This window comes from Vipera berus (assembly GCF_964194415.1).
Source record: "Vipera berus genome assembly, chromosome: 1".
Classification (NCBI taxonomy): domain Eukaryota; kingdom Metazoa; phylum Chordata; class Lepidosauria; order Squamata; family Viperidae; genus Vipera; species Vipera berus.
The window spans coordinates 362,576,299-362,643,653 of record NC_138202.1 but is presented as its reverse complement, the minus strand read 5'-3'; the positions used below and the strand labels follow the sequence as shown (position 1 = coordinate 362,643,653).

General features: G+C 57.3%; 4 protein-coding genes across 9 annotated transcripts; 3 read left to right on the top strand and 1 right to left on the bottom strand.

Annotated features, from left to right (window-relative positions):
* Positions 1-6,211: 6,211 nt before the first annotated feature.
* Positions 6,212-12,819, top strand: LOC308659604 (alpha-2-antiplasmin-like; the record flags this gene model as incomplete). The annotated part of the gene is made up of 6 exons (XM_081313382.1): positions 6,212-6,323; positions 6,743-6,886; positions 11,001-11,204; positions 11,374-11,516; positions 12,122-12,329; positions 12,524-12,819. The coding sequence occupies 6 exons, from the start codon at positions 6,212-6,214 to the stop codon at positions 12,817-12,819; spliced, it is 1,107 nt and encodes a 368-aa protein (XP_081169508.1).
* An 11,675-nt stretch (positions 12,820-24,494) lies between these two features.
* SERPINF1 (serpin family F member 1) lies at positions 24,495-27,025 on the top strand (the record flags this gene model as incomplete). Its single annotated transcript, XM_081325148.1, has 6 exons — positions 24,495-24,818; positions 24,986-25,430; positions 25,525-25,728; positions 25,815-25,957; positions 26,256-26,466; positions 26,766-27,025. The coding sequence occupies exons 1-6, from the start codon at positions 24,732-24,734 to the stop codon at positions 27,023-27,025; spliced, it is 1,350 nt and encodes a 449-aa protein (XP_081181274.1). The 5' UTR covers positions 24,495-24,731.
* Positions 26,460-39,045, bottom strand: SMYD4 (SET and MYND domain containing 4). 3 transcript variants are annotated; one of them, XM_081325086.1, is made up of 11 exons: positions 38,981-39,045; positions 37,682-37,826; positions 36,189-36,278; positions 33,299-34,391; positions 32,980-33,162; positions 32,081-32,241; positions 31,780-31,915; positions 29,458-29,574; positions 28,790-28,913; positions 27,524-27,685; positions 26,460-26,616 (listed from the first exon to the last, which is right to left on the bottom strand). In XM_081325086.1, the coding sequence occupies exons 3-11, from the start codon at positions 36,243-36,245 to the stop codon at positions 26,565-26,567; spliced, it is 2,085 nt and encodes a 694-aa protein (XP_081181212.1). In that variant the 5' UTR covers positions 36,246-36,278; positions 37,682-37,826; positions 38,981-39,045; the 3' UTR covers positions 26,460-26,564. The 3 variants fall into 3 exon arrangements, 2 of the variants coding, with proteins under 2 accessions (XP_081181212.1, XP_081181211.1); XM_081325085.1 differs by lacking the exon at positions 38,981-39,045 and adding an exon at positions 37,914-38,166; XR_014026100.1 differs by lacking the exons at positions 26,460-26,616; positions 38,981-39,045 and adding an exon at positions 37,914-38,166 and having other exon boundaries at positions 27,517-27,685; positions 28,790-28,902.
* RPA1 (replication protein A1) lies at positions 38,088-66,417 on the top strand. Of its 4 annotated transcripts, none has more exons than XR_014026104.1 (17): positions 38,088-38,168; positions 38,274-38,324; positions 39,002-39,080; positions 41,289-41,397; positions 44,095-44,183; positions 53,717-53,815; positions 55,185-55,308; positions 56,043-56,145; positions 57,751-57,819; positions 58,029-58,221; positions 58,821-58,960; positions 59,213-59,361; positions 61,311-61,443; positions 62,045-62,221; positions 64,132-64,172; positions 64,473-64,580; positions 65,373-65,387. XR_014026104.1 is itself a non-coding variant. In XM_081325112.1 (17 exons), the coding sequence occupies exons 1-17, from the start codon at positions 38,124-38,126 to the stop codon at positions 65,896-65,898; spliced, it is 1,866 nt and encodes a 621-aa protein (XP_081181238.1). In that variant the 5' UTR covers positions 38,091-38,123; the 3' UTR covers positions 65,899-66,417. The 4 variants fall into 4 exon arrangements, 3 of the variants coding, with proteins under 3 accessions (XP_081181238.1, XP_081181240.1, XP_081181239.1); XM_081325112.1 differs by lacking the exon at positions 64,132-64,172 and adding an exon at positions 65,788-66,417 and having other exon boundaries at positions 38,091-38,168; positions 65,373-65,459; XM_081325114.1 differs by lacking the exons at positions 38,088-38,168; positions 38,274-38,324; positions 44,095-44,183; positions 64,132-64,172 and adding an exon at positions 65,788-66,417 and having other exon boundaries at positions 65,373-65,459.
* Positions 66,418-67,355: the final 938 nt, after the last annotated feature.

The following is a 67,355-nucleotide window of genomic DNA, read 5'->3' as shown; positions in this document are numbered from 1 at the left end:
CTTCGCGTTTCTCATTATTATAGACTGTTAGATAAAACAATGCCTGAATGGTGTTTGAACTGTCTCATTAATCAGAACCATGACAACCTCAAGCTGATAAAGAAAGATCATGAGAAGCTCCTACAAAGTAGTAAAGACCTTTTCCAAGCTGATCTTCAGGCAAAGGACACACTGAGCAAAGAAGGCTGAGTCCGAGGTGACCCATCATTTGCATGCTCCGTCCCAGCGGTCACATGTAGCTTCCTCTCACTCCTCTAAGAAAGCCTCGTCCTTTCGTCTCAAGTCACAACGGTCTCAGGGGTGTACCAGCGTGTCACAGCAATCTTCTGTCTCAGGCTCCTCCTGTCCTTCTGAAGCATCTTCTCGTCATAGCCCTTCGTCCCGAGTCTCAAGGGCAGAGAGCTTTGCCGCTCAAGCTGCAGAAGTAGGAATCAAATCTGTGGTGGCTGAAGTGACTCTATGTGTGGCAAAAGCAGAGCAACTGCAAAAGGAAGAAATTGCTAAACTCAGGGTGAAGCAGCTTTACATGTGGCCAAACCTCAGGCCAGCCTTGAGTTTCTACAGCATGAATGGGAGGCAGCAGAGAGAGCAGCAAGGGCATCAGCTTTACAGATGGATGTTGAAGGTGCTACCTTCATGCACAATTTTGAAAGGCCAGAGAGTGGAAGCTCATACAGCTGTGTCAAAGCCTACGTGGATGACCAGAACGTGCTACAACTTCAGAAAGGAAGCTATAGCAGTCATGGCTGACATTCTACGTCAGGGAAGACCATCGCAATTACCTGCGCTTCCTGTGGTTCAGTGATGAACAGCACAACCAACAGATAACAGAATACAGAATGCAAGTGCACATTTTGGGGAATGGTTCTTCCCCTGCAATTGCTAACTATGGCCTGCAACACACCGCTTGTGTGGGCGAAGCCAAATTCAGTGCAGACTCCAGATGCTTCATAGAATGGGATTTCTACGTAGACAATGGCCTAAAATCTGTACCCACTCCAGTAGAAGCCATAAACCTATTAAAAGGGACATGGCAGATGCTAGCAGCAGCCAACCTTAGGCTGCACAAAATTGCATCCAACAGTGAAGAAGTGTTGGAAGCCTTGAATCCTGAACACCATGCTAAGGGATTACAGGACCTTGATTTTGGCACAGATGCCCCTCTTATCCAACGCAGTCTCTGTGTTGAGACTTGAAGAAAGATGTCTTCACCTTTAGAGCTCTGGCACAGAACACCATCTTCACAAGAAGAGGAGTTCTGTCAACACTGAATAGTTTGTTCGATCCTTTAGGGTTTGCTGCTCCTGTAATGGTTCAAGGGAGGCTCCTTCTGTGCGCGCTCTCCCAAAGCACCACAGACTGAGATGAGCCACTTCCGCCAGAACAGATGCAAGACTGGGAGACATGGCGTGCATCCCTAAGTTGTCTCCAAAGCGTCCACATGCAGCGCATGTATGATCCCATTTTACCTGCTGCCGCAACGAAGAAAGAGTTGCATGTTTTCTCAGATGCGTCAATGAAAACAATAGCAGCTGTAGGATACATCAGAGTTTACGGTGGGGAGAGCGACATTCACATCAATTTCATCATGGGGAAGGCGAAGCTGGCAACTCTGCAGTGCCATATTGGCTGTAGAACTAGCAGTCCTGATAATGGAAACGATAAACCTTGAGCTACAACCCACCACCTTCCATACAGACAGCAAGGTGGTGTTGGGCTACATTCACAACCAAAGCAGACACTTCTACGTCTATGATAGCAATAGAGTGGAAAGGATCAGAAGGTCTTCAGGTCCTGAGCAGTGGCGGTATGTGCCAACAGATCAGAACCCAGCAGACGAGGCTACGTGGTCTATTCCTGCAACACAGTTGGCAGAATCGATCTGGATAAAGGGTCCTGAGTCATAGGGACTGGAACATCATGTTCTGTCCCAGCTTATGTACGTCCTTGTTAAATGCACAAGGACAAAACCCCTTTTGACAAATAGGCTGGAGACTCAAAACAAAACCCCTTTTAATATTGGTAACAAACTTGCCAAGTGGTCCAAAAACAAAGGCAACAAAACACAATCCAAATGGAGAAAATTGTCCACACGAAACACAATGCAAAACACAGAAGTATTCACCAGCAATACCAACAGAACATGATCCCATGAAGTACTTTGCAACAGTTGCCTTCAGCAACAAGCACCGCCCACACATTCCCTTTTTGTAATTCAGTCCTCAAAGCATGGCTTCTCAATGTCTTCTCCAGAGTCGCCCCATTGCCTCCCTCTGGCCTACTCTCCTGGCCTGTCTTCGTTTGCAGGCGTCTCTCATGTCCTACAGCTGTGCATCCTCCGAGTCCAACCCAGCCTTCCCACCCAGCTGCGTCTCATCTGCGGCATGAGCAGAAGGGCCAGGCTCCTCACTGGAATGTAAATCTTGGAGCTCATCAGCCTTCCTCTGACTCCGATGGCTCCACAGGCCCCTCCTCCTCCTCCTCAGATTCCCCAGACTCAGCTGCCGGGATCACAGGCTGGCACAGAATCACAACACATCATGAGCTTCTAGACCCAGATCAAGATGCCGATGTTTGACCTCAGGTACCCAGTAAATTGCTCAGAGAGGACAAGAAAATGACCATCCAGGCCATCTGCTTGTCGACAATGATCAAGGAAAGACAGAGAAACCACCCCTTAACCATTCCCTAGAACCACCTCACTTCGAACGAGATGGAGACCTCTCGTATTGGGCATAGCAGTGATCATCCATTTCCTGCATCGTGAGATAAGGTTTCCAGACAGCTATCTCCAAGCCGAGAGAGGGATTCTACGAAATGTGCAACAAGATGTATACTCGGTAGTATTCGAATGTCTGAAAGCTCAGAAGCTTATCCCGGGGTCTAGTTCACTCTGAAGTTGAACCCATTCCTTGATAGCCATGACTTACTTTAAGTAAGGGGTGTGTGTCTAGATAAGACTAAAATAGCCCCAAACATCAAGCACCCTGTCATCCTTCCCGCTCATCAACACGTAACAAACCAGCTGGTCCAACACTACCACGAAACCGTCCACCATCAAGGCCGGCACTTCACAGAAGGTGCCATCAAAGCTGCTGGACTCTGGATTGTGGGAGCCAAAAGATGCATCATTGCCATTTTGTACAGGTGCCTGCATTGTTGCAAACAATGGGGGACGACATAACACCAGTTGATGGCTGACCTGCCACCCAAGCGCTTTAGTCCCGGATCGCCATTTACCAACCTAGGCCTAGATGTCTTTGGGCCTTGGTCCATGACTGTTTGTCAGACCAGAGGTGGTCAAGCTAACAGCAAACGTTGGGCCGTCCTCTTCACATGTCTTAGTGTTCGAGCTGTTCACATTGAAGTCATCGCATCCATGGACACTTCCTGCTTCATCAACGCTCTAGGAAGGTTCCAGGCCTACAGAGGCCCAGTCAAGGTATTTAGATCTGACCGGGGAACTAACTTTGTAGGAGCCTGCAAGGAATTACAGATTGATGAAGGCACTCACCTCGAGTCATTAATTGACAAACATCTAAAGGGTCAAAACTGTGTATGGACATTTAACCCTCCCCATGCATCCCACAAGGGAGGAGCATGGGAACGCATGATCAGCATAGCCCACAAAATCCTGGATTCCATGTTGACAAAGACACCCACACTGACGCGTGAGATCCTCATGGCAGAAGTGGCAGGTCCACCTTTGGTTCCAGTTTCCTCAGATCCTGAAAATCCAACTATCCTCACCCCGGCCACCTTGCTAACCCAGAAGAGAGGTGATTGGCCAGCACTATTAGGAAAGTTTGTTCACAAAGACATGTATAAACAACAATGGAGACAAGTTCAACTGCTCGCCAACACCTTCTGGAAGCGCCAGAAGCAAGAATGCTTGTCTACCCTACAGGATCACTGCAAATGGAAGACCAAAGAGCCTAACCTCGAAGAAGGAGACCTTGTCTTGTTCAGAGACAAGGACGCGCATCGGAACTCGTGGCCCATAGGGCTTGTGCACCAAGTTCTACCCAGCTCTGATGGACTAGTTCGCCAAGTTGAAGTCCAGATCACGAAGCCACAAGAGTCATGTCATGACACACAGACTTTCGTTAAGAGGCTTTACACCAGGCCAGTCACCGACCTGGTACTGCTGTTAAGGAAGACCGAACTTGAATATTGAACCTCGAGCGATGCATATTTTGTATCCATTTCATGACCGCCCGATTCATTTAACAACTGCAGTGATTCGCTTAACAGCCTAGCAAAAAAGGTTGTAAAATAGGGCCCGAGTTACTTAACCGCCTTGCTTAGCAGTGGAGGTCTAAGAGGAGTTTTACTCCTGCCTTCTCAATGGCTGCCCCACCGAAGCCCCGCCTGTCCTCTTTTGTCAAACCACAGCAGTGTGTGTGTGGGTGGGAGTATTCAGAGCTGCCCCTTTATTTTTATTTTAAATGCTTCCTCCGGACCTTGGGCAGCTCGTGACCAGAGGGAGCTCTGGAACGGGGGGAGGCTATGAATATTGATGATACGAACAGACTAGCCAGGATGTTCTTGTCTTGTTTCTGAAGGGTGAGGACAGACACAGCAGGAGTGCCCAGGGGTGATCCTGGCCAGCAGGAGTGCCTGCAGGCCACCCTGGAACCCCTGGCCAAGTGGGAAGGTGCAGGGCTCACCTGGCCTGGGGGGGCTGCCTGGAGTGGGGAGGGGGAAAGGTGGGGGCATGGGGCTGAGGTGTGCTTTCTGCCCACTTGCTCAGAGGAGCTCATGAGGGGCCAACCTTGCAAGAGTCGGTGGGGGGCTGGGCCACCTTCCCCTCCGCAGGCAAGGTGCTTCCTCTAGGGCCCCATCAAAGGGGGAGGTGCCGGGGGGGGTTGCATTGCCCCCTGGACCTGAGATTCTGAACAAATATTTAACCGGATACAGAAGAAAGTCAATATTTGTCTGCCAGGGGGAGGGGCGTCACTGCTGGCTCCTGGTTAGGCTGGGGCTCTTCTGCCCCATTGAAGGGCCAGAGAGGGGCAGCGGGAGAGCCTTGGGAAAAGCCGCTTGAGGAACAAGGTGGAGTAGGGGGCAGCAAGGGGGTGAACTGGCGCAGGGGCAGGAATGCTGCCATCTTAAGGCTGGGGCACCGTTGCCCTTTTTTGGCAGTGTGGAAATCGGTTTCCTGGGTTCTGGTGGTGGATCTGGGTGGGGGAGGCTGGTACTTCCCCCTCATACACCCACACACGCCAGGAAATGTGGCACTTCCTCCCCGTCTTCAGGGGGCAGGTGGGGGAGAAGGGGTTGAAAAGCCCAACCACGCCAGCCACAGCCAGTGCCACTTGGTGCCAGGCCTGACCTCCTGGGTCCTGCAGGCGAAGGAGGGGTGGAAAACAGGCACCTCGGTTTGGCCCCCCTGGGACCCTGAAGGTGCAGCAGGTCAGCACAGCCTCTTCGCTCCTGCAGCCCCCTCGTCCGCTGCCTGATGGCTCTGCTGCTCTGGACGCTGCTGGCCGCCTGCCTTCCTGTCCTGTGTGCTGGGTCGGACCAGGTGAGTTACCGCCTGCTTCCCTTTGAGAATCCTTCCCTGCGGGGGGGGGGGGAAGGTCACAAAAAGGAAGTAGGCTCCTGTCTTTAATCGAATCCTGGCCCCTCCTGGGAAGAAGGCATTTTTGGGTTCTGTAGCCAAGCCTGCCACCCCACTGGGGGGCCCCCGTGATCCCCTTCCCTTCAAGGGCTGCCGTGGTCAGGCGGGGACCGAGGGTGTCGTGGGCAGTGTTGTCCCACTTATAGTGTTCGTGTGAACTCTCCAACACTGACAAATGTAGACCAACACTCAGCAAAGCGCCCTTCGTTCCAGCACTGCCAGAAATCAACCCGGCTCAGAAAGGACCCCGCAGAAGCTGCTTTGAACCGGGGGGGGGGGTTTCCTGGCAGGAGATTCAGAGAGTCTTCTCCCCCCCTCCTCCCCTTGCAGGTCACTGCTGCGGCGGTTCCCCCTGAAGACGATCTGCTGCTACAGGCGGGAACGGAACCCGGGTCCCAGGGGGCCCTTCAAGGCCCCACAAAGTTGCCTCCCCACTTTCCAGATGAAGCTGCCGGCCAGGGGGAGACGGTTCCGGACGGGTCGAAAGGGCAGGAGGGCCTCCCCAATTCCCCTGAGGGAGAGGAGGAGGGGGAGGAAGGCTGCCGGGAGCGGGCCCTCTCTGGAAGCGTGGGCCAGATCGCCTCGGCCATGAGGGCCCTCGGGGTGGACCTCCTGCGGGAGATCGAGGCGGAGAAGGGCCTGGGCAATGCCATCTTCTCGCCCCTCAGCCTCACCCTGGCCCTCGCCCACCTGTCCCTAGGTAACACCGCCCGGAAGACCCTTCTCGGAGGGGGGAGGCTGACCCCCCCTGCTTCTGGGGAGCACCCCTCAGGAGAGAGCATCCTGCAGAGGCGCAGCTCTCCTCCTCCTCCTCCTCCTCCTCCCCCCCTCGCTAATCCCAGCTGTCTCATTTGCTCTGCTGAGCTCCAGTTGCCACTAGTGCCGAGATGGCCCTCCTGGATGCCATGGCAGACTCCCCAGGAATGAAGGAGGGAGAAGCCCTGCAGCCCCACTGCCCAGAGACCACCAGCCCCCTCTGCTCCAAGGAGCTCACCCGGGGGAGAAGGGCTGCTCCTCTTAGGCTGCCAAGGGTGGGGGGGCTCCTAAGGGCTGCTCCCCCACCCCCAGAGCCCTTCGGCCACTGCTTCTCTGGCCTGGGCTGAGCCTGGCTCGTTTCAGGGGCCGCCAACCAGACCGAGACGCATGTCCTGGAGGTCCTGCACATGGACTCCGTGCCCTGCCTCCACCAGGCGCTGCGGGAGGTCACCCAGCATCTCCAACGGACGGCCCTCAACATAGCCGGCCGCCTCTTCCTGCAGAAAGGTGAGCCATCCCTGTGGGTAAGAGGTGAGCACCCCTGTGTGTCTGTGTCTGTGTCTGTGTGTGTGTGTGTGTGTGAGAGAGAGAGAGAGAGTGCTGTCCGTCTCCCTTCAGAGGCGTTGCCCCAGAGGAGAAAGAGGGGCATCTGAGGAGAGGAAGTTTCACAATTGTTTCCCTTGCCATGTTTGCCCAGGAGGAGAGCAGCAGGGGGGGCCACATTGCACTGCTGGGCATTGCCAAGACGGCCCTGGAGGCCAATGAGAGCGCCCCAGGCCTGCACATCCGCCCAGGGTGCCAGTGCCGGCTGCCGGCAGATGAAATTCCCGAGGCCCCTTTTGCTGCCAGGCTGCCAGGCCACCTCAGCTGGCCTTAGGACGACTGCAGGCTTTTTGCAAGAAACGCCACTTAATCTGCTTGGCCGTTGCTACTGGCCTACTGGCCAATGCATTTACTAAATTTAAATCGGGGGAAAAGGCCGACACAATCTCAGAAGAGAACCAGCCCTTTTATATTATATATTTATATTTATTAAATGTTTATACCGCCCTTCTCCCGAAGGACTCAGGGCTGTGTACAGGGCAATAAATATTAAAAACAAAGTACAAAAGTTAAAAAACAATTAAATATTATGCCCGATATGAACAGTAATTAAAACCATATTAAAAACCCAGCCCTTAACCCATCAAACCAGGCCGGATTGCTCAAATAAATAAGTTTTTAGATCCCGCCGGAAGGAGCGAAGGTCGGGGGCCATCCGGAGCTCGACCGGCAAGCGGTTCCACAGGTCTGGCACGCCCACAGAGAACGCCCTCCCCCTAGGGGCCACCAATCGACATTCTTTGATCGGAGGCACCCTGAGGAGGCCCTCTCTGTGGGAGCGCACTGGACGGAGGGAGGTTGATGCCGGCAGCAGGTGTTGCCGTAGGTAATCTGGACCCATGCCATGTTGGGCTTTGTAAGTCATTACCAACACCTTGAATCTCACCCGGAGGACAACCGGCAGCCAATGCAGCTCGCGGAGCAAAGGTGTAACATGGGAGTATCGGGAGACTCCCAACACAACTCGCGCGGCTGCATTCTGCACCAGTTGGAGCCTCCGAGTGGTCTTCAAGGGCAGCCCCATGTAGAGAGCATTACAGTAGTCCAGATGAGAGGTCACGAGAGCATGAGTGACTGTACGCAAGGCATCCCGGTCCAGATAGGGCCGCAACTGGCGCACCAGGCGAATCTGGTCAAAGGCCCCCCTAGTCACAGCTCCAATATGCTCTTCTAAAGAGAGCTGTGAGTCTAGGAGGACCCCCAAGTTGCGCGCCCTATCTACGGGGGGTAATAGCTCACCCCCCATGGCAAGAGATGGAGTAATCTGAATTTCCCGGGATGCCGGCACAAACAGCCACTCAGTCTTGTCAGGGTTGAGTCGAAGCCTGTTCCTCCCCATCCAGACCTGAACCGCCTCCAGGCAACGGGACATCACGTTGAGGGCATCACTGGGGTGGTTTGGGGTCGAAATGAAAAGCTGGGTATCATCAGCATACTGATGATACCCAACTCCAAAGCCACGAATGATCTCACCCAGCGGCTTCATATAGATGTTGAACAGGAGAGGCGAGAGGACCGATCCCTGAGGAACTCCACAAATGAAAGGCCTCAAGGTCGACCTCTGCCCCCCTGCCAACACCGACTGCGAACGTCCCAGAAGGTAGGAGGAGAACCACTGAAAAACTGTGCCTCCCACTCCCAACCCCGAGATGTCGCAGCAAGATACCATGGTCGATGGTATCAAAAGCCGCTGAGAGGTCTAAAAGGACTAGGACAGAGGAGCAACCCCTGTCCCGATCCCGCCAGAGATCATTCACCAGCGCGACCAATGCCGTCTCCGTGCTGTACCCGGGCCTGAAGCCCGATTGGTACGGGTCTAGATAATCCGCTTCATCCAGAACCAGAGGGAGCTGCTGCGCCACCACGCTCTCAACAACCTTCGCAAGGAAGCGAAGGTTGGAGACCGGACGAAAGTTTTTTAATATTGCTGGGTCCAAGGCAGGCTTCTTGAGGAGGGGTCTCACCACCGCCTCCTTCAAGGCGGCGGGAAAGGTACCCTCACTCAAAGAAGCAGTTATCACTGCCTGGAGCCAGCCTCGTGTCCCATCCCGGGCCGCATAAATCAGCCAGGAGGGACACGGGTCCAACAAACACGTGGTGGAGCTCAGCTTCCCCATGATCCTGTCCACGTCTTCAGGAGTCACAGGATCGAACTCCTCCCAGATAACATCGACAAGACTGCCCGTATCCTCATCATCAGACTCTGCCCAGTCGGAGTCCAGACTGGTCCGGATCTGAGCGATTTTGTCCGACAGATATCGACTAAACTCCTCGGCACGACCCTGCAAGGGCTCCTCCCTCACCTCCTGATTAAGGAGGGAGCGAGTTACTCTAAACAGGGCGGCCGGGCGATTATCTGCGGACGCAATGAGGGTGGCAAAGTGGTTAGACCTTGCTACCCTCATCGCCACGAGATAAGTTCTCGTGAACGACCTTAGTCATAACCGGTCGGATTCGGATTGGCTGGACCTCCAACAGCTCTCTAGGCCCCGTCTCCGGCGCTTCATCTCCCGGAGCTCCATGGAGAACCATGGAGCCCATTGGGATCTGTGCCGGGTCAAGGGCCGCATGGATACAACTCGGTCGAGTGCCTCTGTGGCCGCCCTTTCCCAGGCTTCCACTAGGGCATCGGCCGAGCTGTGGGCAAAGGAGGCAGGTGGGGGCCCAAGCGCCTCCTGGAACCGCTCAGGGTCCATCAGGCGCCTAGGGCGGAACCATCTCATTGGCTCAACAACCCCACGACGGGGAGTGGCAAAATGGAAGACCAGCCGCAGGAGATGATGATCGGTCCATGACAGGGGTGTAATAATTGGAAAACCCCCACCAAGATCATCTAACCACCGTCCGGATAGAAAAACCAAATCGAGCGTGTGACCCCCCCATGAGTTGGGCCCTGAATAACCTGCATCAGGTCCATGGCCATCATGGAAGCCATGAACTCCCGAGCTAACTCAGATGATCCCCCCAGGGATGGTAGGTTGAAGTCACCCAAGACCATACGTTTGGGGAACTCAACCACCAACCCTGAGAGGATATTGAGAAGCTCAGGCAGGGCTGCTGCTATGCGACTAGGCGAAAAGTACACCAGCAGCAAGCCCAACTGAGCTCTAGGGCCACATCTCAGGAGGAGGGACTCACACCCGACTATCTGGACTATGGTGGCCTCCTGCGGACATAAGGTCTCCCTCGCAACTACTGCCACTCCACCGCCCCTACCCTGGGCCCGGCTGGTGCAGCACCCGGACGCCTGATGGGCAAAGATCAACCAGGGGGACCCCGCCCTCTGGGCCCAACCAGGTCTCCGTAATGCAAGCCAGGTCCGCATGCTCCTCCTCAACCAACTCACGAATGAGAGGTGCTTTATTCATTACGGACCTGGCATTAAAATACACGAGCCTGAGCTCAGGTGGCTGCTCATCCTCGCTCCCGGTACCACGGGCCGAAATCAGAGGGTCGGAGCGCATCACCGCTTGGAGACAGCGGGGACGCACTCCCGGATATTGATACGGCCCTCTGTTCATACACCTGCGGCCATTCCCTACCGCTGTGGGAATAGGCAATCCCACACCCCACTCCGGGGCCCCGTAGGCCCCCAACCCAAGCCCCACCACGGCGTGAGCAATCTGACCTGGCGATCATCTTGTAGATTTTGAAGACTTTTGACGCGCTCTTTAACCCCCTCAGTTTCCCACTCAGGATATCAAAGTGACAGTTGCTCCCCTTCAGTGGAGGATGTGGCCAGGATCCCAGGACTGCAGTTCTTAGGAGACGCCCTTTCTCTTTTCAGAATAATTTTTTTTCTGCTGAAGGAGCAACATTATTGCACGTGTGGCTTTATAAGCAAAATTTATTTATTCAGAAATAAAGGCTACTCCAACACAACCCCAGCCCCTGAGAGTCAGGAAGGGCCCTCAGCCCATTCGGGGCCAGGGGACCAGGCATCGCAGCCTCCCTCCAGGAGTTGGGGAGCGGTGAGGCCCCCCTGCTGGGCCTGATCCCCCTGCCTCCTCCTTCCCAGGCTTCCCCTTCAAAGAGACATTCCTGGAGGCGTCCCAGAGATTCTACGGAGTGAAGCCGGCCCTCCTTTCTGGGAACATCAAGGCCGACCTGGAGGCCATCAACAGCTGGGTGGCAGAAGCCACCAATGGGCTGATCCCCACCATGCTCACCGAGCTGCCTCCCAGCGTTGTGATGGTCCTTCTCAATGCCATCTACTTCCGAGGTGGGTCTCTGCTGCCCGGCTGGGGGGGAAAGCCACTGTGGGCGGTCTGGGTTTCTTCCAAGCGGGACTGGAAGACCTTCAGCTCTCAGGGTGAAAGGACCAGCTTGGGGGAGGGGAAGGTTGCCGGCCTTTGGCCCCTGGGCCTGATGTCCTGTCTGCTGTGGCCCAGGGTTCTGGAAGACCAAGTTCAACCCACAACTGACGGAACCCAGCCTGTTCTACCTGGATGAGAAGTCTGCGGTCTCCGTGGAGATGATGAAGGGACACAGCTTCCCACTGAGATGGTTCACAATAGGGTCCCTGGAGGCCAAGGTAGAGGGGGGCCAGGCAGGGGAGGGGGGGAGAGGAGCCCCCGGATGTCCACTGTCCCAACTTGGCCAGTTAGGAAAGAAAGACTCCTGGTCCGTGATTAGCCAAAAGTAGACTTTACTAAAGCCAAAGTGGTTACAGAAGAAGCAAAGCTGAATGTGAGAGTTTTGCATGCAAAGATACGGTTAACTTTCCCTTGTTCCAGGCCAACCCCCTGGTTATCAGTCACTGACCAATGAGGTCTTAATGAATCATTTGGGAAATGGTCCCGGTCTTTGCCAGTCGAGCTGCACATTCTTTTGGTGTGACCTTGAGACGGGTGTGTGTTTGTGTGTATGCTTCCCGCAGGACCGTCTGCTTGGATTCACTTCCTCCGAGTTCCCTCCCTGCCTCCCTATCCCCCACTGCTTCGTCCCCCCATTACTGATGCCAGGCTGCCATCTTGTCATCCGTAGCAGAAGGGCAGCTTTTGTGTTCACTCGCCCCACCGGGAGGGCTCAGGGAGGCCCCGGTGGCTTCTGTGAGAGGAGGCCACCCATGGGCTCCCGTGATTGTGGCAGCCTCGTGGCTCTTGCCCTTCCCAGACCCTCCTCTGCCCTTTCCTCCAGGTGGCCAGGTTCCCCTTTAAAGGCAACACCTCCTTCGTGGCCATCGTCCCCAGCCTCCACCAGCAGAAGAACTTCTCCCAGGTTCTGTCTGAGGTCCTCCAGCACAACCTGCAGAGGTCGTTCCCCCAGGAGAGGCCCACCAGCGTGAAGATGCCGAAGCTGCACTTAGAGGACCACACGGAGCTCAAGGGGGTCTTAACTCGGTTAGGTGAGAGACCCCAGATGGGACGGAAGGCCTGCAACTCCCGCCCTCCCGCCCAGCTTCTTCGTGCTATCTATGTTGACTTTCCATCCTCCTCCTCCTCCTCCTCCTCCTCCTCCTCCTCCTCCTCCTCCTCCTCCTCCCAGCGATGGGCAGGGAGCTGCTCCCACTTCAGTTGTGGTCCTCTCTCTTCCCTCCAGGTCTCGGTGAGCTGTTTTCCACCCCAGACCTCAGCCGCATTGCCGAGGGGCCCCTCACGGTCTCCAGCATCCAGCAACGAGCCGCCCTGGAGTTGACCGAGGATGGAGCGAAGGCGGCAGCGGCCACCAGCACGTTCACCTTCCTCTCCTTCTCAGGTTTCTCCCTCGACCAGCCCTTCATCTTCATGATCATGGAGGACGTGACGGACATCCCCCTCTTCATGGGCATCATCCGGAATCCCCGGCCGGAGAAGCAAGTCCTGGCTGTTACTCTCCCACACTTCAGGATTCACTGAAGGGCCACAGAGCTCCCCTCCCCCTTCAAAATACCCTTCCCCCACTCCCACCTGTCATTGTTTCAGGGGGCCCTGCATCAAAAAGGATAGAATGGCAGTAATGACGCAACAACCCTGTGAGGTTGGAATACAGACTAATTAAGCGGCTGTCCTGAGGGCCTCCGAGATCGTAATCCAATTGAAAATTGCACTTCATGCTTGTGAAAACATAGAGTGGATAAGATGCACAATCACACAGCTAAAGCTAAGACAAAGAGAGGCTTGTTTTGAGCATTGAGAATTGTAAGGAAAATAATGCAAAATAAAACTGCAAATATTGCGATGCCTTTGTATCCTTCGCATCTGGCAGCAGAGCTACGTGGCCTCCTCAGACAAGGGGGGTGGGGTGTTAGATGTTTTGTGCCAGCCATTGGCAGTTCCCCAAAAAGGTCATCAGATGGGAGCAAAGAGGCTTCTTTGCTTCCACTGATGAGCCAAGGGTCTCGGACCTGACAGCCCCATTGGCGAGAGAGTTTTATGGTCAGGGAGGGACCAAGACCCCCCATAAATACCTCTGCACGAGGGGCTGCTCTTTGTTCTCAATTTCTAGTCTCCAGTTCTAGTTCTACCTCTACTCCTAGCCTCTTAGTCCTTCTCTTGTTTTAGTTATGTAATGCTAGCTTGTTTTATTTTATTTCTCTCTCACATGCAGGCATGAATGCTTTCATTCCAAGTATTTCTTTCTCTTTGATCTATCATTGAATAAAGCTAATATGATTGCATCTCTGCGTGATGCCTTTACTTGGAAGCACCTTTAACGATTCATCGTGAGATCACCTCACAAGTTGGTAGCAGAGGATGGTTTAAAGGAACGCTTCCAAGCCAGCCAGGATCTATACTACAAGATGTCTGGGAGACCCGGCTCAAATCCATTCATAATAGATGGGACTTCTCCTATCGTGACCAGAAGTCATCGATCACAGACGGCGTCCCTGCCTACATCCAAGTCTTCAGTTCCTGAAGCAACCTCCGCTGCAGGTGAGAGCACAAATGACCTCCACCCCGTCAGAGGATCCAGCAGAACATCTGGGAGCGCCCTGCATGCCTTCCCCTCCCTGAACGCCACAGAGGAGAACATAGAAGGTTTGCAGACTGCCCAAGATTGTTCAGATGCTGCAGAGACGGACCTGGCTGAAACCAAACGCCGCGTGAGTAAGCTGACTGCACAGGAACGTGAAGAGCTGCTTAAAGAGATCTTTGCAATGCAGGGGAGGGAGAAGGCAGCCCAAGAAACCGCGCAGGAAGCCTCCGAACACGTGGTGAGTCTTTCCCTAACGACCACGAGGCCTCCAAATATGGCACCCACCACCCTTAGTGACCCCGGGACCCCAGGGCTTTTGGCGTGAACCCCCCCGCCCAGCTGTGAGCTACAGCTTCCTGGGGCAAGCGGAAACAAGATGGCTCCGCCCACATGGTCTGGCACAGGAAACAAGATGGCGGCCCCCAGTAAGCCCACACGGTCTAACCTTTTTTAAGCCTGGAAAGCCAGCAATCCCTGGCATCCAGCAGAAATAGCATGCAATCCCTGGCATCCAGCAGAAATGGCATGCAATCCCTGGCATCCGGCCAAAATAGCATGCAAATTCCTGGGCTCTCCCCACCACAAAGCCTAAAGTCCTATGATGGCGATGAGATCTTCCCAGCCAATACTAATACAAATACAAATGCAATTAAAACAGCCATCCAAGTCCTGACTACGGCCCTGGGGGCCAAGCAGACGTCGGGGGTGCCCACACCCCCCCAAGGCCTCCTTCCCTCTCCCCAGGGCCCAACTGCCGGGGGGAATCCAGCCTGCAGCCTCCCAACAATCAACCCCCACGGCCTCCCACCTTCTCTTCAGGTCATCAGGGCCAGCGATGGGCTTCTCAGGGCAAACCAGGCAATGATGAAAATCCATGTGCCTGCAATTCTCGGGAGAAATCATTGCAGCAACTGCGAGCTGGCAAATCTGGGCTCCGCCCCCCCAATGCCTCATGGGAAGAAGGGAGAAATCCTGAACAACGCCCTTCCCCGGATCACATGGTTTCCGGGCACGCCCATCTGGAGTTACTAAATAGTCAAGAAAGGATTCCCTCCTCGACCACTAGAGGGACCCCTTTCACTAGAGGAACCCCTTTCCCTTTCCCTTTTATGTCAATGGACATTTCAGAGATTTTTGAAAATGGATCTGAGAAGGACTATTTTCCAGCAGCAAATCTTCCAAGAGACTTTAAAAAGCTACAATTGGGAGGAGAGAATTATAACAGTTGGAGTAAAGATATACAAGTATATCTCTTAAAGAATGGGACTCTACAAATGGTTCAGAAACCACCCCCTCCCCCATGGGGACGTCAAGAAGAGTGGCGACATTTGCAAGCTTACTCTGCTCTGCTCAGTTCGCTGGATAATAACTTGTTCTCCAGCATTCCAGCAGGTCTCAGAGCTGCTCAAGTTTGGCAACTATTATACAATTTATTCAACAGCGATACCATTGGTTCCATCACCAGATATACAACTGAGCTTTATACAACCAAACTGAAGTTTGGTGCCAGCATGCCTGAACATCTTGCAAAATTAAAGGCACTCAGGGCAGAATTGATATCCAGAGATTTTCCTGTAACTGATGTGAACATGGTCGCGATCATTTTTGCTTCCCTAGACAGGAGTTGGAGCAATTTCATTGTTTCACTCGAAGCGGTCAAGAGGGAAGACATAAATCTGTCCTACCTCACAGGGAGACTTATCGAAGAGGACAGAAGGAGACGAGATGCCGGAGAATACGCCAGAGTCACCACTCAGCAAGCCAGAAGGGGGTGCCACAACTCAGAGCAAATTAATGCTCTACTTAAGTGTTTCATCTGTGGCTCTGAGGAGCACCTCAAGAAAGACTGCCCCCATCAACAACAAGCCCCTAAACGTGGTCCCAATCAAGTAAGGGGCAAGGGGCAAGGAAGGGGGCGTGGCAGGGGCAAAGGAAATTTTCTGCATACTTGTTCCCTCACCCCCACAACAAAGGCTGATAGCTCCACTGACTTATGGTTACTGGACTCTGGAGCTTCTTCTCACATTACTAATATGAGTCAAGGTTTTAAAAGGTTAAAGAAAATTAACTCATCTGTCAAAGTAGCAAATGGCGATACTGCTTTAGTTGTTGGGGAGGGCTTTGTTTCTGTACCTGGACTTGGAAAAGTTGAAGGTGTCTTACACGCCCCCTCCATAGCCAACAACCTATTAAGCATTACCAAATTGTGTGACGATGACAAAGTGGAAGTTTTATTTCGCAAGGGGGGAGGTCATGTCACCCGGAACCAGAAGATCATTGGAAATATTACCATTATAAATGGCTTACCATATTTTTCTCCCAAGCCACCACAGCCTGCCCCAAGGCTTTCCAAGGACAGTGTGGGCAAGGAGCCTGAATCTCAGCAGGCACCTACAGCACCACTCAAAGCAACTAGAGCCAAGAGGGTGTCAGTGGGGAAGCCTCTCCACGATAAGTGTGCCCACCTCCTCCACAGAAGGCTAGGTCATGCAAGCTTCCCTGTAGTTAAAAAGATGGGAGAATTTGCTGAGGGAGTCCAGCTCAAGGACTGTGACGTGTTTCTGGACTGTGCCATTTGCAAGAAAACAAAGAGGAAGGCTGCTCCTACCTCAAAGGTGTCATTACGTAAGACTCAATACCCATACCAACTAGTACATGTTGATTTGGTTGGGCCTTTCACACCATCCCTAGGAAAGAAAAAGTATTTTCTCACTGCCGTTGATGATTTTTCACGATACGGCCACGTGTATACCCTCACAGAAAAATCCGAAGCCTTTGACGCCATAAAGTCACTGTACAACTTCGTAGAGACCCAGTACAAGACCAAGATCGCACAATTGCAGAGCGATCGCGGGGCTGAGTTCATGTCTCAGAAGTTCCAGGACTGGGTAAGGCGTAAGGGCATCTGCCATTTTCTTACTGCACCATTCACCCCTTCGCAAAATGGTGTAGCTGAGAAAAGAAATGGAATCCTGCAAACCATGATGCGCAGTCTGATTGCAGACGCTAATGTCGCGGAATCATACTGGGGGGAGGCAATTCATTATGCCAATTACACCTTAAACCGCACCTGGAGCAGTGTTGTGAACCAGACCCCATATTTCCTGGTTCACGGTAGGAAACCAAATCTGGGACATTTGCGTGTTTTTGGTTCCTACGCATGGGTGCACATCCCCAAGCAGCTGCGGAAGAAGGGGAGATCTGTTTCCCAGAGACTAAGGTTCTTGGGTTATGCTCGTGGCTCCAAGGCCTATCGTTTCCTGGGAGAAGGGGGCAGGCCTGTGACTTCCCAATCTGCCTCTTTCGAAGAGGACTCCAATTGGACCCAGATCCACTCAAATGATCTGAGCCCATATGCCAACCGACCCAGCAAGGACACACCGACCGCGACATCACCAGAGGCGACCACGTACCCTGCCACCGATGAAAGTGAGGAACAAGATGAAGATGCGTCCAGTCCCACGGAGGAAGACACGCCGTCTTCACCCCCAGCGACGCCTCAGAGACCCACGGTAGAAAAGGGCGGTGAGTGGCAGAAGGTAAGGAGGTCAAAGCGGTCCAACAAAGGGGTCCCGCCAAAGAGAATTGACATTGGCCACATCGCGTCTGTCAACAGCGTTGTGGTCACCCCAAAATCCTTCTCTGACATCCAGGAGCTGCCCATCGAAGAGCAGGAGAAATGGCAGCTCGCGATGGAGAAGGAGATGCAGAGCTTAAAGAAACTCAAAGTCTTCACCCCCCAGCAACCACCAAAGGAGAGGAAAGTCATTGGCACAAGGTGGGTTTACAAGGCCAAACCACTTGCCAATGGCCTCTACCTATATAAGGCCCGTTTGGTAGACCAAGGTTTTGCTCAGCGCTATATGGAAGACTACTCGGAGACTTACTCTCCAACCGTCCGGGCAGAGAGCGTCAAGGCCGCCCTCGTGACTGCAGCCGCTCTGGGAGAAGAAGTCTTCCAATTCGACATCCAGACGGCTTACCTCCACGCCAACTTGGACCGGCAGATCTACGTGAGGGCTCCTCCTGGCTACCAGCAAGAAGGGGGAAATACATGGTTGCTTCACAAAGGGTTATATGGTCTCAAGCAGTCAGGGAAATTATGGTATGACTGTCTTAGAAAGAGTTTAGAACGAGTTGGTTTCTCAGCATCCCGTGCAGATGAATGTTTTCACACGCAATTCCAAGGGAACCACAGAACGGGTGTTAGTTTATGTGGACGATCTATTATATGTAGGGCCTAACAAGAAAGGGTGTGATGAATTTGCCAAGGCCCTGGAAGAAAAGTTTACTCTGAAGTCTTTGGGGCGGGTTGACAAGTACTTGGGTGTGCATATTTTGGCCACTAAGGGGGGGTTCGCTCTATCTCAAAAAGAAAAGATAGAGGAATTACTGGCCAAATGCAAAATGACAGAATCTAATCCTACGCATAGCCCAATGCAAACCGACTTTTACAACCACACCCATAAGGACGGTCCTGAGTTCACAGATAACACGCTTTACAGATCTGTGATTGGCTCCTTGCTATACATCAGCAATTGGAGCAGACCTGACATAGCTTTAGCTGTGAATCTATTGTCCAGGCACGTGGAACACCCAAAGGAATTCCACTGGACTGCTGTTAAAAGGGTGCTTAGATACCTTAAGGGCACAGCTGATGCCCTCCTTATGCTAGAACCAGAGAAGGGGAAGATGGCCCAGCTCTCCGCTTACTCAGACGCAGACTGGGCTGGCGACACCAAAAGTAGACGGAGCACCTCTGGTTTCCTCATATTGCTAAATGGCTGCCCAATACATTGGCATGTTAGGCAGCAAAAATTTATTTCTTGCTCCACGGCCGAGGCTGAATATGCCAGCCTGTCAGACACGGCCAATGATTTGACTTGGTTCAATGAGCTGATAACAAGCATCTGGGCATCTCCCCCTCTGCCCATCCAAATTCTAGAGGACAACACTGCCGCAATTGCAATCTCGGGCGCTTATGCAGTAGGATCTAGATCTCTCCACATAGACATACGCTATAAAAATGTCAGGCAGCTTACCAAAAAGGGTTTTATACATGTTGAGCACTGTAATACAGCTGACCAGATAGCTGATCTGTTTACCAAGCCTGTTCCCATTGACCGGCACAACCTTCTGTGTAAGCGTTTGTGTTTGGCCTTCTGAATGTTTTTATGCATGTCAATGACACCTGCTCGCCCCTCACATACATTCACTGGTCCCTGTCATTGGCTGGCAAGAAGGGGAATTGTTAGATGTTTTGTGCCAGCCATTGGCAGTTCCCCAAAAAGGTCATCAGATGGGAGCAAAGAGGCTTCTTTGCTTCCACTGATGAGCCAAGGGTCTCGGACCCGACAGCCCCATTGGCGAGAGAGTTTTATGGTCAGGGAGGGACCAAGACCCCCCATAAATACCTCTGCACGAGGGGCTGCTCTTTGTTCTCCATTTCTAGTCTCCAGTTCTAGTTCTACCTCTACTCCTAGCCTCTTAGTCCTTCTCTTGTTTTAGTTATGTAATGCTAGCTTGTTTTATTTTATTTCTCTCTCACATGCAGGCATGAATGCTTTCATGCCAAGTATTTCTTTCTCTTTGATCTATCATTGAATAAAGCTAATATGATTGCATCTCTGCGTGATGCCTTTACTTGGAAGCACCTTTAACGATTCATCGTGAGATCACCTCACATGGGGCTCTCCTATCAAGACGGGGGAGGGAAGGGAGGTAGCCCTGATCTTAAACAATTGAGCCCAAAATTTCCATTGCTCAGTGAGACAGTTCTTAAGTGAGTTTTGCCCCATATTACGACCTTTCTTGTCACAGTTGCTAAGTGAATTACTGCAGTTGTTATGTGAATCTGGCTTCCCCACTGACTCTTTTTGCCAGGAGGTCACAAAAGGGGATCGCAAGAGCCTGGGACAATGTGACCGTCATAAATACGAATCGGTTGCCAAACGTCTGCATTCTGATCCCGTGGCCAGGGAGATGCTGCAACCGTTGTTTGAAAATCGGTCATTAGTCACTGTTTTGAGTGCCATTCTAACTTTGGTCACTAAACAGTCGTAAATCAAGGGCTACCTGGAGCCAGCAGGAAGGGGTGATGGAGAGAGGATCCGGTCTCCATGGGGCATGACGGCCAGAACCCCAAAAGAACAGAGTCGGAGGGGGCCTGCGGGTCTCCCGGTCCAACCCTACAGAAACGCCCCTCGGAGTATCCGAGGGTGACCGGGGGGGTGTCAGAAGGGGGTTGAGAGAAACTCAGGAGCCGGAAAAGGAGGAGGAGGCAGAGGAGGAGGAGGAGGAGGAGTCCAGCCCTTCATCCTCTCTGGACGGGATCCAGACCAGGGCCGACAACTTTGGCAACTTTAAACCTTGCGGACTCCCAGAATCCCCCAGCCAGCTGTGCTCTGGAAGAAGGTGCTGGGAGTGACAGTCCTTTGGCCCAGTTCAGAACTCTTCTTTTGCACAGTGGGGAAGGCAACCACGTTCAACACCCACCCTGCCCCCCCTTCTCGGGGAGAATAGCAGCGCAAAGCTCTGGACAGGGCTGGGGGCTTTTCGGGAGAGTCCCCAGGGAGGCTGTGGCCAGAGCTGGCTGTGCCTGAGACGTTGGAACAGGTGTGTGTGGGGGGGGGGATAGGGAGGGCCTGCAGTCTCCATGGGAGCCTCCTCTTCCAACTTTTCAATACTCTCCATGGAGGGGCCAGATTCTTCCTCTGACTGAGAGACCTGTAATGCAACAGAGCCTCCCTTCAACACTGAAGGCTCTCCAAACCCCTCCTCCTCCTCCTCCTCCTCAGATCCCTCGGACTCAGCTGCTAGGAGCACAGGCTGACACGGAATCACAACAGAGGAAGGTCTGAATGTCTGAGGTAGACGAGGTTGGGAGAGGCTGTCCACACGTCTTCCAGTCAAAAGATGCCTGGTGGCTGGTTGCACCTGGTCCTGAAGACCATCCTGGGCCCTCCAACTAACCTGGGTGCATCCAGCCTCAGGAAGGTGGCTACTTTGCTTCGGGACACGAGCAGATGAGGCCTGCCTAATTTCAGGACCAGGAGACTTCCTCATAAGACACAAGGGCATTGCGGTGGATCAAAAATTGCAGACTTTTCCACTTAATCTTTGGTTTTCCCTGAAGGAAATACAGGTAGTCCTCGATGTACGGCCACAATGGAGCCCAACATTTCTGTTGTTAAGTGAAACATTTGTTAAGTGAGTTTTGCCGCATTTTACAACCTTTCTTGCCACAGTTCTTAATTGAATCACTGCGGATATTAAATTAGTAGCACGGTCGTTAAGTGAATCCAGATTCTCCCCAATTGACTTTGCTTGTCAGAAGGTCGCAAAAGAGGATCACATGACCCCAGGACGTGGGGATGCTGCAACAGTCGTAAGTGTGGAAAACAGCCATGTCACCTTTTTCAATCCCATTGAAACTTTGAATGGTCACTAAATGAACTGTTGTAAGTAGGGGCTGCCTGTAATTCTGCTTGTGCCTTGGAAGAGGCAGTGGCTGTGCCCCTGATCTTCTCGCAGGCTGCCGTTCTCCAAGAGGCCGTCTTGGAGGCCTTTTCCCATGGGGAAATAGAGGCATCTACTGCCCCCATCTTGAGCCCCCTCTAGAGGGCCAAAGGGCTCCCCCTGGTGGACGTGGACAGACGTGCCGGGGTCCAGTTCCATCATTCTCTCCAGAGGCAACAAGGTGCCCCCAGGATGATCTGATGCCAGGGACCCCCGAGGCAGCCTCATCCCACAGCAGAGACGGAGAACCAAGGCAGACTCTGATGACGGGGGCCCCTAAGCGATCGACCTTTGCCTCACACCTCCCGTGGCGCCCACCCTCACCTGTCCTGCCCGGGGGGGGGGGCAGGGGGGTTGATGGCATCTGGGATCCTGATTTGTGATTTGGCTTTGGCCTACTCTCGACTGGGTCTCCCGTGCAGAAGGTCTGTCTGGAGCTGCTACTGGGGAGCCCACCTCTGAACTCCAGCAAAATCCCCCCCCCTTCTTGAGCCCTGGAACTGGAGGGCTCCAGGCTGCGGTCCAACAGGTGACGCTCGGCGGCAGCTTTTTTCCTTCAGTCCTGAGTCAGCTCAGGGGGCGATTACTTCAGTAACCAGGTTTATCGTTTCTGTAAACCCAACCCTGACTGAAACGGCCCAAGGCCTATTGGTGCTTCCAACTTTCTTAACCTGGCCGTTTTCCAGCTGAAAATATTTGGACAGCCTAGCAACGCCAGGGGAGAGCGTTGCGTGATCCGTCTCCCCAGCACCCGCTGGACTCTGACCAGCCCTCCTCGCTGGGCTGCGGCAGGCGGAGGGCCGGCTCGGAAAGAGGAGGCGGCGGCTGCTTTAAGAGGAAGCCCGCGAAGCTGTAACTTGAAGCCCGTCGCCCTGCCTGTGCCTGTTATAACACCAGCTCCCCTGCCCTGCGCTACAACGCCCTGCGGCCGGCTGGAGAGCGAGCGAGCGAGGTAAGGAGCGATTCTGCCTCCCTCGGGCGAGAGTCCACGCGTGTGCATGCGTGTAAGTGGGACCGGGAGCTTGCACTAAGGAAACCGGTGCGTGCGTGCGTGCGTGCGTTGCCCTGAAGCCAACGAAGTCTCTGGCCCTCAAAGCCAGGAAAGTAGGCTGCCAGCCCATCTCTGCCACGTGCCCGGGCAAACCCTCTCCTGCACAGCTGGCATGCCGGGCCAGGGTCGGGTGCCTCCGCTCTGCAGCGCACCTTGGGGAAAAGACTGTCTAACTTCTCTGCCCCCCAGCTCTCCCTGGCAGCTTTCGCCCTGGCTGAGCTCTTCAGGGTCCCCTGGTCTTTTTAACAGAGCAAAAGTTAGAAGGGACCTTGGAGGTCTTCTAGTCCAACCCCCTGCTCAGGCAGGAGACCCCATTCCGTTTCAGATAAGCGGCTGTCCCACAACGTCTGGAGGGAAGTCATTCCACTGATTAAATTGTTCTGTCGGGAAATTTCTCCGTAGTTCCAGGTTGCTTCTCTCCTTGATTAGTTTCCATCCGTTGCTTCTTATCCTGCCTTCGGGCGCTCTGGAGAATAGGTGTCCCTCTCTTCTTTGTGGCAGCCCTTCAAATATTTTTGGGGACCCCCAACCCCCCCCCCCCCCGCAGCCAAGGCTTTCTTCCCAGGAGAGGCAGGGTGGAGGAACAGGCTCGCTTGCTCGCTTTCCTTGGGCTGCCTCCTGGCGTCCAGATCTGGGCTAATTGAACCCAGATGTTAAGGCTCACTCAAACCCAGTGGGACTCCAAGGAAAGATCTGGAAACTCTGGCCTGGTGATGGCAACCAGGACCAAGCCAGGATTCCAAGCCTGCCTTGCCTGTGCGAGAGAAGCCTCTGCGGAGCAGCCGGTCTGCCACCAGCGTGTACTTGGGCACTGAGCTCCATTCCGCAAGATTTTGAGGCAGCTGCTCCCGTCGTCGGCAGACACGGCGCCAGAGCTCATTGGAAGCTTGTGTGGATCGGCCGCTCCAGGGCGCTCTCTTGTAATTGCAGGCTTCTGGAGACAAAGTGCCACCTCCACACAGCTCCGGTGGCGCCGGCTTGGAGGGCCAGGCTCTGGCTGAGGTCAGGCTTGGTCCCATCTCATCCTCCCACCAGCCGGCCCCCTCCCTCGTCCAGAAAAGCCTCCAGGAAAGTGGGGGGTGTTCCTGAGTGTGCCTCCCCCAACGCTGCCTGGCCTCGGAAGCAGCCTGGCAGCCAGAGACAAGCCAGGCCCACTTACCTTCCGCTGTGGGGCAAGGGAGAGCTCAGTAGGGAGAAACTGCCCCACTCTAAGGCCCCGGAGTCAGCAGGCCGGCTAGTGGCAGAGGATGATTTTGAGAGAGACTCTTTGGAACTAAACTAGAGGCATCTGCTGTATTCAGAGCCGGAGGTAGGCAGAGAGATGGCAATTCACCTCCTGGCTTCCAGAAAAGTTGGCGAGAGTAAAAATTGAATTCTAAAATCGCCCCCTTGAATTGTTTTTTTATTTGGTGCTTACAGGGAGAGAAGCACTGGAGGCAGCCCACAGGAACAGCATAAAGGCAATTAACAAACATAAAGCACAAATGAGATTAAAGAGCGCTATAAAATGTTTGAGTTGACCTGCTGAATGACTGAAACAAACCTGAGTATGGTTCCATTGGAAATGAATACATTTAAATATTTATTTAAAACTAAACAGCATTAAAACCAGACAGAAAAACCCGAGCAGAAGGTCCTCGAGGCCCACTTGAAAAACACCCTTCAGAGACGAAGCCCCCCCCCTCTCTGGGACTTCCTAAGTACACACTCGCTCTGTGAAGAGAATGGCCACTTTCCAAACTTGACAAATCGAAACATTCAGTTGAAAATTACTGCAGGCATGATACTTCCACCACGTCCATTTTTGGTCGGCTTCCTGTGGGAAAGTGGAGACAGGGTCCCTCTCCACCCGCGCCCCTCGCCCAGGAGAAAAGGCCCAGCGCTGGGCTCAGGGCCGCCGGCTGGCAAGAGCAGCCCAAACTGTGGCTGCTGGCAAGAAGCCAGGGGGCACGGGAAGAGGGGCTTTCTCCAAAGGGCCACGGGACTCTCTCGGGTCTGATTCCCCTCGAAGACGTTTCGTTTCTCACCCAAGAAGCCGGGGAAGAACTGAGGACGCCCCTTGGGTGAGAAGGGAAAGGTTTTCAAGGGGAATCAAACCCAAGAACGTCCGGGGGGCCTTTTGGGGAAAAAGCGCCTTTGGGACAAGGTGTCGCGATTCTCCACAGACGGGGAGGCCTCAGCCGTTGCACTCCTCTATTTATTCACTTAGAAAATTTCCTGGCCGCCCATCTTACCTCAGGATAACACTCTGCCCCTCTCCCTCCTCCCCCTGCAGGTTCCACCATGAAACACCTGATGGTCCTCCTGGGGCTGGCGGCCCTGGCCGTCCCTTGCCGAAGCCAAGATGCGAGCCCAGCAAACGCCCCCCAGGTCAGCCAGGGGTCCCCTGGACAGGCCGGACGGCCTTGGGGGATTCCCCCTTGCCGTTCCACCCAGGGGGAGGGATACCTTGCAGCCCGCACAGGGGGTTCCCGCTCCACTGCAGCAGAAAGACCCCCAGGGCTGTGGTGACAGGCCCCCTCTTTGGTGTTTCGAAGGAGCCGGACCCCGCAAGGGAAGCCGGGGAGGAGGAGGAGGACCCCTTTTACAAGAACCCCGTCAACAAACTGGCCGCTGCCGTTTCCAACTTTGGCTACACCCTCTTCCGCCTGCAGTCCGGCCAGACCCCCTCGGCCAATGTCCTGCTCTCCCCCTTCAGTGTCGCCACGGCCCTCTCGGCCCTCTCGCTGGGTGAGCTCCCCTCCCACCCTGCCCCCCCCCGGGCCAGGACCCTCCTGGGAAGGGACCCTGACAAGCTCCCTCCCTCTCTTTCCCCGTGGCTGGCAGGGGCGGGCGAGCGGACGGAGGACGTGATCTCCCGGGCGCTTTTCTACGACACGCTGGACAAGGCCAACCTGCACGGCACCTACAAGGAGCTCCTGGGCAGCCTCGGCACCCCCAGCAAGGGCCTGAAGAGCGCCTCCCGCCTGGTGATGGAGAGAAGTGGGTCTCCCTCACCTTGGGGGGGGGAGGAGGAGCGGGGGGGCTCAGCCCCGGGTGAGGGCTCAATGGGGCACTTTCTCTCCCCTCCCCCCAGAGCTGAGGATGAGAATCACCTTTGTGAACGAGCTGGAGAAATCCTACGGCTTCCGGCCCCGGGTGCTCAGCGGAAACGCCCGGGCGGATCTGCAGGAGATCAACCAGTGGGTGCAGCAGCGGACGGGGGGCAAAGTCGTCCGATTCCTGGGGGAGATCCCTGCCGGGCTCAGCATCCTGCTCCTGGGGGCTGCCTCTTTCAAAGGTAGGCCCGCCCGCCCAGGGAAGCCGGGCTCCTCCTCCGAAGGGAGGGCGTCCTCCACTCGGCCTTTTCTTCCCCTCCGGCCGCAGGGCAGTGGGCGACCAGGTTTGACCCCAAGCTGACCAAGCCTCAGGACTTCCACCTGGACGAAGGCCGGACCACCCGGGTGCCCATGATGTCAGCCCCCAGAGCCATCTTGAAGTACGGCTTCGACTCTGAGCTCAGCTGCAAGGTCAGCTAGGAGCGTGGGGGGAGGGGGCGGGCCAACTGGGGAAACACGGCTGCCCGGAGGCCCCACTGCCCTCTTCCCCCCTCCCCAGCAGCCCTGGGACAACATGTTGGTCCCCTTACCTCACAGCTCCACGTGGGGCAGCCCCGATGGCACCTGAGCTGAGCAGCCCATGCAGTGCACCCCTCCCTCACCAGGGGTCCTGTCTGTGCACAGGCCGGGGGAGGCGTGGCTTTCCCCCCCCCAGGGAATGCCGAGCCAGCCTCTCGGCCCACTCCCCCTTCCCCGGCTGTTGCTGCAGATCGCCCAGCTGCCCCTGGTTGGAGGGGTCAGCCTGATGTTCTTCCTACCCGAGAGCCTCACCCAGAACCTGACCCTCATCGAGGACAGCCTGACCGCAGAGTTCGTCCGCGACATCGACAAGCAGCTGAAGACCGTCCAGGCCGCGCTGAGGGTGCCGCGGCTGAGGCTGGTGGCTGAGACGAGTCTGGGGGAGGCGCTGCAGGCAATGCGTAGGTGCCTGGCGGGGGTCCTCGGGCCAAGGGGCCGAGCGGGCCGGTGCTCCTGCTGCCGAGGCTTCCTCTGTGGGTCTGGCCAGGGGCCGGCCCTTTCATGGGGCTGGGGGGGGTGTCCCAAACGGCTGCTTGCCCAAACAGGAGCCACTGCAACAGGTGAGAGGCGTTTGTCCGGGGGGGGGGCAAGCAGAGGATCCCTCCTTGCGGTGGTGAGCGGCTAGAAAGTCACTCGGCCTCCAGGCCTCAGCAGAGGGGGAGGGGGCAGCCGGGTGGTAACGGCCCTCCCTCCCTCGCAGGGCTCCAGGTGCTCTTCTCCACGCCGAACCTTGGCAAGATTTCCGCCAAGCCCATCAGGCTCTCCCAGGCGCATCACAAGGTGGCCTTCGAGCTCGGGGAGGACGGGGCCAGCCCCGTGTTTGCCTCGGAGACGGAGGCCGCTCGGCTGAACTTCCCCATCGACTACACGCTGGACAGGCCCTTCCTGTTTGTGCTTTACGACAACGACAGTGGCACCCTCCTATTCATCGGAAAGATCCTCGACCCTCAGCAGGCCTAAAGCGCTCCCAGAGACACCCCCCCCCGAGCCGCGGGAGCAAAAGGGGGGCACTCCTTGACTGTGTCCCGCAGCTGGTTTTGCTTACATGGTCCAATAAAAGAGCTTCTGCCTTAAAAGAGCCTCTGGAGCGCCTTTTTCAACGCCCAACAGATGGTGGAGAAATGGCGGGGGGGGGTTGTGGGGAGGACGGGGGGGGGAAAAGCAGGGAGTGAGGGAAGGCCCCCCTCAGCCAAGTCCACAAATGCAGCAGCCTCTTTTCCTTCCAGGCAACGATGCCCTTGGGCTGGCACAGACCCAGGCATGCCTGGCATCCTGGCAAGGCTACAGGGGGGGGTGAGGCCGTTGGACCCCCCCCGCCAGGCCGATTAGCAAGCCGGAGCCCAAGGTGGCCGCTCTGCACATGGTCCGGTGATTTCTTGCTTTGGCTCCTTAACGGGCGGGGTGTGTGTGTGTGCCAAGCCCCTTCCCCACAGCAGGCCGACTGGCGTGTCCACTCACAGCATCTCGGCTGCCGCTGCGGGTGCAGTTCGGAGCAGCTCCTCCTCCAGGCAGACCCTCATCTCTCGCAGCTCCTGCAGCTGGCCGCTCTCTGGGCCCAGGTGCACCCACAAAACCGCCTCGGCCCTCTGGACGGCCTGCAGGGCTTCAGAGGCCAAGCGCCTGGCGGCCCCGGAGGCAGAAAGGAAGAAAAGGGTTGGCGAGCGAAAGCCCTGGAGGCCCCCCCCCCCGCCCCGGATGGACCGACAGGGCAGGCCCCCAGCACCAGGCCCCTCGTGGGGGGGCTGCGCCTGGCCGGTTGGGGACAGCGTGGAAGGCAGGCGGTGGTGGTGCTGGGCCAGCCTGGGAAGCCGGAAGGCCAAGGTCACCAGACGGCCAAGGTCACCTTTGCACACTTCGCAACAAAAATAGACCCTCTCCTTCTGCCACAATCTGGACCCCCCCCCCGTTCCCGCGAAGAGCTCGGGACACCACGAACGGGAGGGAGGGGCAAGTGGGCAAGGGGCTCAAGGCTGCCCCGCTCTGATGTTCTTTGGCATACTGGGGGGGGGAGTGGGGAGACGCTCTGTGGGCCGTTCAAGATCCTGCCCCTGGGCTCTGCGAGGAAAAAAGCAGAGTTTGGGGGGGGCATTTCTTGAGTCTGTTCCCCGGCTGAGGGGGGCTCAAAGGGGTCATTTTCAGAGAAGCCTCTGCTAAACAAAAGTGCATATAGTCAAGGCTGTGGTCTTCCCAGTTGCAATGTGTGGCAGTGAAAGTTGGACCATAAGAAAGGCTGAGCGCCAAAGAATGGAGGCCTTTGAACTATGGTGCTGGAGAAGACTCCTGTGAGTCCCTTGGACTGCAAGGCGATCAAACCGGTCAGTCTTAGAGATCAACCCTGACTGCTCTTCAGAAAGCCAGATCCTGAAGTGGAAACTCAAATCCTTTGGCCACCTCATGAGACTTCACAGCTAACAACAACAACTCTGCTAAAGCTTTTCTGAGATTTCTGTGCTGGACACAGCAAGGAGAAATTAACTCTTTTCTCTTTCTCTCTCTCCCACCCCCCTCCATCCCAGACCAACAACCGGGCAAGGCCAGTCCCTGGGCCAGGGCGCGAGGGAGCCCCTGTGCCGGTGAAGAAATGGGCCGGGGGCCCCCAGAGCACAAATGCGCAAAGAAAAGCCTGCCCCCACCACCCCAGACCTCATGCCAGAGGCCAGCCAGCTCATCTCGAAGCCCACCCGGCGGAGCCTGTGGCCGAAGGGGAAGGGGCAGCGTGCTCACCCGTTGAAGAGGACCTGGGCCAGCTTGAAGACTTCCTGGCCGGCTTCGACGCTGTCAGGGCCGAAATGGGCCTCCACGGACCGGAGGCTCCTGCGCAGGTGCTCGGCTGCTTCCTGCCACCTCCCTGGGCCAAAAGCAAGAGGGGGGGAGGCCCTGAGAGGGGGGGGAGCGGGAGGCGGCCCTCCCCTCGTTGCGGAAAGCGTGGATGCGCAGTAATACAAGCGGGTACAAACTACAGGTAATCCTCCAGCTGCAACCGTTCAGTTTCAACGGCACTGAAAAAAGTGACTTCCAATCAATCCTCATACTTGCAACGTGCATCCTTAGTCACAGAATGCAAAATTTGGGCACTGGGCAACTGGCATGTATTTACGACGGCTGCAGCGTCCCTGGGGCCGGGTGGTTGCTGTTTGCAGCCTTCCCATGAGCGAGTGAATGGGGCAAGCTGGACTCGCTTAACGGCCCCACAATTCACTTAACGACTGCGGTGATTTGCTTAACATCCGTCAATAAAAAAGGTGTCAAATCTGGCGGCCGATTTTAAAAGCCACGTTGCTTAGCAGCAGAAATTCTGGTCCCGATTTGAGGGGGGTGGGGTAAGTCAGCCCCCCCCGCAGCCTCGGACAGCAGCGGAGGGAGGCGAAGGGGCGGCGCCAGGAGCCTCATACCTGTGGCTGCATACACCTGGGCCAGGTGGTCCTCGATCTCGCCCATCCTCAGGTGCGCTGGCGAGAGGAAGCTCTGGGCGTCCAGCTGGCACTTCTGCAGCAGCTCCAGGGCCCGACCTGGCCCCAAAGGGAAGCGGGGGGGGTGAGGGGCGGTCCTGACCAGCTGGACCCCCGCCCTCACTGGCCAGGGGGAAGGACTGCAGGGCCTCCGCAGGGCGGCCAGCCGGGCCGAGTCAAAAAAGGGGGGGAAGACAGTGCTCCCCTCCCCATCCATCCTTCTATGACATCAGCTCTGCAGGGGGGGTTCCTCACCTTCCCCCCCCTTTGACCCGTCCCTCCCACAGGGCTCGCCTCACAGAGCAGCTCCCAGGCAGAACGCTTCCGGGGCGTTTCTGCTGGGCAGATTTCGAACTGGGGCCGGAGCGGAGAGCCACCCCTGCAGGTGGAGGAGAAGGGCCCTGGCTCTTTGGCTCCTCCCACAAGGGGGGGGGAGCGCGCCTGGCTCTGGACGCCTGGCACAGCCCTTGCCATGGCTGTTCGCAGGCAGGGAAGAGCTGGAGCCAACCAGGACAGAGCCCCCTTGAGGGGGAAGCCCCCTGCCCCCCAGCGCCCAGCTGCCCCCTGCTGGGCCTGGGGAGGAAACCCCACTTGGGCTGCCCATCCGCTCCCTTTGCCTTTCAGTCCAAGCCCATGCAGCGGCCGGGGGAGGGGGGCAGGGGGGGGAGGGGGCTGATGACAGAAGAGGGGATTCCTCCATTCCCTCCCCTGGTCTTGCTTTCCACAAGTGCCCCCCTCCCCCAATAACTCTGCCCCGAGAATTCCCTTCCCACTTGTTTGGGGAATGCACACACACACACACACACCAGTGAAGGCCTTACTGCCCACCTTTAACAGTTCTCTAAAAAGAGACAACCCCCCTCCCCATCTCCCCCTCCTCCTGGGCAGACGCCATGGCAGGAGAGCTGGGCTTGGGCTCGCCAGCAGACTGCAGGATGAGGAAGGGCCCCCCCCCGGGTGAGGGCATGGAGCTGCCCCCGCAGCCCTCCAGGGCGATCCCCAAGCCAGAGAGAAGAAAGGGGGGGGGCTCTGAAGGAAACACGTTCCCCCCCCCGTGAGGGGAGCGGCTGCTGCTTTGTGCAGAAACTCCCGCAGAGGAAGCCGGACTGCAGGAGGGCAAACCGGCACCTGGCAAGGCAGGCGGTCCCATTGGAGGCACCTGTCTGGGCACGCTGGCACGGGCACACCTGCTCACAAGCAAGAGGGCCGGTGCCACCCAGCTGAGTGGCTCAGCCGGCCTGCGAGGTAGGCTGCTTGCTCTCCAGGGAGTCAGGCACTCTGTTCACGCTCAGGAGGCAGCTGATGCAGTCGGTCGATGTTGCATTTTGCTTACAGGATGGTTTGGGTTTAACTTGGGCCATTTTCAGTGTGAGAGACAGGCAACCCCCCCTTCTCCCTCCCCCACCCCCAGTCTTCCCTCCTGGCACTCCTCCCCATTGCAAGGGCTGCTCCGGGTACAGGAAGGCTCGGGGCAGGAAGTCGCAGGTCTGGGCTGCAAATCCAGGCAGCCCTTAGAGGGCAGAAAAGGGGTTTTTCCCCCTGGGCTTTTTTGTGCCGTAAGGACTGGCAGGAAGAGGCTTGCTCTGAAATCCCCACCGTCTCCCAGGAGCAGCTCCCAGCCCCAGATTGGCGGCAGGCTGTGTGTGTGTCTCTGTGTGTGTCTCTGTGTGTGTGTCTGTGGGGGGGGGGGCTGAGGGGACTTTTGGAAGGCAAGTGAGGCTCCCTGTCTGAAGCCAGGTTTTAAAAAAAACAAAAAAAAAACTGCAGCCCTATTATTTTCTTATGCAAATAGTTCACGTAAAACTGAGTAAAACAGAACGTATAACTTATGAGGAGCTGGTGGTGAAGGCCCCAGGCTAGAAAGCTGGAAATCAGGAGTTCCCGTCCACCTGAGCTGACAGAGGAGAATATTTCTGGCTCGGGGGGGGGGGGACCCAACTAGATAACGGCCTCAGTGCGCTGAAGACGCTAACCAGCAATAAACCCTCCAAGCTCAGAGAGCAGCAAGCTGGGCGACCGTGGGCCAATCCCTCTTTCATAGCCCAACCAACCGCGCAGGGTGGTTGTGGTGGAGGAAGCTAGAGAAGGAAGGAGGACTAGGTACGCCTGCTGTCTTGAGTGACTTATGAAGTCAGATACAAATAAATAAATAGGTTGCGATGATGCCACGTTCTCCCGGACCCCCTGGCGGCCCAGCGGGAACCCTTTCTGCCTCTCAAAAAGGGCTCCGGGATGCAGGGGGGGGAGGGGAGGGAGGGGCCTCACCCGGCTTGCCGTGCTCCAGGAGCTCCGAGGCTGTCTGGGCCGAGTGCCGAAGACGAAGGAGCCGGCGGTGGAAGTCCTCCTGGGGGGCCTGGTGGTTGCAGGCCTCGCCTGAGCAGCGGAGGAGGGTGCCGCTCCCCTAGGAAGCCCAGGGGAGACACGTTGGGAGCGGCTCCCTGGCCCGGTGCTCCGACGGCTGGGCAGGCGGCCGGGCACGCCACGCTTGGCACCCAACACGTCTGGGCTGGCGGTGGGAGGGAGGGGCCTTGCACGCTCACCTGCAGCAGCACCTGAGCAGACTCACCTGCATGGGCCTCTGGCAGGCTGGGCAGCAGAAGAGGCTGGCCTCGGGGCCGTCCCTGGACTGCAGCTCCTCCAAGCAGGCCCGACAGCGGCACTCGAAGAAGTACTGAGCCAGGAGCTGCCTGCGCCGCTCAGCAGCCCCCATTCGGCACCTGTGGGGCCCTGCTGGCAAGGGGGAAAAGGGGGGGCCGAGGCAAGAGGGGAACGGTCAGCCTGGGGGAGGGGGGGGCTGGCACAGATCTACACGAAGCCCAGCAGTTTCCGCTTGGCTGCTGTTTTCCGGTGAGCAGGGCTTTCTCCGTGGCGGCCCCCTCCCTGCAGAGTAGACCCCCCCCCCTTGACACTCCTTCAGAAGGCCCTGGAGATGGGGTTCTGCTGCTGGGCCTGGGGGGACCCCAGGGGATACGCAGCCCACCAAGCGGCTGCCCTGGTTATTGTTGCCGGGGTGTGTATGTGGGGGTGTGTGTAGATGGGCAATGACTGGGGTTTGTGTTGGCCTTTAACTTCTGTAAACTGTCCAGAGTCACCACGAATGGGGAAAACGGGCAGCCATATACATTTTTTCTAATAAACAAAATGTATATCATCATCATCATCATCATCATCATTATTATTATTTGGTTTTTAAAATCGTTTTTCGTTGGCTTCAATGGTTGTTTAGTTTGTGCTTCAGTTATTTACACCAGCCACAGCCAGAGGCAAGCGGGGGGGCGCAGTGGTATAAATTCAATAAAAATGACCGAATGAAACTTAGGGGGCCGAGAGCTTAACTAAAGCCTCAGACCAGCCCTCCCAGAGTTACCCCAAGATAAAGAGAAGCACTTTCAGACTGGCAAGAGCTTCCCCGCAACAGCCATCCTGACCCTCGGGGGGATGCCAGGAGGGCCGACTCCTGCTCACCGTAGCAGTGGAGGAGCTCCTGCCCGCAAGGAATCGGGCGCAGGGCCCTGACCTCCGCCATGCAGCCAGTGAAAGCCACGCTGGTGTTGGGGTCGCAGGAGTGGTTCAGCAGGCTGAGCGCCGGGAAGAGGCCCGTGGCCAGGCGCACCTGCCCGCTGCCGGCCACCAGCCCGTCTTCAGGCCCTGGGAGGAAGAGCGAAAAGCTGGAAGCCGAGACGCTCAGAAGACACGCAGCCTCCCTCTGACGCCCGCACCCCCGGCCTCTTAGGTGAGGGACGACAGCGCCCACCCCGTCCCCTGCGAGGCCGCCTCCACTGACCCGATGGGCGCAGGGCGGTCACAGCCTGGCCGTTGCACTGCAGCTGCAGCACATGATGCAGCATGGCCTCCCCCAAGACTTCCAGCCCAGCGGGGGTGTCCGCTTCCTCCTCTGCGGCCCCCTCTGCGATCCAGGCTCCCAGGCCAGCGTCCTCCTCCAGGGCCTTGCACAAGGCGGCCACGCTCAGGCCGCAGAGGAACCTGAGGCCGGGGCTGTGCCGATCCGTGTGAGACAGAAGGCTGAAGATGGCCCGGTAGGAGCCGCTGTACCGTCCGTCGGCCTCACAGCCAGGAATGGGCCGGGCGCCCTGCTCTGCAGCTGCCGCAACGACCGGGGCGCCTCCCTCCTGCGACTGGGTGACCATGGCTTTCACTTGCGCGAAGCCGGCCAGCAGCACGGTCCGGAGGGCCACGTGGCAGAAGACTCCCAGCGCCAGCAGCAGCCCTCCGAGGGCACATTCTGCCCAGTGGTAGCTGCTCCACGCCAGCTGGGCACAGCCGGGGCCGCAGTACCTGCTGTAGCTGCACCCTCGGCAGGGCACGGAGGCCAGCAGCGGGCGCAGGCAGTGGTGGCAGTGGAGGTCGGGGTTGGACAGCCGCCCGTCCTGCAGGGCCTGGGCAGTGCCTTCCAGCAAGAGGCTCTCCCCGGGACAGAGGACGCTGGCGAACGCCGCTTCCCTCACTAAGAGCTTCCCAGGAGGAAGATCCTCAGCGGCAACTAAATGGCGCCCTCTGCAGCTGGAAAAACGCAAGCTCACGGCCACCGAGGCGCCAGAGATGTGGCTGCTCTCCTCCCAGGGCTCCGGATCCAGTGGGGCCTGGCCGGGCGCAGCAGGCGGCGGACGGAAGCCCCCGCTCTCCTCACCGCCTCCGTCCCGCAGCTGTTCCAGCCGGCCCAGCAGTGCCCGGTGACGGGCGGCCTCCGGCCTCTGCTCTGCAGAGAGGCTCTCCTGAACACGGCGCAGGGTGTCCGCCGCTTCCTGCAGCCGGCCCAAAGACAGCAGGCACTCGGCCCTGCGCAGCTGGATCTTCGGCAGCAGCTTCTCCGGGCAGCTCCCCGTCTGCTGCGCCCGTCCGATGTCCTCCAGGCAGACCTGCAGAGAGGAAGTCAGGTTCCCCCAGCTTCCAGGAAGGGGCCTGGTGGAGCCACCCCAGATTCTTGGCTGCTCCCTTGCTTGGCTCTGGGGGGGAAACGTATGGCTAAAAGCGGCACTTCCTCCAGCCCCCTCCCCTCCCCCCCCCACAGAGGGAAGAGCGAGCCTGGAGGCGAGAGGAAGGAGGGTGGGGAACACGAGGGAGCCACGGAGGGCGGGCCAGAAAAGGACTGGCTGGCTTAGCAGCAAGTCTGCTGGACTCTGTTTCCTTATCCCCACTTACTGGCGAGTCCTCGACTTAAAAACCATTTGCTTAGCGACCGTTCAAACTCACATTTGCACTGAAAAAAGGGGACTTACAATCAGCGCTGGGAAAACTGTGGCAATACCCCAGTGTCACATGATCGCAATCTGGGGCTTTGGCCTCTGCCGCACACAGAGGGCGGTGACAGCATCCCGGGATGCCACGATCACAACCTCCGCATCCCACTTCTGGCAAGCAAAGTCCAGGGGGGGGAAGCTGGACTTGTTTAACGATGTGGGATTCGTTTAACAACTGTGGCAAAAAATGGTTGCAAAAGTGGGGGCAACTTCCTTAAGAACTGCCTTGCTTAGCAACAAAACGTTTGATCCCAACTGTGAGCCAGAGGCTGTCCTGTAATTTCCTTCGTTTATCAGCTCGCCTCCTTTCTGCACTTCAGCTGCACCCCACCCCCCCCGGGGCCCGTGGAACAGGCAGCTGTACGTAGCCATGAGTTGAGGCTGCGCCCCCCCCCCCGCTCCTGCCCCAGAGGGAGGCCGCTCAGCTCTTTCCCCACGCCTGCCTGCAGAGGACCTGGCACCCGGACTGGCTCAACATGGGCGCCACCAACTCCCCGTGGCTGTCCTGCCGGCCTTTGGACATGTTAGGAGAGCAGGGCTGCCTGGGGAATTCTGGGAGTCGAGATCCACATATCTTAACGATGCTACGGTGTGGGAGAGGCTGTGGTCTGAACAACTGCTCAGTGGGGGAAAAAACCCTCAGAGCGCCTGTCAGAACTGCCTCAGCTTTAATTAAGAACCATTTTTAACTCCGTTTAATGAGAAAGGTATAGCTGACTAGAAGTCAAGCGAATTACCGTAGCGCAGGGGTCCCCAACCCCCGGCCCACTACCGGGCCATGAGCTTTTCAGAACTGGGCCACCCGAAGCGGCAGACGAGAGCATGCGTGCATCCCCATTTGACCGGGCAGTGAGTGAGCACCACACCCACTTGCCTGCCGCTGGCGCTGACAAACCCTCCCATCCTCCCCCGCCACAGGCCGGTCCCCAAAGCCAGAAAGGCTGGGGAACTCTGCAGTAGTGCATGTCCAGAACTGAAGATCGGTCACCCAAACCCCCAAGTCTCACTTCTCCCTCCCGTAGCTGCCTCCCCTCGCCGGCCCCCACCCTCACGGCCCACCAAATTCAAACAAGATGTTTTCAGGGCGGAGTGCAGGCGTAAGTTGGTACGCGGCCACCCTGACCCTGAAGCTCTTCCCAAAGGGCTGCAGTGAACGTTCCTTTGCCTCTCAGCATCCCCCCTCCCACCTGCCCCCTCCCCGCCCAGTCCAGGGCAGCTCATACTGACTTGGCTGCGGAGAGCAAGCATGAGGTGGCAGCTAACGTTACTTGGAAATATCTCCTTTCTACAGCCATCTGGCAGACAAGGCATCTTTAAATCAGAAAGAATATAACGTCTTACTGGGTAGGGGGGAAAAACCTGTCCCTGGGAGGGAAGCATTTTGAACTCTGAGCAAAAGCAATTTATTAAACTCACCTCAAACTGACCAAGGTGGAAAAGGGCTGCAGAGCGATTGGCGTAACAGAGGGCCATTTCTGGACTGCCAGCCTCCGCGTGGGACAAGGCCTGCGAGAACCAAAGGCAGAGAGGACGTTTTACAGATTAGATCGGCCACACTGTGGCGGAATGCAGTCTGGATTCCGAGAGGGGGGAGCTGCGTTCCTCACCCCTGCACTTCCTGCTCCCCCCTCCGGCCATCTTTTAATTCATTTAATTTTTATTGCTTCGTTGCTTTGCTATTGTTAGGTTTACATTTTTTATCATTTTCTTCTGTTTTACTGTTGTAAGCCAACCAGAGCTGCCCCGTGGCGAGATGGACAGCAAGTACATTGAACCCGTGTTTCTCAACCTTGGCGGCTTTAAGATGTGTGGACTTCATCTCCCGGAATTCCCCAGGTACCAATGCTGGCTGGGGAATTCTGGGAGTTGAAGTCCACACATCTTCAACTTGCCACGATTGAGAAACACTTCATTAAGCAAACAAACAAATACATCCAGAAGGCCAAGAGGCAGCCAAACTTAAGTCAATGGGAGAGAGTTCGAACAGCTCTTCCCCACCCATCCTCAGAGTAAATTTACCGTGACGCAAGTACAGGGGTACCTTGGTACTCAACTGCTTTGAAAGTCATCTAATTTGATACTCGACACATTTTGATGCAAAATTTTGTCCCCGTACTCGTAGTACGGTACTCAACACGCAAGGTAGAACTTTCTGATGTTGGCTGCCTTGAGACTCACTATATTATTTCTGATGGGAAAAATTTGTTTTAGGTGCTTGTTTTTGATACTCCTCTTGCCTCCCGGAACGGATCAACTCCGAGTCCTGAGCTAGCACCGTAGCTGCTCCAGTCTGCCCAGGTTCAGTCTACAGGTGAGGAGCAACGAAGGAAACTGCTCAAGAGCAGCACTTTTGCCTCTTTCTTGATTCTGACACACCACCAGCCCCTCCCCGGCAGAGGCCAGGACCCCTTCCTTTGGGTTTATCAAGGCTCTCGCCCCACACAGTTGCGGAGGGGCCTAGAGTAAGATTCATGGCTAGAGGGCAGCGGTCTCCGTTGCTGATGGAGATGCGACGACGATGATGGTGGTAATTTTCTTTAGTTACTTATAGTTGATTTTGTTTCAGAGAAGACGAAATTGCACGAAGCTGTCGTGGGAGTCTGGTATAGGCAGTCCTCAACTGACGACCCTAATTGAGCCCAGCATTTCCACGGCTAAGCAAAATGTTTGTTAAATGAGTTTGTCCCGTTTTACAACCTTCCTTGCCGCAGGGTCGCTAAGTGAGCTGCCGTAAGTCGAGGACCACCTACCGCACAGGGCCACTCACGACCGCGAGACGGGCCGGAGTTTCCACCGCCAGGCGAGGCCTCGGTCCTTCAGCGAGCCCTCCGCACTCAGCTCGCCGCGGTCGCTAAGCGGGCCCGGCCGCCGCCCCCCCCCTTCCCCCGCCGAGACGGGCTCCCGATTACCCTGGAGTAGAGCGCGGCGGCGGCGCGGTGCTCCCCGGCCCGGAAGCGACGGTTGCCCTCCTGCCGGCAGGGCTCGGCCAGCCGGGGCTCCTTCCGCACCGAGAGGCGGCCGGACAGGCGGCGGAGGCTCCGCTCCTCCGAGATCCTGCGGGGGGGGGGGAGAGGGGGGAGGGGTCAGGCCGTCCGGCGGGAGGGGGGGCGGGGGAGGGGGGCGGGGAGGGGGGGCGCTCACCCGAGGAGGGGGGCGGCCAGGCGGAGCGTCTCCCGGGGCGACCGCGCGCGCGCCAGCCCCTCCCTCCGCGCCGGCCCCAGAGAGGCCCAGAGGCGCCCCGCGCGCGCCCGCCACGCCCGGCCCGGCAGCAGCTCCATCCTCCCGGCAGCCCCCGCGCCAGGGCCAGGGAAGGGGCGGGGCGAGGGGGAAGGGGCGGGAACCCAGGCGGGAATGGCGGGAATGGCGGCGGCGGGGCTGAGCGAGGGGGCCATCGCGGTGAGCGGCCCTGCCCCGTCCCGCGGAAGGGGGTGGGGGCTCCCGGGCGGCGCCCCCAGACCCCCCCCGCCGACTCCCGCGCTCTTCTCTCTCTCTCTCTCGCAGGCCATGCTGCTGCAGGCGGAGCCGGTGGGGAAGCCGGTGCTGCAGCTGATCGTGAGTAGCGCCCTCCGGCGGGGACCGAGGCGGAGCGGGAGGGGGGGGCTCCCCATAGGCCCGGAAGGGCGTCCGGCGGGGGGGGGGGGAGACTTTCCAGTCTGGTAGGAAACGCTGCTGGGTGGCTGGTCGTCCTCGAGTTACGACCGCTCGGTTAGGGACCGAAGTTTACAACAACGTTGACAAACGTGACCGTTTTTCACAGCTAGGGCCTTTGCAGCATCCCTGATCGTAACGGAGACGCCGAACAACTGACTCATACTTACGACCGCTGCTGTGTCCCCTGTGGGGGGGGGTCACGCCATCCCCTTTTGCGACCCTCTGGCAAGCAAAGTCAGTGGGGAAGCCAGATTCGTTTAACAATCGGGTGACTAACAGCTGCAGTGATTCGCTTAACAACTGTCTCACTTAACGTGAGTTTTGTGGTCGTAAGTCGAGGACTGCCTACCCATTTGGAGCACTGGGTAGAGTCTTCCTCCCTGGCCGTTGATGTCGCCCAGGGCTGGGCTCGAGAGGCCCCCGAGAGGCAGCCGGAGGCAGGAGGGCCGAGGCGCCTTCCCTGCCCCTAAAGGGATTCCTGAGTGCCGGAAGAGGCAGCCTAGGCGGGAGGGGGGATAAAGTGCCCCGTTGCCCAGAAAGGAGCCTCCCCCGCTGACCTGTGTGCGTTTCTCTCCTAGACGATCCGCCCCATCTCCACAGGGAACGGCCCCCCACGCTACCGGATGCTGATGAGCGATGGCGTGCACACCCTTTCCTGTAAGGACCGAGGTGTTGAGAGGGCTCAGAGTGAGAAGGAGGCTGCGAAGAAGCCCTTTCGTGGTTGCCAGTAGAAAGGGGGGGGATAGCAGCCATAGAGATCTGGTTTCTTGGCTTTGTACTCCACCTTTCTGCTCTGCTGAGGACTGGAGGAAGTTGAGGTTCACAGCACAAAACTTCATAAGGTTCAGATGGATTAAAATCATAAAGTAGCCATTTTCAGAAAGAAATAGGGTTAGGGGCTGATGGCTGCCTGAGACCCCAGTGGGGGCTGCCACTGCAGGAGGCGAATCCTTTGAGTTGGGCACCAAACCCCTGTGCTGGGGGGGGGCACAGAGAACGTCACTGCCTTGTACAGGAATGTTTGACGGAGCCGCCCCTCCCTCCATGGTGATATGCAGCTTCTGAGGTTTTACTTGATAAAAAATACAGGAAAGCAGAAGTTGCCTTCAAGTTTTATGTTTTTGTTCAGCTGAACAAAAACACGGGTTCCTCTAAATGAGAGCAGCTGCAAATGACAAGAAATCCTTGTATTTATTCTTTCTGGTTACATAAGCAAGCCATCCAGCAAAGCTGACACACGTATGATAAAGATTTCACCCAGTAAGTCTGGCGTACAGTAGATAAGAGCAGAAGTAACAAGCATGTTCCCTTTTGGGTGTTTACCTAAAGATATAGCATGTTCTCGGGTGGGTTAGGACATTGAGTATTTTCCTTTGCTGGCCTTTCATGACCCTGCATCCAGGACTTTGCGCCTGTGCCCAAAGACATCAATTGCACATTCACAATCAATGTTTCCTATACTGTCCCCTAATTCCAGGTCAACAATGGCTCCTTCCCAGCTTGGCATTGTAACTGCCGCTAGACAGGGGTGACCAGGAGGGAGGTGGCATTTGAGTTTCATCAGGAACAGAGAGGCTGGTTTGGCGGGAGGCAGAGAGGGCTTCCATTTTTTGGCCTCGGTGGGCTCCAGTCTTTGGGCCGGCCAGGAGCCGCGTAGCTGGAGAAGGGGCTGAGTCAGGGCTGGAAAGCCCAGCCTGGATGAAAGAGGGTTTTTTTCCCACGACAGGGAGGATGTTGGAAGCCAGTGGGCCCTCCTTGAGACTGGGAAGGCCTCTTCAGCTCCTTGGGCTCCCCAATTTCTTTCCCTCTATCAGCAGCGTTTTGCCAACCGTCTCAAAGTCCTGTAAAGTTGCTGGAAGTGTTTATCTTAATCCCCTAGAATTCACTCTGTGCACTGACCAGGAAGGGTTTGCTTTGACTAGAGCAGGGCTTCCCAAATGGGGCAACTTTAAGACATGTGGACTTCAACTCCCAGAATTCCTCAGCCAGCTAGGGAATTCTGGGAGTTGGTCCACACATCTTAAACTCGCCACGTTTGGGAACTCCTGGATTAGAGAAGAGTTTTCTTGGGCAGCTTTGTTCCTTCAAGGATTCATTCCCTGCAGCCGCCGCCCTGTTTAAGAGCTGAAGAACATGGGAACCTTGTGCCCCTCAAGATGAGATCTGCCCTCTCTTTTCCTCAAATCCTGGCTCTGCCATTTGGCCTGGCCGGGGGCCTTCCATGCCAAAGGTGGATACCAGACTAGGAAGACCCCACCCCAGTTATACTTTGGTGTTTAACTTATTTAATCCTGTTTATTAATCTGTACTTGATTTCATGATGTTGCAAGCCGCCCAGAGTTGCTTGACCAGAGATTGGAGGCATATAAATTTAGTAAATAACTGATGAGGCCTCGTGGCGCCAGGAATCGCCTCAACCACAGGAAGTGCTCCAGGCAAAGGAGCACCAGGGCCTGTTCAACAGGAAGCCACAGTGGGCATCCCGAGGCCTCTCGCCCAGAGCAGCCCCGCTCTTCGGGAACCCCTGCTGGTTCTCGGGCTGCTTCTGAGCTTTGGGCTCTGGACATGGGCGGTGGGGAAGGGAAGCTTAGCTGGGAAAGGTGTGGTGCCCAATATAGGAAGAGGCTTCGGCACAAATGCCGTTGGGTTACAAAACTGGTTGCCAAGTGGCACTTCCGATGATTGCGTTAGAGACTGCAGTAACATTTTAATTTGTATTGTAAGTGTTTGATCAAACACGGCTTGCCGAATGAGACGCTGATGATAAGCAAAGTGCAGCCAGCTTTTAAACTTCCCAGGGTTGAGGGCGCAATTTTAACCTCCTGGACGTTGGGCTCCTCACACCGGCCTGTCTTCCTTTTGCAGCTTTTATGCTGGCCACGCAGCTGAACCCTCTGGTGGATGACCAGAGCTTGACTGCAAATGCCATTTGCCAGATTAACCGCTTCATTGTGAACACTCTGAAGGATGGAAGGTAACTCTGGGAAGGCAGAAGAGTCGCCGCTTGGTCCTGGCTTAAAGGAAGGCCCCAAGGGCGCCTGTGGGGACTGGGAATGGCTCCCCTTTTCCTCAAAGGCCGTCTGGTACTTTTGCAAAATGACAAATGTCCTTATTTTCATCTGCCCACACAAATCAGTGAATCATTCCTGGCACGCACAGGGTGAGAAAAGACTGCTTTAGAGGAGATGGCACTTTGTTGTGTTATCGCAGAATAACAAGCCAGGATCGCCAGGAATTTTGCCATCAAAGCTCCCCCCATCTGGCCCCTCCCATAGTGAGAAGGGCTAAAGACAGAAGCTGGAAAAAACGGGGTTGGGCGTAGGCTCAGGTGCCAGGTTGCAGCTGTAACAAGCTGGCTATTAACCTGGGCTCAAACCAAGCTTGGTTGCAGGAGAGACCTGCAGGACAACACAAATCCAGGTACAAAAATCCCAACTTGTGTGAGGCCCTTGGTGCTCTGAGCTTTTTTGATTTCTTGCAGACATTTCATTGTCAAACTCACGTGCTGATGATGTTCTCTAGTTGGGTGATAAAACGTCTGCAGGAAAGCAGCCAGGCTCAGAGAGTCCCAAGGACCCCACAGCTCAGCCCCAAAACATTCTCTCCTGTCATCCCAACTTGTATTTGAATGGGATCCGAGTGGGCAGGAAGTGGCCAAGAAAGGAACCGTCGTGGACAGTGCCCAGAAAATGCCACCTCGCTGTGAAGCTGCTCCTAAAAGAAAACGGAAGTCCTAGGACCCTCACAGACCCCTTGTGCAAATCGGCGGGATGCACCCGTGGGTGGAGACTGGCCTCTGCGCTTGGGGGGCAGCAAAGGGACCCCAAGATCATTGCAGACAGCTCCCTTACAGCGGCGGGAGGGGGCATCCAACCACACGAGGAAGGCACGCAGAGGAAGGGAAGATTTTCCCATTTCCACCCTCATGCCAAATGCAGGGCCACTGAGGGGCCCCTTCCGCACCCAGCGCATAGCTAACCGGGGGGGGGGACCATTGTTGGCAAGATGGAAAGGGGAGCTAGGTAGGTTCTCAGTTGGGGGGTGGGGTCCGTGGCCCTTGGTGTGCCTGAGAATGTGCGCATGGGCTGTTCTTGCCCTCCGGTCCAGGGCTGAGGGTCTCCCCCTTGGCCACCTTGGGGCTTGGGCAGCCGAGTCAGGCAGGCTGAGGCAAGACCATCACCTGGGCATCACTAACTGCCAGAGAGCTAACCCCTGCAGGTGGCCGGTCACCGGTCATGTGTTCATCGCATAAAACCGGAGCTCGGGGCAGTTTTGTGCAGACGTGGTCACCGCCTGTCGCCCTGTGGAATAGCCAAACAAGCACAGGCAGCTCGTAAACGCAGCGGCTTCCTAGAGCTTGGGCGATTTAGTCACATGCGAGGGATGGAAATGAAGCAGATGAGACTTCCTGCTTGGCATCTCCTGCCACCGTGCAGCGCGAGAGGGGCTTTTGAGGAGGGGAAGGCAGTTGCCTGCGCGTGGATGGCAGGAGGAGGGGGACAGGGTCATTTTCAAGTAGGGGCCTCGGATATGGATCGGGGTGGGGGGGAAGGACTTGTGAGAAGAGAGCCCCCCTTCTGACTGCAGAGGTTGCATTTAGGGGCTGTCGGAAATGGCCTGCTCTGAGGGGTTGCGGTTGAGATGGCTCAGAAGAGCATCAAGGCGTCGTAACAGGCGGTCCTCCATTTACAACCACTCAAAGTTACAACAACACTGAAAAAGTGGCCATTGCATCATCTCCACAGTCATGTAATCAAAAATCAGAGGCTTGGCAACTGGCGTGTGCTTATGACAGTTTGCTGTGTCATGTGATCCCCTCTTGGGACCTTCTGACAGGCAAAGTCAATGGGAAAGCCGGATTCACTTAACAGCTATGTTACTCATTAATCGACTGCAATGATTTGCTTAACAACTGTGGTAAGAAAGGTCGTAAAGTAGGGCAAAATGCACCTTAACTGCTGCCTCGCTTAGCAACGGAAACTTTGGTCCCCATGGGGGCCACAGGCCGAGGGGTCCCTGCAGCCTGGGGGCTTGCTCCTGTCCCGCTGCCCTCCGAGAGGGACTCCCCAAGGAGCCTCGCCAGCCAGGTGCTCATGGCAGCCCGTGTGGCCGGGAGAGGCCCCGGCTTCCGTCTCGGCCCTGCCTGGCCTCCGTAGCCCACCTGCCTGCTGGCCTGCCGGGATGCGTCTGGCAGCCCTCCTGGCCACGGGGGCCTTTGGGGCAGCTTGAACGTTCCGAGGTCGGCACCGCCGGCCTTGTCTGGCACCTGTCCCTCCACCGGGAGTTCGGCCTGCTTGGCCCTTTGGCTTGGGCTGCCTCTGGGTGGAGCAGCGGTCCGGATGCTGGCAAAAGCTACCTTCAGGCTCCAGCGAGATCTCTCGGTTTGAGCTCCCGGCCTCCTTTTTAGCTGCCAGCTTAAGAAGCGGGTTCGTTTTTACTAATAAAAGAAGCAAACAAGCCACGATCCCCTGTTTGGAGAACAGGCCAAGAAAACTATTTCCGGCTGATGGGGAGGATCCACGGGGATGGTGGGTGACGCTTCTCCTGCTCGGCCAGTCTGAGCTGTGCAGTGGGCTAGAGGAGCCCCCGCCCTTCGCTCAGGGCCCCGCTGGGCCGGGGTCTTCGGCAAATCCAGCAGGCCTCTGGAGCCCACCCGTGTTTGTCTTTGTAGGCGAGTGGTGGTCTTGATGGAAATGGAGGTTCTGCAGCCGGGTCACGCCGTCCCCACCAAGATTGGAAATCCAGTCCCGTATGTTGAAGGTAAACCACCTTTCCTAGCTGAGTCCTGCCTTTTGCCCAGGTTCTGGTCTTTGAACCTGGCTTAATCATGGCCGCTTTCCTGTCGTCTGTTGATGCCCCTTGGTGAACCTCATTGGAATGTATGGGGGGGGGAATTGGCGTGGAATCACAAAGCCCAGCAGGATGGCATTCACTGGCTTGGAACAGCAGGGAACAGGCCCATTTTCAGAGCTCTGTGACCGACAACGATTGGTGGCTGAACCACAGGAGAGCCACGGAGATCTGAGGATCTGGGCTCTCTGCCGAGGGAGGGGCACCCACGGGGGCCCCAGCTCAGCCCTTCCCTGAGGTTGCCCCCCCCCAAGAGCTGCTCCTGGCATTTCCCAGGAGCTGCGAAGGGCATTTGGGAAGCCGTGGAGCTCCTGAGCTGGGGTGCGTGGAGTTGGGCCTGGCTTCTTTTAAGCCCCCCCCCCCGCCAGCTGTTTCCATAAACGGAGTGGCCTAGAAGAGGGAAGGTTGGGGTCCCGTATGAAGGCTAGTCCATGGACTCCCAGGGCTGAGCGGCCCCCATTGCCCCACAGTGCTTTCTTCCGCTCTGCCCTTGGCCTGTCCAGACTTTGGGTCCAACCTTGGATTCTCTCGCCCAGCCCCGTTGCAGGAAAGGGGCAGACAAAGGAGCCGAGGAGGGGCCGGGCTTTTTGTCCAGGGGGGGTCGACGCAGGTCAACCCTGAGCTGAAGCCCTTCCGGAATCGCTGACAACCCCCTGACCCCGGTTGCTGCCTTGGCCCTGGAGGTGCGACTCCCCACCTACCCCTCCTCTAAATCCAGAGGGAGGGAAGAGGTTTGTGAGCGAGCCAGCGGGAAACCTGCTTGCCGACTGTCTCCGAAGCTGGGACCACTCAGCCGAGCCAGGACTGTTGAGCCGAGGCCCCCCTTGTGAGATGGTCTCACGAGGTCGATGGATCGTTAAGGTGCTTCCAAGTGAAAAGCAGAACGCAGAGATGCAATCATATGATCTTTATTTTGTGAGATGATCTCATGAGGTCGATGGATCGTTAAGGTGCTTCCAAGTAAAAGGCATCACGCAGAGTTGCAATCATATTAGCTTTATTCAATGATAGATTAAAGAGAAAAAAATACTTGGCATGAAGGCATTCATGCCTGCATGTGAGAGAGAAACAAAAGAAAAGAAAGCAAGCTAGCGTAGCATAACTGGAACAGAAGAACTAGAAGCTAGGAGTAGAATCTTAAGACAAAGAGCAGCCCCTCGTGCAGAGGTATTTATGGGGGGTCTTGGTCCCTCCCTGATCATAAAACTCTCTCGCCAATGGGGCTGTCGGGGTCTGAGACCCTTGGCTCATCAGTGGAAGCAAAGAAGCCTCTTTGCTCCCATCTGATGACCTTTTTGGGGAACTGCCATGGCTGGCACAAAACATCTAACAATTCCCCTTCTTGCCAGCCAATGACAGGGACCAGTGAATGTGTGTGAGGGGCGAGCAGGTGTCATAGACATGTATAAAAACATTCAGAAGGCCAAACACAAACGCTTACACAGAAGGTTGTGCCGGTCAATGGGAACAGGTTTGGTGAACAGATCAGCTATCTGGTCAGTTGTGTTACAGTGCTCAACATGAATGAAACCCTTTTTGGTAAGCTGCTTGACATTTTTATAGCGTATGTCTATGTGGCGAGACCTAGACCCTACTGCATAAGCGCCCGGGATTGCAATTGCGGCTGTGTTGTCCTCTAGAATTTGGATGGGCAGAGGAGGAGATGCCCAGATGCTTGTTATCAGCTCATTGAACCAAGTCAAATCATTGGCCGTGTCTGACAGGCTGGCATATTCAGCCTCGGCCGTGGAGGAAGAAATAAATTTTTGCTGCCTAACATGCCAATGTATTGGACAGCCATTTAGCAATATGAGGAAACCAGAGGTGCTCCGTCTACTTTTGGTGTCGCCAGCCCAGTCTGCGTCTGAGTAAGCGGAGAGCTGGGCCGTCTTCCCCTTCTCTGGTTCTAGCATTAGGAGAGCATCAGCTGTGCCCTTAAGGTATCTAAGTACCCTTTTAACAGCAGTCCAGTGGAATTCCTTTGGGTGTTCCACGTGCCTGGACAATAGATTCACAGCTAAAGCTATGTCAGGTCTGCTCCAATTGCTGATGTATAGCAAGGAGCCAATCACAGATCTGTAAAGCGTGTTATCTGTGAACTCAGGACCGTCCTTATGAGTGTGGTTGTAAAAGTCGCTTTGCATTGGGCTATGCGTAGGATTAGATTCTGTCATTTTGCATTTAGCCAATAACTCCTCTATCTTTTTTTTTGAGATAGAGTGAACCCCCCCTTAGTGGCCAAAATATGCACACCCAAGTACTTGTCAACCCGCCCTAAAGACTTTAGAGTAAACTTTTCTTCCAGGGCCTTGGCAAATTCATCACACCCTTCCTTGTCAGGCCCTACATATAATAGGTCGTCCACATAAACTAACACCCCTTCTGTGGTACCCTTGGAGTTGCGTGTGAAGACACATTCATCTGCATGGGATGCAGTGAAACCAACTCGTTCTAAACTTTTTCTAAGACAGTCATACCATAATTTCCCTGACTGCTTGAGGCCATATTGAGACCCAGATTGTTGGGGGCAATTAAGCTGACTTTGTAATAATGCCGCTTGGGGTGTGTGTGAAAGCCCTAATAAGCAGGCATATACACAGAATGAAGGCTACTGCTAAGCTTGTAAGCCGCCCTGAGTCTTCGGAGAAGGGCGGGATATAAATGGAATTAAAATAAAAATAAATAAATAAATAAATAACCCTTTGTGGAGCAACCATGTATTTCCCCCTTCTTGCTGGTAGCCAGGAGGAGCCCTCACGTAGATCTGCCGGTCCAAGTTGGCGTGGAGGTAAGCCGTCTGGATGTCGAATTGGAAGACTTCTTCTCCCAGAGCGGCTGCAGTCACGAGGGCGGCCTTGACGCTCTCTGCCCGGACGGTTGGAGAGTACGTCTCGGTGTAGTCCTCCATATAGCGCTGAGCGAAGCCCTGGGCTACCAAACGGGCCTTATATAGGTAGAGGCCATTGGCAAGTGGTTTGGCTTTGTAAACCCACCTTGTGCCAATGACTTTTCTCTCTTTTGGTGGTTGCTGGGGGGTGAAGACTTTGAGTTTCTTTAAGCTCTGCATCTCCTCCATCGCGAGCTGCCATTTCTCCTGCTCTTCGATGGGCAGCTCCTGGATGTCAGAGAAGGATTTTGGGGTGACCACAACGCTGTTGACAGACGCGATGTGGCCAATGTCAATTCTCTTTGGCGGGATCCCTTTGTTGGACCGCTTTGACCTTCTTACCTTCTGCCACTTACCGCCCTTTTCTTCCGTGGGTCTCTGAGGTGTCGCTGGGGGTGAAGACGGCGTGTCTTCCTCCATGGGACTGGACGCATCTTCGTCTTATACCTCACTTTCGTCGGTGGCAGGGTATGTGGTCGTCTCAGGTGATGTCGTGGTCGGTGTGTCCTTGCTGGGTCGGTTGGCATATGGGCTCAGATCATTCGAGTGGATCTGGGTCCAATTGGAGTCCTCTTCGAAAGAGGCAGATTGGGAAGTCACAGGCCTGCCCCCTTCTCCCAGGAATCGATAGGCCTTGGAGCCAGGAGCATAGCCCAAGAACCTTAGTCTCTGGGAGACAGATCTCCCCTTCTTCCGCAGCTGCTTGGGGATGTGCACCCATGCATATGAACCAAACACACGCAAATGTGCCAGATTTGGTTTCCTACCGTGAACCAGGAAATATGGGGTCTGGTTCACAACACTGCTCCAGGTGCGGTTTAAGGTGTAATTGGCGTAGTGGACTGCCTCCCCCCAGTATGATTCTGCGACTCCAGCGTCTGCAATCAGACTACGCATCATGGTTTGCAGAATTCCATTTCTTTTCTCAGCTACACCATTTTGCGAGGGGGTGAATGGTGCAGTAAGAAAATGGCGGATGCCCTTACGCCTTACCCAGTCCTGGAACTTTCGGGACATGAACTCAGCCCCGCGATCGCTCTGCAATTGTGCGATCTTGGTCTTATACTGGGTCTCTATAAAGTTGTACAGTGACTTTATGGCGTCAAAAGCTTCGGATTTTTCTGTGAGGGTATACACGTGGCCGTATCGTGAAAAATCATCAACGGCAGTGAGAAAATACTTTTTCTTTCCTAGGGATGGTGTAAAAGGCCCAACCAGATCAACATGTACTAGTTGGTACGGGTACTGGGCCTTGCGCAGTGACATTTTAGAAATGGGAGCAGCCTTCCTCTTTGTCTTCTTACAAATGGCACAGTCCAGGAACACGTCACAATCCTTGAGCTGGACTCCCTCAGCAAATTCCCCCACCTTTTTAACTACAGGGAAGCTCGCATGAACTAATCTTCTGTGTAATAGGTGGGCACACTTATCGTGGAGCGGCTTCCCCACTGACACCCTCTTGGCTCTAGTTGCTTTGAGTAGTGCTGTAGGTGCCTGCTGAGATTCAGGTTCCTTGCCCACACTGCCTTTGGAAAGCCTTGGGGCAGGCTGTGGGGGCTTGGGTGCAACTGTTTCAGCCTTGCGCTCTTTAAACACCCTTGGGGCTTGCTGTGAGGCCCCTTCTGAGGTGGGTGGGCTCTCAGGAGAAAAATATGGTAAGCCATTTATGATGGCAATATTTCCAATGACCCTCTGGTTCCGGGTGACATGACCTCCCCCCTTTCGAAATAAAACTTCCACCTTGTCATCGTCACACAATTTGATAATGCTTAATAGGTTGTTGGCAATGGAGGGAGCGTGCAATACCCCTTCAACTTTTCCTAGCCCGGGTACAGAAACAGTGCCCTCCCCAACAACCAAAGCCTTATCCCCATTTGCCACCTTGACAGATGAGTTAATTTTCTTTAACCTTTTAAACCCTTGACTCATATTGGTAATGTGAGATGAAGCTCCAGAGTCCAGTAACCATAAGTCAGTGGGGCTATCAGCCTTTGTTATGGGGGTGAGGGAACAAGTATGCAGAAAATTGCCCTTGGCACTACCTTTGCCCCCGCCACGCCCCCTTCCTTGCCCCTTCCTTGATTGGGACCGCGCTTGGGGCCTTGTTGGTGATGGGGGCAGTCTTTCTTGAGGTGCCCCTCAGAGTCACAGATGAAACACTTAAGTAGAGCATTAACCTGCTCTGAGTTGTGGTGCCCCCTTCTGTCTTGCTGAGTGGTGACTCTGGCGTATTCTCCTGCATCTCTTCTCCTATCTTCTTCGATGAGTCTCCCTGTGAGGTAGGACAGAGTCATGGCTTCTTTCGTTGTCCCCTCCAGTGAAACAATGAAGCTGCTCCAATTTCTGTCCAGGGAAGCCAGAATGACAGCGACCATGTTCGCATCAGTTACAGGGTGGTCTCTGGACACCAGTTCTGCTCTGAGTGCCTTCAATTTTCCAAGATGTTCAGGCATACTGGCTCCAAATCTCAGTCTGGATGAGTAAAACTCAGTTGTAAGTCTGGTGATCGAACCGATGCTGTCGCTGTTGAATAAATTGTATAATAACCGCCAAACTTCACCAGCTGTGAGTCCATCTGGAATGCTGGAGAACAAGTTGGCATCCAGTGAGCTCAGCAGAGTGGTGTATGCTTGTCTATGACGCCACTCTTCTCGGCGTCCCCAGGGGAGAGGTGGGGAGTTCAGAACCATCTCTAGAGTCCCATCCTTTAATAGACATACCTGCACATCTCTATTCCAACTGTTGTAATTCTCCCCCCCAAGTTGCAGTTTTTTAAAATCGTTCGGGAGGTTAGAGGCAGGTGAAAAAGAATTCTTGTCAGTCCCACTTGCAATCCTCGCCCTCACCGGAGGGCGAGGATTGGAAGATGGAGGCTGGATGGCACATGGATTGCCCGGATTGCCTGAATTGCCCTGAGAAGCCCATCGCTGGTCCTGAAGAACCTGGGGGCTGCTGAAGATGGATCTGGAGGGGGGGCTCTTCCGGAGCCCCCCCTGAAGACCATCTGGCAAGCAGAGCGACTGGGCAGCGGCAAAAAGTAGGCTGGGGGCCCCAGGGGTTCACTAGGGGCCCTCTGGGGTTGCAGGACGTAGTTGGGAGGCTCCAGGCTGGACCCCTCCCGGCAGTTAGGCCCCGGGGAGAGGACAGGAGGCCTTGGGTGGTAAGGGAGGCTGGCTACCCCCGATGTTGAGGCTGTAGTCGTTTTAGCCTCCGAGCTGCAACCAGTGTCTGGATAGTTGCTCCAATCTCTGCTGCAGTAGGCGCGGCTGGGCAGGCTTCATTGTCATCATAGGCCCTAAGGCTTTCTGGTGGGGAGGACCAGGGGGTTTCCATGCTGCTTTGGCTGGATGCTACAGATTGCTGGGCCTCCAGGCTTGGTTGAGGCCTATCTTTATTAGACCATGTGGGTGTACTGGGGGCCGCCATCTTGTTTCTGGTATCAGGCCATGTGGGTGCCCTGGGGGCCGCCATCTTGCTTCCGGTTGCCCCAGGAAGCTGTAGGTTACAGTTTGGCGGGAAATTTCGCGCCAAAAGCTCTGGGGTCCCGGGGTCACTCAGGGTGGCGGGTGCCATATTGGGGGGGCTCGTGGGCGCTGGGGAAGAACTCACCAGGTGTCCAGAGGCTTCCTGCGCTGGGATCCCCCATGGAGAGGCTTGTGGCGCCCTTTGTGTTGCAAGGAACTTTAGAAGCAGCTCTTCGCATTCCTGTTCAGTCATCTGGCTCACGCGGCATTTGGCTTGGGCCAGGCCCGTTTCTGCTGCATCTGGGCAGTCTTGGGCGGACTGCAAGCCTTCCATGCTTCCCTCTGTGGCATGCAGAGGGGTCCCTGTCGCTCCGCTGGATCCTCTGGGAGAATGGAGGTCATCTGTGCTCTCACCTGGAGCGGAGTTTGCATCAGGGGCTGGATGCAGGGCTGCTGATCTTGATTGAAGACTCCTGGTCACAATCGGAGATCTCCTGCCATCCATTTTAAATGGGTTTGTGCTGGAACTTCCAGACATCTTGTAGTAGCCGCTGGCTTGGAAGCGTTGCCTTAAACCATCCTCTTGCTTCCAACTTGTGAGATGGTCTCACGAGGTCGATGGATCGTTAAGGTGCTTCCAAGTGAAAAGCAGAACGCAGAGATGCAATCATATTATCTTTATTTATCGATAGATTAGAGAGAAAGAATTACTTGGCATGGAGGCATCCATGCCTGCATGTGAGAGAGAACAAAAGAACAGAGAGCAAGCTAGCATAGCATAACTGGAACAGAACAAGAACTAGAAGCAGAACGAAGAGCAGCCCCTTGAGCAGAGGTATTTATGGGGGGTCTCAGCCCCTCCCTGACCATAAAACTCTCTCGCCAATGGGGCTGTCGGGGTCTGAGACCCTTGGCTCATCAGTGGAAGCAAAGAAGCCTCTTTGCTCCCATCTGATGACCTTTTTGGGGAACTGCCATGGCTGGCACAAAACATCTAACACCCCTCCTCACCCCGGAGGCCCTCAGGGGCTCCCACCGGAAGTGGAGCTGCCTTGTGAACCAGGCGGAGCCCCTTCCTCCCGCCTGGAGCCCCCGCAAGCAGCTCTCCAGGCCCCTTGCTCTGATTTACGGAGGAGGAGGGAGCCCAACAGCAGCTCAGTGGCCTCTGTGGCTCTAAGGAATTAATTCTCCTTTTTCTGAAAGGCGCTTTCTTCCTCCTCCTCCGGGTTAACTAGTCTTGTTCTTAAATGGCAGATATCAAGGCACCGGCTTCAAATGCCTCTCCTTGATTATACGTTACCCACTGATGGAGCTGATCCGCTTTGATCCGTCAAATGCTCAGAAGGCGCCACCTCCCATTTGCATTTCAGAAAAGGGGTCCGGCGGGGGGAGTCGCCCCCCCTCCACTCTTCTCTCAGCAGGGCCTGGAGCTGTTTATGCCGATCTCCCTGGGAATGGGGCTGGGGAGCCCTCATGAATAAGCTGCCGCCTCATAAACAGCCAGGGGCAGGGGGGGGTTGTCCAAGAGAGGTTTACCTGTGGGGCACCTGGGAGAGGCTTTCCACTGGGGGGGGCAGAGGGAGGGACGGGGGACTCTCGCTCCCCGCTCGCCTCTCAGACCGAGCGCCACTGAAATAGAAATAGCTCTTACATCATCTCACACATTTAGCGTTGCACTTTGTCCTGTCTGAGTGGTAATTAATTTGTGTGCTTCGTGTTCTTATTAGGTGTTATGTCTGCAAGGGCGGTAGGTAAATTCAGAAAACAATAAATGACAGTGGGGGCCACAAGACAACAACTCTGGCAGGGGCCAAACACAATCCTGGGCGTTAAGAGGACTGCAGACTGGCTCTTCCTGATTCTCCTGGGGGTGGGGAAGCAATGACCTGGGGGGGGGAGGTCTGGGTTGCCTGCAAGGCTTGGCGGTCCTGGGTGCTCCTTTGTGCCACTCAGGGGCCCCAAGGAGCATCGGGGGGGCACCTGCCTTGCTCTCCAGTAAAGAGGAGGCCTCCATGTCAACCAGCCTACTTTCCATTACCAGTTTGGGGGGGGGGGGAGAGAGGCAGGCCGTGCGACAGGAGAGAAAAGCCCAACGTACGTTGCAGCAGCTGCCTAAGGATCTGGAGGCCGGTGTGCTCAGGAGGGGCAGGAGGGCTGGGCTGTTGAGTCAGGGGCCTGGGCTGTCCATACCCGGGCAGCCCATCCTTTCTGGCCATCGTGGCTTCGGCTGGGGAAGCGGAGTAAGAGCTTCTGTTTTTCCGGCCGGCTTCTCCTCCAGGCAGCAGAGAGCCCCCCAAAGAGGCAGCTGCATCAGCCCCCAGACCAGTCTGCACCCTCCTGCTTTTCTAGGGACGGCCGGGGGGGGGGTGTAAATTGCAATGCTTCAGAGGAGCCTCTCTCGCTGAATAGGTGATAATTTTTTTAAAAAAAGTGTAGCATTCCACCACCAGCTTTGTGGTGGAGAACTTCATTCTGCTTCCCGTCTCCGGAATCCCTGTCTTGGGGCTCGTTTCCCTTCCGGCTGCCTGCCCCAAACGGGTGCTTCCTCTCCCCTTGCAGCCCCTGGGCACACAAACCGTCCCCTCCGTTCACTGCCCGTTGGCAAAAGGAGCCGCGGGGGGGGGGGCTTCTGGGTTCGCCTGTCCTGGGGCTTCCGGCGGGGTTTCTGTCCTACGGCAGCTTTAAAGGTCCCAGGAGGGGAGGCAGGGCTGCTTTCATTGGTCTCTGCTCACATCCGATTTTCTGCCCCGTGGGCCCCAAAGGCTGCCCTGGGTGCCAGGTGGCCGATTTCCTGCCCTCTCGGACGCGAGAGGCTGCGGTTCCAGGCACAGTGGAATGTCCTGGCTGGGGGCCACGGATTTCCTGCTCCCTGGGATGTTGTCTCCTCCTCCCCTCCTCCTTCCAGCCGCGTCAGTGGCCCCTTTAGGCCTTTGCTCTGGCGGTGGCAGAGAGGCAGCGCCCCCTACGTCCCCTTTGCCGGGGGTGGGGGGAGGTGGATTCAGATCCAGAAGGGCCTCTGCTTGCCTTTTGCGCGTTGCAGGGAGAGCGCCGGGCCACTCACACCCCGTAAATGTCTCCTCTTCCCCAAACAGGAGCTGGCCAAGCAGGGCGGCAACCCACGGCCCCCAGCCCGGCACCCGGCCCTTTCCAGAGCAAGCCAGCGGGGCTCCAGAGCGGGGCTCCAGATGCAGGTAAGGGGAGGGGGCTCTGGTGACGTCAGTTGCTCCTCCTTCAGCTCTGCTTCCGTTAAAACCCCAATCTGGAAGCGCTGCCCGAGGGCCCAGCTCCAGCCTGGCTTCTCAGACGGGAGAGGCCTTCTGGGCAGTGACCCCGTCAGAAGCCCCCCCCCCGGGTGGCCGTGGCTGCTGCCAGAGAGCTGTGTGCAGAGGGAGCAGCATCTGGCCCTGCAGATGGCAGGGGGCCGCCAAGGGAACGGGGCACTGTCCCAAAGCCAGTTCCCCGTGCCCCCCCCAAAAATGAGACATTGCTGTGGCAGGCAGGACCCCTGCCGGAAGGGCTGCCCTCTGGGAAGAAGGAAGCCGCCCTTAGGAAAGAGGCCTCCATTTCTGGGATCTCCAAGGGAAGCCCCCAGGCGAGCCACGGAGCCAGCCAGAGGACTCGGGGGGGGGAGGGGGCACGTGGCGGCCCAGAGCTTTTCCCGCTGCCTTGATTGGCACCTGGCTCCGAGTTTGGGTGGCCTCTGAATGGCCAGGAGCTTTTCCGGGGGGTGGGGTCTTTTGTTGGGCTCCCCCTGTAAGCAAGCAGGGGACGCACAGCTGAAAGGGGAATCTGGCACAGGAACCCAAAGCGAAAAAAGCATTTTTCAGCCTTGTCAGGTCACAGCGGAGCTTAATTAATAATGAGGGATCCCATCATCTCCAGAGCTGGCACATAATTATGGCAGGCGGGGATGTTAATTGCTACTAAAGGAGGCGAACCTGCCCGGTCTTGGCAGAGAACAGACAGCTTCATTCTTTTCATTTGGGGGCGGGGGGGGGGAAATGTGTGTGTGTGTGTTTGTGTGTGCTTCTTTCCAAGTAGCCTGGAAGAGTAAATTAAGGGGGAGGTTTTGTGTCGTTTGTGTAGTGACAGGCTCCAGCAAGGCCGTGTGAGTTTGTGGGAGCAGATCCCCAAAGAGTCCCAGGCAGCTTGCAGGCGAGAGCCCCTCGAGCGGGCACTGTGCCCACACCTGGGCTTTGGGGGGCTCTGCTGCCCCCCAGTAGTTCTCTTTGTGAGCAGTGAAAGGGGGGTGTCTCCCTGGCCGAGGCCAGAGACGGAGGCCTCTTTCCTGAGGACGCCTTCCTTCCCGGCCCCTCACCCTGCTTAGTCGGGGGAGGGCGGTGTTTGCTCTGCCCAGCAAGGGCCGGGGCCTCAGTGGGGCGGGGGGGACATCATTGGTGGCTACGGAATGACTCATCACCCAAGACACATGCCAGTCCTGGCTCTCTGCCCCTTCGCCAGGGGACGGAGCGGTTCTTGGGCAGTCCCAGGGCAGCTGCTTGAGGAGTTGGCATCACCCCAGGTGCCAACGGTGATGTGGGCGACTTTGTTTTACTCCAGGGGCAAAATACCCCGGCCCTTCCAAACTGCTGGGGAACGCAGGGAGCTCCGGCATCCTGAGCACTCCGGGGGGATCTCAGGTCAAGGTGGTGCCCATTGCCAGCTTGAACCCTTACCAGTCCAAGTAAGTGGAAGGCTGCCCTGGCTGCCAGCCGCCTCTTCCTTTACGGGGCTCAGCAGGGACGGTGGGACGATTTCCCGCAACGGGGCAGTGATTAAGTGTAGAGAAGTGGGCTTCAAAGGCCGTTGGTGGGTCGCCGTGGGGCAAAGGGGCTGGCAAGCCAGCAGAGCCGCCTTTGAGTGGTGAGTCTGCCTGGTGCTCTGGGGCTCCCAGCCGGATGTGTCTGCCCGGCTTTCCGAAGGCCTCTCTCGTTCTTGGGGCTCTGCCTTCCTCCCGAGGCCGGGTTGCAGCGGTGGGACCCAGGGGGGGAGGGGGCAGCAGTGAGGAAGGGGAGCCCGTCTCCCTGCCTGGTGGGGCGATGGCAGCACCCATCGTGGCCACTCGGGCCTTCCCTCTGGGGAGCGGAAGGAAGGGGAGGCGGAGCGGGATGGAACGATTCACCAAACGGTAAAGTTACATTAATTTTGACGGAATCGTGGCCGATAATAATAAGTTCAGTCCAGAAATACAAAGGCGACAACAGACAATGATAAAAGCACCCAAATGGAGCGGTTAGCCCAGCGTTGAATGGGGGGAGTCGGCGCAGAGAAGGGCCGGCCAGAGGGTGGGCTGGTCTGGAGTCCCTCTGGGGCCCCACGGGTGCCTTTCCTCGGGGAGGGGGGTCCTGGGGTCCGGCCTTTCTGGAGCCGCAGGCCGGGCCGAGTTCAGCTCCCTCCGTGGCTGCTGTGTCTTTCCAGGTGGACCATTTGTGCCCGGGTGACCCAGAAGGGCCAGATCCGCACCTGGAGCAACTCCCGGGGCGAAGGGAAGCTCTTCTCCATGGAGATGGTGGATGAGAGCGTAAGTGCTGGCCTCGCCCAGGCGGGGGCCGCCCCTGGAAAGGCCCAGGTGGGGGCCGTCTGGGGCCACGAAGAATCGCCGTTCCTTTCGCCTCCGAAAGCCGGGGCTTCTCCCAAGGGGCCCTCAGCAGCCGTGTCGGGGGCCTCAAGGAGGGCTGGTCGCCTGGGCAGAGGCCTTGGGCCAGACCGGCTGCCTGTCTGAGGCATGAGAGGAGGGGTCGGGGGGGGCTTGTGTTGAAATGGCTCCCACCCTGAAATGCCTCCAGCTGATGCAGCTGCCGCCCTGCTTCCCGCTTGCCGGGAGAGAGACTCGGCTTCCTCTGAGCTCCCTTTGCTTGCTCCCGCTGGATCGGGCATTTTCCTATAAATTGAGATTAAATTTTAAGTTGGGTCCTCGAAAGCAGAGTTCCCCGACCTTTCCAGCTTTGGGGGTGGGGGGGAAGAGGGGATGGTTCTGCCCAAGTGGCAGGCAAGCGTGTGTGTGTGTGTGCGCGCGCGTATCTCCATTTAAGGTTAAGGTTTATTAAATTTATATGCCGCCCTTCTCCCTGAGGACTCAGGGCGGCTCACAAAAATAAAAAGTTAAAAGATATAAATACATTTGCAGGAGAGGCGGGCTCGTGCAGGTGGGGATGTGTGCTTCAGTGGCCCAGTTCTAAGGCTCAAGGCCCAGCGGTGGTGGGCAATAGGGGGGCCCTGCTCCACAGGTTTGGGTGAGGGGCATTGGCCAAAGAAAAAAAGTCAAAAGATGGGGAAGAAAGGTTCTTGGGCAATTTCCCCGGGACGGGGAGGCCGGGAGAGCGTCCCTTCGTGAGGAAATGAGGGTGCAATCGGACAGTCTGGGGGGCACCGACTGGGTTGGCCCGCTCAAGGCGTGAAGCAGGTGACAGGAGCCGCGTGGTGCCCGCTCGCTTTCCAGAGAGGACATGCAAAAAGACGCCCAGGCCCGGAAGATGCAGTTCCTTTGCCTGCTCCTCCCGGCAGCCTTTGGACAGCCGTCTCGTTCCTCCCCTTGCATAAGCGTCTTGGCTGCTGGTGCCTGAGCTCCACTTTTAATTGCCCCTTCAGGAAGGGCTTCTCACAACACCGGGGGGGGGGGGTGCTGCTCTTCCCAGGGTGGTGATGTCCCCGATTGCTGGGGCAGGAGGGAGGGAGGCCTGGCCGGCCAGCAGATCCCCCGGGCAGGCTGCACAGGCCTCGGAGGGCCCGGCGAGGTGTCTGTTGCCTCAGCTTGAGGGGACGATCCAGCTAGATCAGGATTTGACAAACCGAGGGAGGAAGATGTTAATTTTGTTCACTTTCTCGTTTGATTTTGAAATCGTTAGCTGGCATTTGGTAACGGCCCACAGCCTCACCGTCAGTGGGTGGCCTGGGCGGCTGACGTCGCATGGCGTAGATTCCATTTTTGTTGTGGGCCGGTTGCTCCGCTACATCTTCCCCCACACGCTTTTCTTCGGAGTTGACCATCCTGGGCACGGTTTCCAAAAGGGTCAAGCGGGACAGGCAGGGCCCACGTGGCGGATGTGGTCCAACCGCTGCCCTGGAGTGGTGCTACGCTCCGGAGGCCCTTTCTGAAGCTGCTGCGTGTTGACTGTTTTCTCCCCAGGGTGAGATCCGAGCAACGGCCTTTAATGACCAAGCGGACAAGTTTTTCCCTCTCCTCGAGCTGAACAAGGTAGGGGGGTGGGGGGGTTGGTGGGTGCTGCAGCCCCGCTCAGCAGTGCAGGGGGCAAAGCGGAAGGCCGGCCGTGAACGACTGTTCTCACTTAGCGACTGTTCCGTTTAGCTGCCCTTCAAGGTTAACAGTCCTGAAACAGTAACTCTTCCTGCCAAGCCCATCTGGGGCCTGCCCGGTTCTCAGCTGTGCCCTCTCTGCCGCCTCAGGTCTACTACTTCTCCAAAGGCAACCTGAAGACGGCCAACAAGCAGTTCTCGTCTGTGAAGAACGACTACGAGATCACCTTCTCTAACGAGACGTCCATCGTTCCCTGCGAGGACGCCCAGCACCTGCCCTCCGTGCAGTTTGACTTCGTGGCCATCGGGGACTTGGAAAACGCAAGCAAGGACTCCCTCGTGGGTCAGTCACCGGCCGGGCTGGGGAGGGCCTCTCGCTGCGGCGGTGGGCACGGTCCCAAGGGCCAGGTAACCCAGAACGGGCCCGTTTCGGCTCTGAGCAGAGCCACCGGCCTCGGCACAGAGGCTCTTGGCCTGCCCGCTCCTCTGGCATCCTGGGCTGAAGAGCACCGCTGGAACCCACTGCGGCGTGAGGGGCCAGGAGCTCGGTGGGCTCCAGCCAGAGACGCTGCCCGGAGCTTCTCTTCAGGGACCAGATGCCCTGGCAAAGCCCAGAGCGGTTGCAGCCCAGGGGCCTCCCAGGGCATTGACACCCCCCCCCGCCCACCTCGTTCTGTCCCCCTCCTTTCGGCTCAGGAGCAGGAGGGGCCTCAGGCACCCTGTGGGGGGGGGTGGAGGTGCCGCTGGCGTCTTCTGGGGCTGCCCCCCCCCCTCAGCCAGGAAGGTCTCTGCTCGCTAGCACGGAGAAAGCTTTGGGAGGGGCCTTGTGGGGAAGGGAGGTTCTCCGTTGGGGGGGGCAGCTGGCGAGGGCAGAGGAGGGGCTTCTCCCTTGGAGGTGGGGGGCAAGGCTCTTTGCCCCTCCAGCCTGGCCTTGCTTCCCAGACGTGATCGGGATCTGCAAGAGCTACGAGGAGCCTCAGAAGATCACCATCAAGTCTTCCAATCGGGAGGTCTTCAAGAGAGAGTTGCACCTGGTGGACATGTCGGGCAAGACAGTGACGGCCACTCTCTGGGGCGCCGACGTAAGTAGCAGTGCTTCCCAACCAGGCCCGGCTCAGCGGTTTCAGTCGCCCCGGGCGTCGCTGGGGCCCGGGGCAGGAAGGCCGAGACCCCCCTGCCTGGAGCACCGAGATCCAGGCTCTCCGAAGGGGGGGGGAGGAGGACGAGCAGTTTGACATCTGCCCCCCTGTTTCTGGCCTCGAGTCCCCCTCCCTCCCCCAAGGCTGCCCTTCCCGCCCTGACCTCGGCATCTCTGCTCCTTCCCGGCTTTGCAGGCGGAGAAGTTCGATGGCTCTCGGCAGCCGGTAGTGGCCATCCGGGGGGCCCGAGTCTCGGACTTTGGGGGGCGGAGTCTCTCCGTGGTTTCCTCCAGCAGCCTCCTGGTGAACCCCGACTGCCCGGAGTCCTTCAAGCTGCGAGGCTGGTAAGTTTGCTCGGCCTTCCCTGTGCCCGGTCACCCTTCCTGGCGGAGAGACTGGCCGGATCCAGCCTGCTCAGAGCCAGTCCAGGAAGAGGCACCGCCAGGAGCACTGCGCCTGTGGCGGGTGAAAGGGCAGAAGCTCGAGAGCCCCTCCGGGCTCCTCTCTCTCTGCTGCTGTCCCCCCCCCAACACTGTCCAGAATCAGGATGGGGCTGTTCCCTTCTCCCACATGCTTCAGCCCCCGGACTCTGGCATGGCTTCTCCGGTCCCTCCCGACTGGCTCTTTTCTCGCCTTCCCCGGGAACAGCTCCTCGGGGCTTCGGTCCGCTGGGGCGGCCGGGTTATGCAGCGCGTGCGAAGAGGCTGCAGGGCGAGTCCAGCCGTTCCGCAGTCGAGAGGCGACCGATGGGATGCCTGATCCTCCGGTGGCCAACTGCCCAGATCAGCTGCTGAGAGCTTGAGGGGGCAACCAGCCCCACCGATTCCAGCCTGGTGCAGAGAGTGGGGGTCAGGTTCCCCTGCGGGGGGAGGCAAAAGGCCAGGGTGGAGAGGGGGCTGCGTTCAGGATGCGAAATGAGCCGGCTGGAGGGTCTTGGGCCAGACGAACTGGCTGTCCCCCTCAGCGCGACTTTTCCTTCCAGTTCGTGGCTTGTGGGGGGAGCTGCTGCCTGACCCCGGAGGGCCCCTGGGGGGCAGCCGCCGTCTGCCTAAGGGTGCGGGGGCCACAGCGGTCCCCGGGAGAAGGGAGCTGCCACTTTGGAGCGCACGTCTTCGTTCTACGACTGGCCACGACCGGTCCCCGTGGCAGCCTGAAAGAGCCCTCGGCCTCCCTCTGCAGCGCCCTTCTTGCGAGGGAGGCCGAGGGGCTCTCAGTCTTGTCAGGAGCCGCTCTCGGCACTGGAGAAGCTTTTGCGCCCTGCTTGTGTTGGGCTCGTTGTTCCCCTGAAGTGCCCCCAGCCGCTCAAGGCCCTGACAGCACCTGCAAGGGAGAGAGGAGGGGGCCGTGGGGGGGACTTGGAGCGTTGCCAGGTAGGCTGGGCCTCCCTGGTTGGCCTGAAGGTCAGGGAAGAAAGGGGGGGGGTCATGGAAGATGAGGGTGGGGCACGTGGGTGGGGAGAGGGGCAGGCGGCCATTCTACCCAGCATGGGAGGGGGCTTCGGTTTCCCCCCAAAGGACCCCCCTTTGCTCTCTTCAGGGGCAGCTGCATGAGCAATCCCCCCCCATCAGGAATTAGGGCTGGCGCAGGCCAGTGAGGGAGAAGGGCCTGGAGGGGGGGGGTGAAGGAAGGAGCTGGATGAAGCAACGGGGGAGGGGCCAGGCCTGCCCTCCAACTGCAGGCAAGCCTCCCTTGGCATGGAGGGGGGCAGCCAGGCTGGCATCTTGGGCTTTGTTCTTCCCACTTGGGTTTGGGGAGGTGTATTAAAGAGGGGGCTGGGAGCAGAGCCCCCCACTGCTCTGCACCAAAGGGACCCATATTTCCATCCAAGGGCTGGTGATGCAGAGGGTTTTGTGCGGTTGGCCCACCAGGGGCTTTTCCAGGGGGCAGCCCCAGTCGCCTTTCCCTTCCCCCCCCCCTTGTTGAGCTGCTGGCCTCTCCCTCACCTGCCAACTCCCCCCCCCCACACACACACATCCCAGGCCTGGGCCAGGCAGGCAAAGGGGAGGGTTGGGCCAGGCCAGTTCTTCCAAGGTTTTCCGGGGGGGGGTCCACCTGCTTCCCCCTCCCCTCGCCGAGCCCACCCCTGCCTTCCCTCCGGGGAGCAGCCGCAGCGCTGGGCCAGGCAGCTCTCGGGTTATAAAACTCCACACTAATTGGAACGGAGCGTCATCAGCTTATCCTGCGAGGCTCTTTGGGTGACTAATCTATGGCAGCTCCTGTAATTATTTCCAGGTCGGCTCATTGATAAAAGTCCCTCGTGTGGCGTCTAAAAATAAAAGCCGTTTTCCTCCAGGTTTGATTCGGAAGGGCAGCACCTGGAGACCGCCTCCATCTCTTCCGGGCGGGGTGGGCTGGCGGCAGGGAGCAGCACCAACTGGAAGACGCTGCAAGAGGCCAAGGTGGAGAACCTGGGCCAAGGAGACAAGGTGAGGAGGAGGGGGGGGCCCTGAGACCACCACCACCACCACCCCCTTCTCCGGTCTAGTTCTTGATCAAATCTGCTTGCGGAGCTTTCAAGATCTTATAATAATCTGGACTTGCAAGCAGCCTTCAACCTAGGGCCACAACGGAGCCAAAATTTCAGTTACATAAGTTTTACCTCATTTATGACTTTTTTGACACGGTTGTTAAGCGAATCCCTGCGGTTGTTAAGTGAATCTGGCTTCCCTCGTGGGCTTTCCCGGGCTGGGAAGGCTGCCCGTGGCCACGGCGGCCCCCTGGGACAATTGCCGAGCCAAGCGTCTGGCTTTCGCTCACGGGACCATGTGTAACAGCCGTAAGGGTGAAAAACAGTCATAAGTCACTGCAGTGCCGTTGTGAGTTTGGTCACTAAGCAGTTATAAGTTGAGGGATGCCTGTGCTTTCTTATTCTTGGTTTTGTGGGGTGGCTGGCAGTGGAGGAGCCCGTGGCGTTCTGGGCAGGGCCGGCCGGAGGGACTGCAGGGCGTCATGGCAGGTGCCGGGTGGGCCCCAACCCCTGGGACACCCCGCCAACCCCTTTCTGCCACCCCCCGGTTCCCTCTGCAGGCAGATTACTTCAGCTGTGTGGGCACGGTGGTGTACCTGCGCAAGGAGAACTGCATGTACCAAGCCTGCCCCTCCCAGGACTGCAACAAGAAGGTGATTGACGAGCACAACGGCCTCTTCCGCTGCGAGAAGTGTGACCGCGAGTTCCCCAACTTCAAGTACCGCATGATCCTGTCGGTAAGTCCGCGGCTCCAGAGGCCTTTCCTGGGGCTCCTTCCCCGCCAGAGGGCAGCCGGGCCCTGGGGGGGGGGAGAAAGGCAGCGATGATCTGGGGTCCAGCAAGGAGTCCCGGGTGGCATCCCCAGTTCAGCCTTGAGGTGCGACACCCCCCCCCCCAGCCCAAGAGAGGCCCTGGGAGGAGCCGGGAGCCTCCTCTGCCCAGCAGAGGCCCTGGGGGCCCCGGGTCTGGCTCAGAGGCTTCCCAGGCACGCCACAGGGCCCTCTTGACCCTCCATCCCAGGCCTTTCACCTGCCCAGGAAGGCCAGAGGCCTGAAGGCAATCCAGGGAAAGGGCAGAGATGCAAAGTTTCCTCACGTAGGAAGCCCCAAATCATATGGGCTGCCTGGCTTTGTAATGGCCCTTGCCAAAGAGGCCTTGGAGTAAGTGGAGCGGGAAGGAACCCAGAGATCATCTATCTCAGCCACGGATTTAGTTTGGGCAGGTGGCCACCAGCTGACGGCATACAGTGAACATCTGCCATGAGCCTCCTGGCTCGTAGCTTCAATCCACGTTTTGGTCTGGCAACTGGGAGCAACTCCGCCCCGTCTTTTGGGGGTTCCCCCCCCCCAAAAGACGCAGAGGCCGCCCGTCCGTTGACTGCCCGCTGACCGAACTTGCAGCATGGCGGGGGCTGCGCCGAAGGCGGTTTTAGGCTTCGTCAGCGGAAGTGGGGTTTCCACAGAGAAGCCCGGTTTACGTTTCCGCCCAGTTCTGGGGACCCCAATTTAAGAAGTTTAAAAGTTGGGAGACGATCAGTGAGAGTGACCAAGGGAAGGCCCAGCCTGGGGAAGAGGCGGCGTGAGGTGGGGGCAGCATTCACGGCCAAACCCAGGGCGGTGGCGCTGGCCGTCCCCAGGGGTTGCGTCAGGAGAGGCAGCCCGCTCCCCCTGGGATGCCCCGGCATAGGTCCCTGAGCCAAAGTGAGCAGAACCGGCCCTCTCGGAGGGTGAGGAGGGGGCGCCTCCGGGAAGCCAGCGGGCCTCCTGCCCTCCAGCCGGGAACGTGCCCTCCCGCCCCTCTGGCACAGCACTTCAGGGCCCCTGCCAGGCGGCAGCCCCCAGCCCCCCTCCACAACGGGCAGGTGGGAAACCTCCAGGCAGCCCCCAGAGCCTGCTGAACCCTCCTTGGTGGGGGGGGTGTTTGCTGGAAAGCAGCCACGGGATGGTGCCTGGGGGGGGAGGTGGTCTCTCTCTCTCTTCTCGGAGCTTTCCGGTGAGACTGACGCCCCCCCGATTGCTGGGCTAGTAACCTCCCCCTTTGCCCCACCTTTCCCCCCCCCCCACTGAGCCCAGTCTTGATGTATTGAAGCTGAGCTCTCCTGGCAGGTGAGGCCTCCTGATCCAGGGAGTGAAGGGTCCCGTGGGGGGGGCTGCCTTCTCCTGCCCCACTTCTGCCCTGGGCCCTGCCTCTCCGCCCGGGCCCCATCTGCCTTGCTCAGCAGCTCCGGCTCAGTTGCCAGCCTCCTTGCGAAGGAGCTCGGCCCAGGTGGGGGTGGCCTTTCTGCCCCCCCCCCCGTGCATGAAGCTGGCTCTTTGGAGACCCCTGTTCCGCCTCTCCTGCCCTCACGCTGCTTCCATGGGGACCCCTGCCTGCACCGCCAGCCAGCGGCCTTTTCCTCCTGCCAAAGGGCCCCCGGAGTAGGTCCCGCGACGTCCCTTTAGGAGGGGGCCGGTGGAGGAGAGGGCTGCTGGCTGCTGGAGGCTCACTTCAGCTAATGGAGGGGGGGGGGAATGAACAGCCTCTTCCGATATAAAAAGGGCTGCAAATAGGCCCCTCCCTTTATTCCTTTATTTATTTATCCCCCTCTCTTTCCTTTCTCTCTCCCCCCCTCTTTCTCTCCCTTGCTCTCTGATCCACCTGAGGGTAGCGCCAGGGGGGAAGAGGGGGGGCCTTGTCCTAGGCCGGAAGGTACAGGAGCTCCTGGGGGCCAGTTTCCCCACGGCCCACTTTTATTTCTCTGCCTGCGGCTAACGAAGCAAAAATGCCCCCTCCGTACTTGGGACCTGCAGGAGAAACAGGGAGGCCCAGAGACGGCTCTACCCACTGAGGCCCATCCCTGCAGGCCCCCTTCTTCCTCTTTGGGGGCCCCACTGGCAGGACCCACCCCTGGCCTCCCAGCACTGCCTTCCCCTCCGGCTCCCTGCCTGGGTCTCCGGAGGAGGGGGGTCTCTGCCTTCGGGGGGCTGCAGTTCTCTTCTTCCTCCCCAGGTGAACATTGCGGACTTCCAGGACAACCAGTGGGTGACCTGCTTCCAGGAGTCTGCCGAGGCCATCCTGGGGCAGAACACGGCTTACCTGGGGGAGCTGAAGGAGAAGGTCAGGAGGCCCTTGGGGGCCGCGCAGAGCCCCTCTCGCCTCCCCAGGCAGGGCAGCGTGTGTGCCTGTGTGCGTACAGGGGTGTGTGTATGTGTGTGTGTTGACCTGCAGCCCTTCATTAGGGAGCCACCATACAGGCCCCATCGCTGCCGGCTCAGTTTCCCTCCTCACCAACCAGAAGCCAGAAGAGATTCGTTCCTGGGCAGCCCCCAACGCCTCCAGAGCGCGCGCGCACACACACACACACACACACACCTGCTTCCCTGGCTGGCTTCCTTCGCGGAATACCTTAACAGGCCCTGAAGGGGCCCCTGGCCGCCTCCCACTGTGCCCCCCCACGTGAAATGCGAGGTTGGGGTCCTGTTCCATGCAGGGCCCACCACAGTTCCACCTTGCGCCCGTTCTCGGGGATTGAGCCCAAGGGTCCACCTCGGGGCCCGCCACGTCCGTTCCCTGCCCAGGCACCCTCGCTGGGGAGGATGAGAAATGGGGTCTCCTTGTGGAGCCTGAGTGGGAATGCAGCCAGCCGCATGAGACCCCCGTTGCTGCCCCTCCCTCAAGACGGCTCCCAGGCGTTGGCTTGGCCCGGGCCTGCTCCTTGCCCTGGCCTTTCTCAGAAGGGGGGGGTCTGCTTCCACCTTGCAGTTGCGGGGGTGTGGGGGACAGCCCTGGCAAAGGGTGGGGCTGCGATGCCCATGAGAGCCGGAGCGCCGGATGGCATCTGTCCTGAGGGCAGGAAAGAGCTCTGGCCGGGTGGAAGGGCTGATGAGGGGGTTGTTTCCCCCCCCCCAGAATGAGCAAGCTTTCGACGAGGTCATCCAGAACGCCAACTTCACCTCCCACGAATTCCGGATCCGAGTCAAGATGGAGACGTTCAATGTAAGAGGACTGGGGCGGGGGGTGTTGCCATATTGGGGGTGCTGGGCTGGAGGAGACCGACTCATACTGCAGCTCTGTCTTGCTTGGAAAGCTCACACACACACACCACAAGGTGGTCTGTCCAGCTCAAGCAGACCAGACTGCAGTCTCTGTCGTGTGGGTCGCAGGCGACGCTCGTGGGCTGCAGGTGCTCCGAGGCCCCACGGGAGAGGTGGGGCAGCTGGCTTTGCGTGCCCACGGCCTCCCGTTTCTCAGCACAACAGACTCCAAAGCCCATGGGGCAGCCGTGCCCAGCCAGGAGACTTGAGTTGCCTTCTCTCTTGGCCAGGATGAGTCTCGCCTGAAGGCCACGGCCATGGAGGTGAAGCCCATCAACCACCAGGAGTACTGCAAGAGGCTGATCCTGAACATCCGCAAGAACGCTGCCCGGCTGGGCTGAGCCCCAGAGAGCAGAGCCCCCCTCTCCCGCCGGCTTGGCCCTCCGGTCCCTCTTCCCCCCCATCACTGCAGCAAAGCCCCCCCCCCCGCTGCCCTGAAGGAGAAGCAGCCCCCAAAGAGCCCAGCTGGGTGGGGCAGCACAGGTGGCCTCTCTTTCCCCCCCACCCCCGTCCCAGGCGGCTGTTGGGGCTGGGCGTGGCAGGGGTGGGATTATTAATCCAAGCGGAATATCCGCCCTCTGCCGTTCCATAGAGGGCCAAGTCAACGTTGCCTCTTCTGAGGGAAGCTGGTAAGGTCTGCTGCTTTGCCCCCCTGGGGAATCTTGGCCACCAAAGAGCAGCGTTTTAGTTTTTCGCCTCAGTTAATACTTTTTTGGGCTGCCGACTGCTGTGTCTTCCTCTTTTTTTTCCTTTTTGGTATTATTATGCAGAGAAGATTTATATTTTTCCTGACAGAAATAAATGACGTGAGTCTGCAGGTGCCCATTTCCTCTTCTTTCTTAATAAAGAGTTTAATTTTTTTCTGTTTTCTGAGCCCTCTTTATGCAAATGCCAGTAGTTTCTCATTACTGGAAAGCAATTAATTATTTTCCATAATGGATTCTCACTTGGGGGAGACCTTCCCTTACTGTGCTGAAGCTCTGCTGAGGGGGGGGGGGCAAGAAGGGGGCTCGGCCCAAGCTGCCAGAAGCTAAGGGGGGAGGCTGCATTTCGATGGTGATGGGGAGGGATCAGCCCAGCTCAGTCCGTGGCTGCCCAATGCTGTGGGGAGAGGGGGCAGTCCGAAGGTTATCCTGAAACAGCTGGGGGGGGGCTTTTCTGGGTGACCCTTGCCCTGGCCGTTGTGCCCACCGGCTCCTGTGCTTGGCTCCTTCACCCTGCTAAAAAAGGGTCAGCCGGAAACTTTGGGGCCTCCACGACTGACGGGGAGGGGGGGTAGGCTTCTGCCTGGGCCCTTCCCTCTCCTGCTTTCTGTGGGGATCCTGAGCTGACTTGCATCTGGGGCCCTGTGGGATTTACACAGCGCCATTTGGGAGCATCTGGTGGCCATTTTCCTCCTATGATCTGCGTTTGGGGCCACATAAAATCACGGGGGCCCCTCGCCCTCCCTCTGGGTCCATTTTCCACCAGGCACTTCCGCTCCCAGCACGGAGGTCCCAGGGTCCGGCCAGGGCTGGTGCTGCCCACCATGGGGCGCAGGTCCCCGTCCCCCAGGGCCAATGTCACCCTGCAGCTCCTGTCCCCCACTTTGGACGGTCTCTGGATAATATATTATCGATCTGTGTATTTAATACGCTAATGAAACAGACAGATATCGACAATGTAATTAATACACTGCAGGAAAGGGAGTGCCAGGAGACGGCTGTATTGACCAGCTGCTGCCTGGCACCCTGCCCAGCCCTGCTGCCTCGCTCCAAGGGCCCGGCACCTTCGGGCGAGCGGCGGGGGGCTCCCCTCC

Excerpts from the sequence above, each read along its gene's own strand:
- RPA1 (XM_081325112.1), top strand. The coding sequence starts at position 38,124 with ATGGCGGGAATGGCGGCGGCGGGGCTGAGCGAGGGGGCCATCGCG. Across the intron at positions 39,081-41,288 it reads TGGCGTGCACACCCTTTCCT|CTTTTATGCTGGCCACGCAG; the intron begins GTAAGGACCGAG and ends TTCCTTTTGCAG. Across the intron at positions 56,146-57,750 it reads TGGAGATGGTGGATGAGAGC|GGTGAGATCCGAGCAACGGC; the intron begins GTAAGTGCTGGC and ends TTTTCTCCCCAG.
- SMYD4 (XM_081325085.1), bottom strand. The coding sequence starts at position 38,164 with ATGGCCCCCTCGCTCAGCCCCGCCGCCGCCATTCCCGCCATTCCCGCC. Across the intron at positions 32,242-32,979 it reads GGAGCTCCTCCACTGCTACG|GGCCCCACAGGTGCCGAATG; the intron begins GTGAGCAGGAGT and ends CCTTGCCAGCAG. Across the intron at positions 26,617-27,523 it reads GCAGCGGCAGCCGAGATGCT|TGGCTCCTGTTTGGGCAAGC; the intron begins GTGAGTGGACAC and ends CACCTGTTGCAG.